This window comes from Heloderma suspectum, chromosome 2 (genome assembly GCF_057233095.1).
Source record: "Heloderma suspectum isolate Gila_16-S chromosome 2, 16-S_ref, whole genome shotgun sequence".
Lineage (NCBI taxonomy): Eukaryota > Metazoa > Chordata > Lepidosauria > Squamata > Helodermatidae > Heloderma > Heloderma suspectum.
In genome coordinates this window covers 284,797,037-284,867,134 of record NC_139459.1, presented here as the reverse complement: position 1 = coordinate 284,867,134, position 70,098 = coordinate 284,797,037, and the positions used below count along the sequence as shown (strand labels likewise).

Here is a 70,098-nt window from a genome sequence, read left to right as displayed (position 1 = left end):
TCACAATTGTCCCACTCTGTAAATCTGCAAGTGCTCCTGTGCTCAATGCTCCCTCCTCCCTGCCACAGGGATAATCAGTGGGAAGGGAACGTTGATGCCAGGGCCACAGGGGGCACCAATCCAGATGAAAACAGCACCAGCTGCATGATAGGAGTTGGGGCCCATCATACATAGCTAGGTGGCAATTTGCATCTGGAACCCTGTTCTTGTGCCCGGATAACCAGAGGAGATCAGCCAGAAAATCTCTGGGTTTTTTTTTTAAAGTGGTTTCATGACAGAAGTGGAAGTCACCAACTTCAAACCTTTCTGGCATTTGGGGAAATGACAGATTTGTTTTAAGAATGCCTCTCTAACTTTGAAGAAATTTTAAAAAGGAAAAGAAAAAGGTAAATAAAAACAGTCAGAGGTACAGAACACCTTTGAGATGAAGACAAACAATTGGCACGTTTAGAAACTGAGAAAGAGGATTGTGGTATATAAAGATATGAGTAGACAGGGAAGTTGTGTACTTTCTCTGTCACAACTAAAATTATCAAGTGGCTGGAGCAACTCCCCTATGAGGGAAGGTTACAACAGCTGGGATTGTTTAACTTAGAAAAAATGCCAGAAGGGGAGACATGATAGAGGTGTACAAAACTATGCACAGTGTGGAGAATGTGGATAGGGAGATATTTTTCTCCCTCATAAACTGGGGTCATCCTGTGTAGTTGATTGGTGGGAGATTCAGGACAGATAAAAGGAAGTACTTCTTCACACAGCACATAGTTAAACTATGGAATTCGCTACCACAGGTTGTACTGCTGGCCACCAATTTGGATGGTTTTAAAAGGGGGTTTGACAAATTCCTGGAGGAAAAGGCTGTCCATGACTACTAGTCCTGATGGCTCTGTGCTAGCTCCAGTATCAGAGGCAGCATACCTGTGTACACCAGTTGCTGGGGAACATGGGCAGGATGGTGCTGTTGCGCTCATGCCCTGCTTGTGGATTCCTGGTCGGCAGCTGGTTGGCCACTGTGTGAACAGAATGCTGGACTAGATGGACCCTTGGTCTGATCCAGCACAGCTCTTCTTACATTCATGTTACTCAAACTAGATGATATGGGGGGCGGGGAGAGGCAGTCAAAACACAGGACGTTTCAAAGAAAAACCATGTTTTGTTTTATATATTTCTCACACTTAAGGCTCACTCCTCCCTCAAAGAGCTCAGGTTGATGTAAACAGAGGTTATCTAATTTATTCTTACAAGCTGGCGAAATAGGTTAGGTTGACAGTGCAAGAATGCCCCAAGGTCACCCAGTGTACTTAATGGCTGAACAGGAATGTGAAGCCAAGTTTACCCAAAGTGAGCCCAGGAGAGGACACTGTATCCCTGCCCACATTCATTCATGCATTCATCAAGTTCAATGGGGACTGGTGTGTATCTGCATCAGCTACATTCAGGCTTAACTTGTGCTGGACTGGGACCCTCGGCGATAGAATTACTGCCAGTAGGCCAAGTAATTTCAATAAAGAAGTGTGTGTGTGTGTGATAATAAAAGTTATCAATATTAGCTGCTAGCCAAGAGGCTAGTGCTTCTTTATTCTTAGGGTTCCGTACTACATACACAACCAGAGCTGTAAGCAAACGACAGGTATCCCCACCCCATGTACAAAAGCCAACATGACTGGTGGTTGATAGTTCAACACAGACAACGTCTTCCATCGCACCCAAGAGCAGCAAGCAAGCTTGAGCAGGCTGCATGACATGCACAGCCCTGTCCTCCAACACCCCACCACTGGTCTTCACTCCTCAGCATCTGCTCCCTGAGGCAGCCGCCTCACTCTGCCTAATGGTAGGGCTGGCCCAGGTCTATGTTTTTCCACAGAAGTTACACCATAAGGGAAGTTTTGACATATGGCCTTTCCCATAGGCTATGTCATGGGGGGTGAAGGTGGGAATGCAGTTGTCAATATACACTTCTATTAAGGTAGTTAAAGCTCACACTGCTAGCATTGGTATAGTTTCTCTTGTAAACTTTACATTTTCAAATTACATTTTTCTGCACTACCTCTCAAGAAATGATCAGTGTTTGCACTATGAAGTGAACAAACCAGGTATTTCACTCATATGATGGGAAAGAATGTAACAAGACCTCTCCGAAGAGCAAGTTAAAAATTCTTATATTTCTCACAAGCAAGCATGGAGCAGGGGAGTTGGAGATCCAGGACCTTAGAGCTGTTTATGGGGTGAAGCCCCCCAATAATGCATATTTCAAGCATAGCAGGGCTTACAGGCACAGCATGCTTTTAATTGTATTTGTACATAAAAGATAATGCAGGGGTGGGAACCATATTTGCTATGGGGACTAGATTGCCCCGCTGGACACCCCCCCACCATGGGCCAGATGATGTCCAGGTGCATCACACAAGCATGCCACATACATAGACATAACAGCTAGGTGATGTTCAACCTGTTCTGGAGGGGGTTGCACTCCCCCTAAAGGATCAAGTTCATTGTTGAGGGGTGCTCTTGGACCCAAAACTGTCACTTGACACACAGGTGAACTCAATGGCACAGAGCACTTTTTTCAGCTTAGGCTGCTATACCAACTGCACCCTTATTTGGACAGAGATCACCCTAGCTACAGTTATCCATGCTCTGATAGCGTCTCATCTGGATTACTGCAATGTGTTATACATGGGGCTGCCTTTGAAACGGTCTTGAAACTTCAGCTAGTCCAAAATAGGGCAGCAAGATTGTTAACAGGGAATGGCCAACAAGATCCTTTTCCAGCTGCACTGGCTGCCAGTCCATTTCCAGGCCTGATTCAAAGTGCTGGTATTAACATTCAAAGCCCTAAATGGCTTGGGGCTAGGTTATCTGAAGGATCACCTCCTCCATATGTACCTGCCCGGACTCTGAGATCATCCTCAGGGATCCTTCTCCAGGACACCCTGCCAAAAGAAGTGGGGTGGGTGGCTACCAGGAGGAGGACCTTTTCTGCTGTGGCACCCTGGCTGCTGAATGAGTTCCCTAGAGAGGTTCCCTTCGTGCTTCCTATGTTGTACTCTTTCTGGCATGAGGTGGAGTCCTTTTTATTCTCCCGGTATTTTAGCTTCCTAATCTTTTAGCTCTGGTGTTTAAAATCTGTATTTAAATATCTGCATTGCTGCTAGGTTTTATTCTGGTTGTACAGTTATATTGTGGTTTTAAGCTTTCATATTTTATATTGTTTTATGCTGCACTCTGTGGTTTTAATTTTTGTGAACCACCCACAGAGATTCAGCTATTGGGTGGTATAGAAATGAAAATAAATAGCAAGCAGGCACACACACATACGGATACTAAAGGTACAATCCTATGCATGTTTAGACAGAAAAAAGTCCTACAACTCCCAGCATGCCCCACAGAGATGGCCCCACTTCACAGCCCTCTCCAGTCTTCCTCCCTGATCGTGCTGCCTACCAGACACTGGCCAGGTTAGAGAGGGCAGCCCACATTTCCAGACCTGGGAGGCAATACTGCTTGCTAACTCCAGCTTGTGCAGCAAACAGAAGTTACAGAACCAATGGTAGGAAGAACAAAAAAAATTAAATGAAGGCACAATCGTAAACCGTTCCAGTGGCTAAGAGAAAATGGGAGGCATCTAAAGAAACATGGAGGCTGCATAAGGAGCTTTCTGGTGAGCTGAGATGTAAAAGGGACATGTACAGGAAATGGAAGGAACAGCAAAGCACCAAGGATGAGTATAAACAAACAAGATGGGGAGAGTGTAAGGAGGACTAAAGCTCAGAATGAACTTAGGCTTCCAAAAGATGTTAAAAATAATAACAAGAAGCATAGAAACAAGCAACTGCATACTGTAGAGGAAGACTTGTTGGGCCAAAATGCATTGTTTTGTACACTGTTTTTCTGAATTATCATGTATATATTATGTTAGATTATCCAGCATATCGTTGATATCTGCTGTATAGAGACCACTGCTTGGTATTTTTGGTTAGCTTTCTCATTTTGATTTATATTTTAAAAGATTTTATCTTCACAACTGGTTCCTTCACTGCACTGTCAATCCCAGCTGATATCAGAGGTCAAGGCTGGCAGTAGAAACTCCTCCTTAGAAACCTTAGCTCCAGCCCATTTTTAAAAAGAATTTGTTATGAGAACTTTTGCCACTAGCTGCACCCAGAGCTAAGTACTCGGAGGCTCTGGTAGGCATTACTGGCAGCTAAGACACAACAGTGTTTAGTGTGATTTTTAAAAAAAGAATAAAGTGATATGGGGCATTTTCTTTCTAATGATGGTGGTGCCATATTAACAGTGAGCCCTATAGCAATGGCTTTATGAATCCACCCTAATCAAAGTTGGAAGAGATCACAGATAATGCAACTCAATCTTCTGCCCAAAGATGGGGCCATCCCTTCATCAGGTACTTTCTTCAGTTTGCAAATGCGCCCCCAAATAAGCAGCTATCTATATGGCCTATGGCTTTATAGAAGAATGAACAGGCACAATGCCAGTTGTAGTGCAGTAACATGCAGCACAGTTTCTGGCTTTTAATAAATTTGTCCAGTGACGTTTAGTTTGAATAGGTCTTTGAATGAATGTTCCACAAAGTCCTCCTGTGGCACTAACGAAATGACGCTGCAGCATGCTCTCTCCTGCCCTAAGTTCCCGGGCAGCCATTGTTATATGTTGCATTTTCTAGACCCTCTTGAGGCCACTGTCCTCATTCAGGCCTGCAGCACTAACAGCACCATGTTCTGACTTTTAAATACCTTCCAGCACTTGTTTGTGAGCAAGCCCAAATCCTGCATTCTAAGAGTGTTGTGTTTGCCTAGCAGCCAACTTCAAGTTCCATATGAGGAATTTCAACAGGCCTCTAAGGTTCCTTCGGAGGTGCTCAACTACCTGCAATTCTCATTATTTTCAAGAGGTTCGGCGTACCTAAGACACCAAGTAGAATAAAGAAGAGACAGTAAACCTGGAGTCTGACAAATATCAGATTCACACAGCATGAGTCCCTTTAGCATGGGGTACAGCAGACAAAATGCTTTTGAAGCAGGAATGAAGACACAAACATAGCAATTTACCCATTGATTAAGAAATATGTTTTTTACACCACTTATCTATGGCAAGCTATCGGTATAGAAAAAGCAGATTTTCCCAACTGATTGCAAGTAGATGCAATCCTCTCAGAATACACATTTTGAGTGGAGATGATGTGGCCATTTGCTCTTAAGTAGCCATTGCTGGATTTGATAGTAATATTATATAAATAAATAGAACGTAATTAATAATATGCAACTTCCCATTGTCACTTCCCTCCCTTTTTGTTTTGTGTGTGTAATTTCTATCAGATAGTATTGTGACAAGAAATACTTTTTCACTGTTCAGGTAATACCTCACCGTTAAAATGATGATACCATCACCTTACTCAATGGTTTTGGTTGCAGTTTTGCTCCATTCAGATTACAGTATACCACGTCTTTCCTGGTTATGGTTACTACGAGCCTGATTTCATTTTGCCCACTATAGCTAACCAGTGTGTAAACAATCATCTTGAGGGACCTAATTCCAGTTGCTTCTAGTTTGTTCTTTAAATGCTCGTCCTTTAAGTGGTAATTCTCTTTTGTTTTCAATTAAGTAACTTGCCAAACTTGTTAGGAGAGTGATGATGTCCCTGAGAGAAGGGAGTGCTATTAGCAAGCACAGTGGTATCAAAGGTACAGAATGTTTTATTCAGGCATTTGAAGTAAGGATCCGTCTCTTTCCTAGCTTTTGCTGGTTGCTAAAATGACAATGAAATGAACTTGAGCACGCTCCGGGAGAGAGCGCAGGACAGGAAGGCCTGGCGTGCTATGGTCCATGGGGTCACGAAGAGTCGGACACGACTGAACGACTGAACAACAACAAAATGACAATGTTTGTCAGGTATGCTGACCACGAAGAGAAAAACCAGACACAGGCCCAAATTGCCTGTGCATGTTATAGACCCTGGTGCATGTTATCGAACCTGGTGTAGGCAGAATGGCAGGCCTTGCGTATCACTGAGCTACCCCGATTTAGGAAAGAAATCATTAAAGTCGGCTATTCTGTCACCCATCAAGACGTTTTAATTGATCCTTTAGAGCAGAGGTGCAGAACTTCAGGGGCCAAATTCAGCCCTCCCAGCTTCCCCACATGACAACGCTGCCTTCCCTGACCCAACCCCCTGTCCCTCAACCATCTATCATTTGGTGGTTCCTTGGCTTTTGTGCAGTTTTTCCCCCCATTCTAAAAGGATGAGATCATGGAACCATAAAGTTGGAAGGGCCCATTTAGGCCATGCTTCTCCTAAAGCTTAGTTACTGGCAGTAGGAGCTTTAAGGTAAAATATGCTGGTATTTGGGGGGGGGGGTTGGCCTCACCCCTTTTTGCCTTTGGCCTCACGTACCACTGGAATGCAGCCCCCGGGAGCTTCTCTGTAATGGAATTCGGTCCTTGGGCTGAAAGAGGTTCTGCACCACTGCTTTGGAGGCTGCCTAGGAACAATGTTAGTATATGCAAACCATCAGCATACTGAAGACATTTGACTTCTGAATTTGATGAGTTTCAGTACAGTTAGTAAGGTATTGTAGTGTACACATCCTCAGCCCCTAACAGGAGTACTCCTGTTTAGGTTTCCCACCAGTCAGGAACAGTAATCTTGTAGCCCTGTTTGTCACTTACAGAGGTCCACCTTTTCTTATTTCCTACCTCCTTCGTTCTGGAAGGATTTGTTGTTGCTCTTTATGGGTGTGTGGTTCATGTAGGACATTTCCTCAGGAGGAGATCCAGCGTGGAGGAAAGGGCTCATTTTGTGAGGGCACGCTGAAATATTTTCCAACAAAACTTCCCTTGATGACAGGCAGCAGCAGATGGGATTACCGAGAACTCCATTTGAACGCCGCACCTTGGAGAGTCTCTGCCAACAGCTCTGCTCCTGAGTAAGCATTATTATAGCTGGAAATATATCTGGGGGTTTTGTTTTGAGCTCTTACACTACTTCTGACTAGCAGTGCCTCAGCTAGGAGCAATGGCTTAAGCTTGAGAACAGAAGGGAAGAACAATCTTGAAAACTGGATTGTACACTAGCCAGTCAGATACTGTGGGCATAACTACACTTGAAACTTTTACTGATTTTAAGCCAGTCAAACTGTCATGGCTTCCCCTAAAGCAACCTTCCCCAACCTGGGGCCCTCCAAATGGGGAGCCCCAGGTTGGCGAAGAATCCTGGGAATTGTATTTCTTTCTCCCCATATATATAAATACACACACACCCCACGGGGAGTGCATAACTGACCTTTCAGTCATATTACCAGGGCAGTTTGCAAGAAAGAATAAAAAAAATTAAAAAACGTAAATATGAACAAATAGCAACAAACTAAAAGGCCATAAGTTCACAAAAGCAGCATGAAACAGCAGTATTAAAATTGTATCTGAAATGCTTGGGAAAATAGACTGTTACCTGGTGGCCAAAAGGTAGTGAGGTAGGCACAGGGCAAATGTTTTTCAGGAGAGCATTTCACAACTGAGGTGCCACCATCAAGAAAGCCTTTTCTCTGGTAGCCACCCACCAAACAGTCCTTCAGTAGCCAGGCACTAAGCATTGAAGTGCTTTAACAGGTACCACCTTTCTCCACCCCCAAACAACAGTCTGAACTGGGCCTGGAAACCATCTGGCTTTCCCCCTCTTCTCCCCAGTTTTTCAAAAGTGGGGTCTCTTAAGAACATAAGAGCAACCCTGCAGGATCAGACCAAAGGCCCATCTAATCCAGCATTCTGTTCCCACAGTGACCAACCAGATGCCCCAGTGGGAAGCACTGTGAACCGCCCAGAGAGCTTTGGCTTTTGGGCGGTATAGAAATGAAATAAATAAATGAGCCCACAAGCAGAACAGGAGTGCAATAGCACCCTCCTGCTCATGTTCCTCAGCAACTGGTATTGAGAGAATACTGCCTGTAATACTGGAGGTAGCATATAGCCATCATGATGAGCAACCATTGATGGCTTTATGTTGTTGTTGTTGCTCAGTCGTTAAGTCGTGTCCGACTCTTCGTGACCCCATGGACCACAGCACGCCAGGCCTTCCTGTCCTCCGCTGTCTCCCGGAGTGTGCTCAAATTCATATTTATTGCATTGGTGTGATGGCTTTATCCTCATCCATAAATCCCCTTTTAAAGGGGTCCAAGTTGGTGACCATCATGATATCTCGTGTTTTGTATCTCCACTGGGAATACAAACAGAAGATGCTACTTCTCCAGCAGCAGTAGTCCCCAAGATGTAATATTTCCACTTAGGCCTTTGAAGTGAAGACGTTTAACTGGTCTTACCTGCATATTTTAACTAAGCCTCAGGGGTTTAGTTAAAACAAGTGATAGAGCTTTGCATAACCATAAGAAAATACTGAGTTTCAGTTCATATTATTGGAGTCATAACTATTCCCTAGGCTAAAGATCTCGAAGCCCAATTGGTTGTTCTATTCCGAATGGTACCTCTCAAGAGGTATGGGATTTTACTCAAATCTAAACATTGCACAGAAGGGGTGTTTTTAGACATTGGGAAGTGAGGTACATGCAAGATCGAGATGGTCTATTACTACTGAGGTTGCACATGAAGAACTTCCATCAGATTGCACAGGGGTAATGGGGAGCTTGGCTCTCCACCTGTGATATGGTCTTGTGCCATTTAGGCTTCTACCGTTACATACTAAATGAACCATGGGGTTTAGGGTCAATTCACAATGTTTCTGTAGCGGAGATAATGATTTGTGGATATGCACTTGGGCACCAGGGTTCCTACCACACATCAGTAGTCCTACCACACGTCGACAGACACGTACGTACCTTTGCTTCACGCTTTATCGTGCTTGTGGTGTAAGGACTGGTGTTTGCAACAATAAATGCAGGAACAGTATGCAGAAGAGATGGGCATTATGGTACGGAGTTGTAACTGGCCATGGTTCTCTTGTGCCTCTGCACTGCATGTGTTGGCAAATCCATGCCACCATTTGCAAATAATCATTTCATGCAGCAAACATATTGCCACATAAAGTGTAAATCAGCCCTTAGATTCCACCATATTATACTTGATCCATGTTTTGTACAGCTCCCAGCATTCCACACTCTTAAGTGAAATCGGAATCTGGCTTGGTAATCCAGGCAGAAAGAAGGATTATTCTTAAACGGTTCTCTTCATGTATGCATGGCAGAAAATGAAATGCTGGAGTTTGTATACTTGGCGTTATGCACAGACAGCTATCGCTTAACTAGCCCTTTAATAATTATCTTAAAATTGCACTTATCTGTACAATTTAAAACGCTTGTGGACTTTGTATCACTCTGGCATTTTTTCCAGTTCTAGCCTGTCCCTATGAAAAAGGAGCTGAAGTAATAAGCAGAAGGTGATTCCCTTCCATGGCATCTTGTAAATAAGGCTTTTCCCCTCCAGAGAGACCCTGCTTAACTCGCAATGGCATTTTCTTTTCATAGCAAAAACCCACCAGACAGTTCCATCCCTTGACCTACTTTCTACATTGTATTGCATTTTTCAAACCAACCACTGTCTTCACCATGGCAAGTCATCCTCAAAGCCAACCACCACACCACTAGGTCACCCTACCTTGTTTCTTATTCATCTGAACAATTTTAAAAAATGAAACCTGAACAATTTTAAAAAATGAAACCTGAACAATTCAGCATGCAAAGGAATATAGAAAAACAGTCACCTAAACAGATTCAGAAGGGAATTTAGTAAAACCGAGTGCAAGTTTACAAAACTAGGCTTTAGGGGGAACATGCTTGAAAGAGCCATGTGAAGTTTTATTAAGAGGGTGCTAGCATACTTAGCTGTTGTATCATGAAAATGCTCAAGTACCTTATCAGGACCTTACTTTGTGGGGCATCATAAAGCCAAAGGCAGCTGCTCCTTTGTACCAAGTATTTCTGAGTTTGCCAACAGGTTGCCGAGCCTTAACCTGGAACAGCCCAGAGAGGTTGAGCAGGCTCTGAGCTGGAGGGGGCATGTTAATGGCTAAGAATAGATCAAGCGTTGTTTGCCTGCATGGGTGAACAGGGAGGAACGCTTAGTCCAACACACAGGAATAGCTACAGGCAGAATATCCATCTTATATGTCAGCTGGCAAGCAAGGGTCTGTGCTAGTGCCAGGCAAGGCCTCTCTGCCCTGCCTAATCTCTTACCTAGCATGTGCATGTACAAATGGAACAAAATCTGTACAAATTATTTATTGACCTTTGAACAGTTTTGCAACACTCAAAAAACTAGACAGCTTATGACCTAGTGAGCAGGACCAATTATCCCCTACCCTAAGATATGGACTACATTCCTTGGAAGCTTGTTGCATCACTCTCCCTATGTTCCCCCCACCCCCTCTTTTTGGGCGAGAGTCCATTTAAACACTCTAACAAAATAGATCACCCACATACAGCCAACCTGTTACAGCTAGGATCCCAAGGCAATACCATTATCACCAAAGCTAAAGGAAAAAAGAGACACTTAAGTGTTTTTTGTTCTTGTTGAAGAATTTCCTTAAATCCCCCAAACTCCTGACCAATTCCAAATATCACCTCCTCTCATGGTTTGTTCCTGTTCAGATCTTCCAAACAAGGACAAACACACCCATCATGGTATTGGGGCACCGTCATTCAAGCACCCACGTCATCTCCTTCCACTGATGGACAAGTTTGAGGAAGCCCTTCCCAAGAAAGAGGGGAGAAGGAAAAGCACCAAGTACGCAGAATGCACTTGATCCTTAGAACATGGATGTGCACACCAGAAGAAGTAGTCCGCTGGCGATGAAGTTGCACCGCTTCAGCATGACGTTGGTGGCTTGTGCTCCTGAAATAAGAAACTGGAGTTGGAAGTTGCATCTTTATGAGAAGGGATCAGCTCTTAAATGGGGCAAAAGGCTGACAGGGATGTGCAGATCAAGTTCTCCAGACCCCGTCGCAACAAACAGCTTGAAAAAGGTCCACGCCCTACTCCACAGACCCTTGATCCAATATTTCCACCAAACTGCACAATTCAGAGAGTCACGCCTAGAGCAGTCACAACAGAAGCAGCCCCACGAGCAAACAGTGAGAAGCTCCTCCCATCTAGAGTCAGCAAGCCCTGGAGCCCTTTAGATATGGAGAAACACATTCAAAGACATGGCAGCACCCCGGTTACATGGCAGAGATGCAGTCTTGACTCTTTCCCAGGAAGAGGAGGGCAGGGCAGGGCAGACAGGCAGGGGGCCATCATCATTTGCGCTCACTAAGGAAGTTCAGGAGTGCTTTGTGGAACTCCTGGGGCTTATCAAGGTAACAGGCATGGCTGGCTCCAGGCAGCATGACCACTCTGGATCTGGGGATCTGCTGAAGGCTCTGAAGAGACTGGGTGCCCAGGCCAGTGTCCCGCTCTCCATAGATGATCAAGGTTGGAGTCTAGAGAGAGAAAAACATTAACACATTAGGAATATTCCAAGGGGCCTGTACAAGTAAGCACGAGGAGCACAATCCCCCCAAGCACTGCTGGCGAACAAGCGCCATTCTTTTCAGTGGAACCGGTGGGCAGTTCCTTGAAAGCCCCGTTGAAATTGTAACATTTCTGAGTTGCCTTTCCAAGGATGCACTCGAGATGGTATGCATAAATCAGAATCAAGAGCATTTAACACAGCAGATGAATGAACACAAGAAGTCCACGCCACTCTATACATTTCAGCTGACAGAGAAAAGGATATATGGGGGAAACTATCTTGGTAGGGTGTTCCAGAGAGTGGGATCCACAGTTGTACCAGTCCTCCTGCCCCCCACCATGGTTCTCTTCTTAGAGAAGGGCAGAGCACAAAGCAGAGCCTCAGATGATACCAAGTTATGAAAAGGCCCGCGTGGAAGATCCTGGAGACTGGACGGCCACTGTGTCTGGCGTACTGCTATCCTACATGGCCGATCACATACAGACCAGTCTTCTCCAGACGTTTTGGATTTCAACTCCCGCTGGCCCCAGGCAGCATGGCCAATGATTAGGAATGCTGGGAGTTGTAGTCCAAAACATCTGGAGGGCATCAGGTTGGGGAAAGCTGCTATATGTTATTCATCATAGGGAAAACTGTAAATGCCCAGTGAATGTCTGGACTAACACAATGGCCAACCTCTCCACTGCCTGCACAACAGGGTTTATTTCCACCAGTGTCTTTCTTCCAGGGGTTATGAAGCCAGAGTGATTGCTCTATGCAACACCACCACCTTTACTTCACTTCCTCCAAGCTCTGCTTCTCCTAGTTCTGCATTTCACGGTACATCAGGTACAGCTGCGTCATGGGACCATATCCCACGATGCAACAGTGTACCTGTTGCCAAGAAGCAGGGAAGAAAGGTTACCTGGAGACATTCAGGCAGAAGGGAATGTTGGGGACCAAGTATCTCTAGAAGGAATTCAGGATTACAAACTGACATGACCGTAAGATCATGTGCGTAGTAAGACTTACTTTGCAAACAGTCTTATTGTAACAGACTTTAAACGTATAAAGCATGTGGGCATAAAGCAAAGGGGTAGGAATTGTTAAACTGGCATAACTGAGAGAACCCTGTTCTTGTTGTGGAAGTTCTTCTCTGAAGAAATGTTACACTGAAACAGCTTTGCATGCATTTCCATACCTGGGAAAAATGCCCTGTTCCCTAATTTCCCTAATGTTCCCTAAAGCAGACTTTGGACTGGAGCAGCGCAAGGCAGAGACAGAACAGAATGATAGGAACATAACATGAGAGCCCTGCTGAATCAGACCAAAGGCCTATCTAGTTCGGCGTTCTGTTCCAAGTTCCAGCAGTGACCAACCAGTTGCCTGGTGTACACAGGGAAAGGCATGGAGATTCCAGCTGTCTGGGAATGGAAGCAAGGGGGCAGAAAACAGAAGCCTTGAAACAGTGCAAAGTCACTGAACATCGGAAGGCTGGCTCAGTTTCCTCCAGTTACTGCCCCTTCATCAAACACTGCCCACATATCCCAATTCCCCCCCCCCCAAATGAAAAGGTTGAAAACTTGCTTTTAAAAAAGGTGAAGGCTGACTTTCCTGGAATGCCAGAGTTCATGCCAGATACCCAATTCTGTAGCCGCTATGTGTACGGATTATTTGTTCTACACAGGTCCCATGCAAGGCATCAGAGCTGTGCCTGTGAGCAAGGCCTGGCCCTGCTCTCCCTTTTCCACCTCCTCGCTGGAATCACAGGCTAAATTTGCCCCTGTGAGATCCCTATTATGTGAACTCTACACCAAGGCACTGGAAAGGGCCCCATTTCACTGCTCGCGTCTCCCTTACCTTGACCTGCTGATACTGCTGCGTAGTGAAGTCCTTGGTGCTCGCAGGCGCAATGGCCACAAAGCCCTTCAGCTGTTCCCCACCGGCCAGGAGAAACGGAATGGAATAGCGCCCGCTCATGGACGAGCTTATCAAAACAGGCTTCTGAAGGCCCAGCTCCTTGAAGATTTGCTGCAGGAAGGCAACACGGCCTTGTGCTGTCTCAACAGCACTGGAGTGTGGGGAGTCCCCATAGCCTGTCAGGAAAATAAGGAACTGGGATAACTAGACCCAGCATAGACACAGGCGGCAATAACAACGAGCAGACACTGATGGAGAGCCATTAGAGGGATGCCAGACACTGATCTTACCCATCTCCAATGGTAAAGAAAACCTGGCTTTGTACGAGTTTATGCAATTCTGGCTGCTTTAACCATAAACATGCACACATCCTTGCTCTCCCACATTCAGGCTCCTTCTTCAAAGGCAGGTGGGGGGAACCTCAGTCCTGGGGGCCAAATCCAGCCCTCTGAGGGTCCCTATCCAACCTGTTGGGGTTCCCCAGGTGGCCACCCCCTTCCCTCGGCACCACCCCCTTCCCTCGGCACCACCCCCTTCCCTCGGCACCACCCCCTTCCCTCCAACCGCCAGTTGTTTGGTGGTTCCCTGGCTTTTCTATGTTTCCTCCCCACACACCCCTTCTAAATGGCTGTGATGCCTCTCCTAAGGCTTAGTTACTGGCAGTGAGAAAGAAAGGAAAGGTTCCTCCTGTGCAAGCACCGAGTCATTACTGACTCCTAGAGGGACGCCACCTGCGCTGGCGTTTTCATGGCAGACTGTAGCGGGGTGGTTTGCCATTGCCTTCCGCAGTCGTGACTACCTTTCCCCAGCAAGCTGGGTACTAATTTTACCGACCTCGGAAGGATGGAAGGCTGAGTCGACCTGAGCCGACTACCTGGGACCCGGCTTCTGCTGGGAAGGGATCAAACTCAGGTTGTGGGGAGAGTTTCAGTTGCAATACTGCCGCCTACCACTCTGCGCCACACAAGGCTCTAACTGGCAGTGAGAACTTCAAGCTAAAAGATGCCAGCATTTTTTAAAATTTGGGGGCCCACTCCATTAGCCCTGCCTCCTTTGCTTTCAGTCCCATCCGACACTGGAACGTGGCCCTCCAGGGCTTCTCCAAGACTGAATCTGGCCCTCTGGCAGAAAGAAGTTCCCCAACCCTGTTCAAAGGAAACAGCAAAAATAGGCCAGTCTCCCTCTTTCCAATCCGCTGGTCAATCAGGGCTTTAGGGGGGTGGTAGAGCTAGAGTTCATAGCCTTTGCCAAGGATGGCGAAGAGGACTGTTTTCCTCCCATTAGTTATGTTCTCCAGAGCTGGAGTAGCAGTAAGAAGGTGAGCCAGGAAGGCCCCCCTGCCTCCGTTTCAGATCTCAGCTCAACCATGAACTTACATTGTAGCCTTAGGCAAGCCTCAGCCTCAACCTCAGGGAAGTAATAGTACTGAGCTACCTTATGGGCTGTTGTAAGAATTACCAAGATCATTTGCTTTACAGTCTCAAAAAGAACTGTATGAAAGCCATGTATTACTGTGATTTGGGGAAAAAACAGGAAACCAGTATTAAGTGGGAAAATGACAAGTCATTCCGGGAGGGTTGAGACTCATTGCAAAATGCAGAGCTGAGTTGAACTCCCATGAAACTGAAGTCTCTAGGGAGCTGACAGTGCAGGGGTCAGAACATTCAAGAAGAAAAATGACCGGGTTGTGCTATTATCCCAACTCGCTTTCCACTTGTATGTGCTAACAATTGCTATTGCCTTCCTTCCAAGTAGAATCAGCAATCTGGCTCAAAGTACATCTAGGCATCTGAGATCCTTCAAACTCATCTGCCCCTGGTTATCAGTAATTAGCCACCACCTTGTGCTGTAACACAAGCCAAACTTTTACAGGCTTGTTCTGCCACATCTCCAAGGCAATTAGTAACTAAGACAAAGAATCCCAGAGCAGGGACTAAGCGTTCTCCCCTAGTGAACACAGTGCTGTTTGAAAAAGAGGACTATATCCAAGCAAGATGGGCAGTGCAGTGCCTTTCTATGTGGCTGGCCAGAGGCTTCAAAGGACATAATTCTCTGGAATGAGCTAGTTAGACCAGTGGCAGACAACTGGCAGTCCAGGGACTCTCCCATCTGGCCACCAGATTCCAAGGATCCCTCCCCTTATTAAGCACATCAGCAACTTTCTCCCCAATGTGAATGATGAACGGAGGCTTTGGCAGCACCTTCAGTTCTGCTGGCATTCTCGCCGGGGAGGACAGCATCAGCTAAGCCTTTGCCTGTGGCACAGTTGCATGGGAGTGATTCACTGAGCAGGGCCAACTTTGCTGGTCCTTCCACCTCTCCTCCCAGCCCCATTACAAATTAGTTGCCAACACAAGAGCGTAGCGTCGTTATTCCTGACCATCAGACCACAAGAGCACATAAAGCGGAAGGTGGAAAGTCGAAGTAGACACAGACACGTTCGCAGCTTATTCTTACCAGGCAAGTCAATAGCTATTGTGCGATATCCACTCTCGGAAAGCAAAGCCAGTGTTCCCAGTTCCTCCCACGTCTTGGAAGTGAAGGCCTGACCGTGAAGGAAGATTACCGCTAGTCTGTGAAGGGAAATGCAATATGAAGGGGAAGATTCTGGAGTCTTTCCAAATAAACAAAAATCGATGTTTTTCCTTAGCACAAAAATAGTGTTAGGCTGAATTTGGGGGAGGAGTGGTGTAGGTCTGCTGGGCGGCGGCGGGGAGAGTAGATGTGTTCTCCAGTGCCAGTGAGGAGCACTCAGCTTAGAACAATATGAACATGGGGGAGAAAGAGAATTCGCAGAACAGCATGGGATTGCAGCAAGGGATGGGGTAAGTTTGAAAGCTTTTGCCAGAGTTTTCTCTACTGTACCACTGCAGCAATACATGTATTCACTCTGCACTGGTACAGTAGGAAGCACTTTGGTTATCAAACTAGGGATGTTGGAGAAATCTGCAACAGATTCAAATAGGTTTGGATGTCTATGAATCTTTTCTGCAGAGGTCCAGCTTTTTCTGAGTCATGTGCACTTGAGGACCAGGGTTTTTTTTACGGGGGGGGGGGGGGGTTTGCACAAATTTGCACTTGTGCTAATGTGCATTAGAACAAAATTCTTGTACATCCCTAAAAAAATCCAATTCCGTCAATGAGCGGATGACAGAATGAAAGATGCATGACAATCCGCAACACAGACAGAATGGATTTAACAAAATCTAAACATTCCTATATCAAACCGAGAAAAATAAAATAACATATTTTAAATGGAGTGGGCATTGTCACCAGAGATGTCATGAACACTCAGCAATAGGAACTTATGCAACCAACACACACACACACACACACACATACACACGACTCCCAGCTGCAAAATTGCTAACTGGGACAAAATAATTTCCCCCATGATAAAATGCTGTGCTTTAAAGCTGGGAAAATGTGATTTCTTCACAACCAACATACTAGCTGGGGGAAAGATATTTGGATCTCCTGCAATAACTGAGCATCAGTTACACATTTGCTGTGCAATAAAACTACTATCTGAAAAGTCCACAGGTTACCGCAGCAGATGTAGGAGGGAAAACTCTGGCAACAGCAAGACCCAGTAGCAGGCTACTGCTGTGTTGAACTTTTCTGCACATTGCCAGAATGAAATAAAAACTTTCAGTGCATGTGTGCGTGTAGCAGCTGACCCAGGGGCCAGGCCAGTACTTAGCCATAGTACTTGACACAGCTTGCCACTCACAGGTGCCAAAATAACTGAAGAGATCAAATATATTTCTTCTTTTACTCACTGAAGAATCATTTTTAGCAAGAAATGCAAATGCCACTGGGGCAAAATAAAGCAGGTATTCAAGAATTCACTTTTAAGAACAAGAAAAAATGGAATGGTTTTAATTCAAAGCCATGCTAGTTTAGCAAAGAACACTGAGTGATCATGAGTGACTAGATATCTAGGTTCCAGATCATTTGGAAGAGTCTCTACTACAGCACAGGCTACATGCATTAGGTTCTGCCTTGGTGCTACTGGGTCACAGGAAGAACAATGTGCAAACTTTTGTTTTGTTCTCGGTAGGGACAACCCAACCAAAAGCAACCGATTCATTATAATGAAGACGCATCAGCACAACACAAACTGATGCTGCTGAACGCTATTAGTATGGACATCACATTTCAAAAAAAATTATCTAAGATTACAAAGGCTCCTTAAGGTCTGGGAGTAGGACGGCAACTTACCTTTCAGTGGAAGGAGTTCCAGCTTTCTGTGCCAGTACAGCTTCTCTAAAGAAAACAGAGGGGTTTTGTAGGACTGTCCCTGTCAAGATGGTGACATTGCCAGCTGCTTGACCCTTCCTCATCTCTTCTTCCATTGCCCGGGGCTTGGGGACGTCTACTGAGGATGTAAACCTCTCGTGCTGGATTGCAGGGAGCAAGAGGTAGAGGACAAAGGTGACGAGGACTCCTAGGACCAGCAGCCCCAGCCTGTTGCGGATCAAAGTCATAGTCATCCTTTCTGAAAGAGTTTGGGAGAGAAAGAGAACAGCTAGGATCACAGCGCTTGAGCAGGGGCTGCCATGGCAGGGCAACAAGGCAAGTGGACTCCATGCACCAACAGAAGCTGCAGGTTTACGCAGGATTTCAAGCGGGCAAGGCAGATGCAAAATTAGGGGGGGGGGCTGTGTTCAAGTTAGCCTCCCTGTTTGGGCCTACAACTTCCATCAATCCTAGCCAGCATAGCCAATGGTGAGGGGCCATGGGAGTTGTAGGCCAAAACATCTGGAGGGCCACACCTTGCCCATGCCTGCTGTATGGCATTGTGCTCTCCTCTGCAACTAGCATGCCTGGTGTTTGGGGGTGACAATGACTCATCTGGTTACTGGTGACTTGATTTGAGATCAAAGTAGGAACTGCTTCTTCCCCAAACCATTTCTACAATGCCTACAGCTGATTTGGTATCACAGATACCTAGTCCTTTCGTTGAGAGGTCTGGAGAACCAAAGACACCTGGCTCATCTTGCTCAGTATTAGCAATTCACATTAGTGATATCCTCCAGGTCTTTAGGATACTTGGGGTTGCTGGAGGTGGATAGGTGACACTACTAGAGGGCTTGGGCCTAACGTTGAAATTGCCTGCGTGGCTCAGAAAGAATGTCATACTGGACTGCTACTTAGGCTTCATCCCCCACTCCCCTTTCTTCTACAGCAATCTTAGGAAACTTAACCAGGTAGTGTGAATGCAGTCCCCAAGGTGCTCATCAGGAGGTTAGCATGGTTGGGCACTTACCAAGGCCCACGCCCCTGTGGTGGGCCCACTGCCAAGAGTCCCAATGTTCCTGCTGCTGCTCCTCCTCACCCTTGCTACCTGCTTGCTTGCCTGCCCTTTCCCTCTGGCCTACTGGGGGGAAAGCCGTGGAAATAAGCAGGAGCAGCTGCCCCTGCCTGCTCACTAGCCTGCCAGCTCTCTCCCTAGCAAGTGAACACACAATAACAGTGAGGAGAAACACAGCAGCAACAAAGTGGTGGGCCATATTGGGGGGTGGGCACCCACTGAGGGTGTCTTTCCAAAGGGCCCTCCAAAACCTGGAACTAGCACTGGCAATCACCCAATTAATCAACGGATGGTATTTTTGCACCATGCCTCCTTCCCCACAATAGTTGCCAGCTTTTGTTTAGCGGCGGGCTACCCAACAGGCAAAGGTTCAGCATGAACTCCACTACTCATCCAATTACTAGATTTGCACGACAATAAAAGCAGGAATTCAGCAGAAGCAGCATATCAAACAGCTGCTAAAGGCACAGGAGATCTGTCAGAAAAAAGGTGGCAACCATACCTCCTTCCTTTCTCTCCTTCCTTCCTTCCTTCCTTCCTTCCTTCCACCCCACCACTCTCACACCCACACAGAGGGCCTGTTCGCATTATCACAGTGGTAGAAATAAGCCATGGTGGCTTATTTCCCTCGCCATGCATGCTGGTCACGTGCCGGTCGCGTACTAGGAAGATTTGCACAATTTACCATCGCTGGCGTGGCTTGTCATGTCATGCAAACCCGGAGAGGGTGGTCGTGGTTAACAAGCCCTTCCAGAACCCTAAAACTGCCCACGGGTTCTGGGTGGCTTGTTAACCATAGCAACAAGCCACCCCTGCAGGGTCTGCATGATATGGCAAGCCGCCCTAGTGAAGGTAGTTATGCAAATCCCTCTGGCACGCACAGTGGGGGAAATAAGCCATCGTTGCTTGTTTCCCCTGCTGTGATCGTGCGAGCCTGGTCAGAGGGCACTCACTAGATATCCACTGTTGTCTGTTCCTAATATCTTCCCTTTCCCCAACTTACTCTAGCTTTTAGGCCCTCCTGATGAGACAAGTTCCCTTACAGCGCCCCACCCTACTGCTATATCTTGCTTTCATAACGAAACCCTGCCCAGCTCTGACAGCTCAGTCTAGGGCAAGAATCAAAGTGCTGCTGATATCCTTCTCTGTTGATGCTAGGACTACTAATGTCAGGTTAAGTTTGGCCAAATTTGTGTCTGCCATTGTCTCTTGAGATCCCAATACACCATCCCCCACCTTTTTTCTTTCAGTTTCTTTGTTACAAATTAATCCAAAACCTGGAACAATATCTCCCTCATCCCCAGTGGAATCAGAAAGGATAAACACTTTGCTGGGCTCGCCTACCTTACCCATATCTAAGGTTCTCATGACACCGGGGGGGGGGGGGGGGAGAGAGAGAGAAAGGCAATCAGATTCACCCATAAATAACAGAGGCCGCAGCCTGTATGCAACAAAAGACATCAGAAGCTTTTCTGTAAGAAGTGGATCTGACCTTCAGAGGCGATGGGAAGGCACACAGTTACCCCATGAGCACAAACTGCAGGAGCCCATGCACAGACTGCTTACAGAGAAAACAGGTACTGCATATGTTGTGCTTACTGGGGAAAAACCATTCAGTGCCCAATACCTGAAGGTGTCTTAGGTAAGCACCTAGGCTAGGGGCTGATCTGACACCTATAGACGACCTGTCCTTAAGCTGACTTTGCATCAATGGAGGTTATATTCTGGTGCTTTAGAAGCCATCATCTCGATGGCCTTGTAGGCCCCTTCCAACCCTACTATACTATTCTATGATTGTGATGCATTCCAATGGCTCTGAAATGGCAGGAGTGGTTCTCTCACCCTTCTAGAATCATCCATAAGGAAAGCAAAGCAATCAGCACAATGTTATTTCTGTCACAGACCAATGCTACAAGCCTTGGGAGAAGTATTTATTTTCTAGACCTCCTAAACAACCAAACCATAGATTTGTTTTTTGAAAAAATACTGAGCACCCAACTGGGACTGTATTTCCAAGGGAGTTGAATTACCATTAAGGTACCAAAACAGGCTTGAGTTCTGCGCTACTGAACCCATAACATACAGAACTCCTTAAAAGCATCTGTCTTATAGTGCCCGGCCAGTTACAGATTACTCCCTACCCAGACTCACCATCACCAACAAGATGGTGGCTTGGATTTGGCTATGAACTTTAATTTAGGAGGAGACAGTAAATTTCTCGCAGTAAGGATACTCACCTCAAAGACACATGGTCACTCCTAGAGCAAAATGCTTTTGCTGTTCTTAAATGCACAGCAATAAAAGTCAGATTCATGGAAAGTGGACACAGAGGAGTTCACAAACCTCTGTCCATGTCACAAAATGGCCCCAAAAGGGGCATGGAAGGCCAGCTAGGCAAATACCATATTACTAAGAAGCTCAGGGTAGGAGAATAAAACCCAGAAACAGAGAACCCCACTGTCAGGAGTGCCCTAGCTGCCTCTTGCGGTCCCCACCAATAGCCAACTTAGGACACAGACGATGAGGAATTCTTTCCGAGACTTTATTCCTTTATGACTCTTTCAGTATACTAGTCGCTAGCGCCAAAGCAAGGAACAGCACTGGGGAAAGTTAGCAGAGTAGTCTAAGCTCCAGGTAAGACAGTTGGTCCCTGTTTGAAGGAGAACCACGGGAAGACCCTGAACTTATGGGCTAGGGAGAGATCCTCCCTCTTTCCCTTGGGTCCTTGGGATGCGACCGTTGTTTGCGCGCCAAACGAGCGCTATGCCTCCTTTCCGCGCCCTCCATCTGTTGTCGCTCCCTGCGTCTGCGCCGAGCGTCCAGCAAGCCTCCCTCCAGCGCTCTCTCACTGCCAGGGTCACTATCTATCCCAGGAATGCTGGCAGGAGGAATTTCTGCCAGCTGCTGTGCTTGTGAGAGATGAGCGAGCTCCTCTCCCACAGATTGCTGTTCCTCCTCAGAATCAGAACTGCTCTGGGGCTCTGTTGGCTCAGTTTCCACCCTGACACCCACTTTAACTGACAATGACCCAGTTTACACATCACAGCAGGGTTAAAACTAACACCAAACCCTAGGTAGCTGTGAACAAGCAGGAGCAAGCGGGCATGTTGGTTCCCAGCCAGCTTCCCTCCCGGTCCTGTTGTGATAACACAGCAACGCCCTGTTCCTGGGTTATTTATCGTGATGGCAAAACCCAGAACTCTGGGCTGTTGGGGGACAAATAGCCCAGAGTTTGAACCATGGTTTAACCATCATGCACACTCCTGCTGCGTTTTCAACAACCCACCGTTTGTTAACCATGGGTTGCTGATGGTATGTGAACCTGATCATGATCTGCATTTGTAGTGGCTGCTTTCAGCTCTACTACATTCTGCCATAGGAGTGAGCCATGCAGGCCCAAACAGAGGGGATGACACACAGCTGAAGAGTACGATGGTCTGTGCAGAGGCTTTGCAGTTCTCCAGGCCAGTGACTTGATAGTCACTGTGCCCTGCAGCAGGCCAGCTGATCCCCCTCGCAGAGATTGGGACTGGCCTAGCACCAGGCTTACCACCTCCATCTGAGTAACTCCCCTTGGCATTATTAGGAAGAGATTCCCCACCACTCAACCCTTCGCAGTAAGTAGCAGCTGCTCATTACAGGGCTATAGCAAGGAGAAAGGTTGTTGCCTTTGGGAGGGGAAACACCCACCTTGCTTATTCAAGCAGGGATAGGAGAACACACACTATGGAAATCAGCCCTCCCATGAGACAGCCCAAGACACTGCACACCTCATCCAAAAAAGCAGGTCTGGGCAACTTGCAGCCCTCCAGATATTTTGGCTTACAGCTCCTGTCATCCCTCGCCATTGGCTATGCTGGTTAGGGCTAGAGATGTGAAGGCCTGGGAAAAAAACTGAAAAATCCAGAAAAAAAAGTTTTCCCCATTTTCCCCAAGGGCCATTTTGGTTTTTTCCCTGAAAAATTGAACAACTTTGGATTATGAAATACTTTCTTTTAGAATTTAAGACATATATTGCTACCAAGCCTTTACTCCCCACCCCAATGATTTTTTAAAGCTGTGTAATAGGATGACTTTTATAGAAAGACTAGAGATGTAAAATGTCTGGAAATAATGAATCCATGGGGGAACTTTTTTTAATCCTCCCTGTAAGATTCTCAGCATAGTCATTTCTTCCATTTCTTATTAAAATTATTGATCCAATGTATCTTTTACTGACAGACATTTAGGGATTGTCCAAGACATGCTCAGTTTCCCAACATGTGAATAGTCACCATATCATAATATAGAAGAATATGTGCATTCTTGACAGTTTGGGTTTTGTTTTACAGAGTCCTCTGTTTCTGGGTTTGTCTTCCTCTGCCTCCAGTTCTTCCTGCTTCTTCTGGATTCTAGGATGATTCAGGTGTTTCAAGCACTACGTGCTGAAGTTCCCTCTGGTCAGACATAGGATAGGAACCTAAAATATGCTATGTATAACTTGGTTTGCTCAAAAATTAATCATGTTTGATATATTAAATTGTAGAAGTATAGTTTATTCAGACAATAATTACAAATTCCCTAACCGAATTCACTTTTTAAAGTTTTCAAATATGATTATAATTTTATGAGCAAACCACGTTATACATAACTTTATGAACATAAAGGCTGCTTTATATTCCTAAAGCAGCCTTCTTCAACATGGTACCCTACAGATGTTTGGGACTACAATGCCCAGCATTCCTGACCACTGGCCATCCTACCTGAGGCTGATAGGAGCAGAGTCCAAAATATCTGGAGGGCGCCAGGTTGGGGAAGGCTGTCCTAAAGCAGCAGCGTGACTTTAGATCTGTAAAGAGTGCTTAAAAAATAAGTATTGCTTATTTTTCCATTCCCCTCAAATTTCCATCCCCCCCCCCCCAAAAAAAAACCCCCCAGGAAATAAACCAGTTTTTTCCATGGCTTCAAAACTTCTGGAAATTTTACATCTCTAGTTGGGGTTGATAGGAGTTGCAGTCCAACAACATCTGGAGCGCCACCAGTTGCCCAGCCCTGCAATAAAGGTACCCTGTGATGGCAAGCCTGAACTAGTCCTCTTTCTATTATACCCATTACTAACCTCTGCCCTTTACTCAAAATAATAAGGAACAGACATAGCCAAAGCTGGGCTTCACCGCAGTACAAAAGAACCACAACCACAAAAAAGAAGGGCCATAGCTTCCTGCCTCAGGTTTCAATTTCTGCCTCAAGATGTATCCTCATTTCTTTTCTCCTTTCATCAGCTACCTTGTCGGATTCTATCCAGCAGCTGAGCTGCAGATTCATTGTCCTTGAAGTTGTAGGTTTTTCCCTGATGAACAACCTTTAACTTTGCAGGGTACAATACGTAAGCTCGAGCACCTTCCTTCAGGAACTGTCGCCTGAGTGCAACAAAATGCTTCCTCTTGGCATATGTGGCTGGGCTGAGGTCAGGAAAGAAGGATACCCCATGTCCGTGGAACTTCGTCGCCCATGATGCCTTCAGGATTCTCTCCCGATGCCGTAAGTCAGAGAGCGTTATTAGCACAGTCCTGCCGTTACCCTCCTGGGCATTACTTGCTGGGAGACGGTAGGCACTTTCTATACAGACGGGAACCTCTTTGCCATTTAAGTCCAAGGCAGCCGCCACCAGGTTTTCTATGAATGGAATGAGGTTTACATCTCTGACAGCTGCTGGGACCCCAGCGACCCGCAGATTCCGAGCTCGCGCTTTGTTCTCGAGGCTCTCCAGCCTGCGCTCAGCCACCAGGCGCCCGACTGCCAGCTCCCTCATCAGAGCAGAGTGTTTGACTACACAGCCTTGGGTGGACACCACCGTTGCTTCCAGAGCCTTGATTCGGTGGCTGGTCTCTTCCAGGCGCTTCTCAAGCTTTGCCAGTTCATCCGAGACAGAAGTCAGGGCTTGGCCTAAGGAATGGCGTTTGGATATGGTCTGCTCCAACACCTCTTGTACTGACTTTGCCGTGGTGGGTGGAGAGAGGTGCACACCATGAGCTCTTCCACCACGGTCTGTCAAAAGCATTGTCCTGCTGTTTGGGGGATGCCTCTGAGCCATTAGCTAATTCCCTCTCAGGAAAGAAGCATGGGCACCTTCAAAAAAGTAGCAGGGACAGCACCATTCCTGCTGGGAGAGGTTCACAGTTCCCTACTGCTCTTGCCTAGTGTAAATGTAATAGGACACACCCTTGTTTACAAGCCTTTTTTTTTTTTTTTGCCTCCTCCTGCATACACACCTTCCTCCTCCTCCAGAAGTTTCATTGGCCCCAAAAGGTGCGCAGGGGGTGGGGGGTGAGGAGGCATTGCGGATGAGGTGTGGCAATGTGAAACCTCTTGCTGGACACTCTGCAGCTTGCACAGAGGTGTAAGGGTGAGTAGTAGCACTCACTGATGCACGTCCACATCCATTCATACACACATACATATCCTGCAACCCCTCCACTCACTCAGTGCCAGCCAAGAGCACTCACAGATGTCACAAGCCAGAGGCCATAAAGGGTCGTCTCCTACCCCAACCCCACTTTTGGAAACCTCCTTCAGATATAAGACATAGCACACGTTACTTCAAAGGCACATACATTAATTCTACACCCTTCTATTATTACTGGTCTAAGATAGGATGTCTGGTCAAAATGTCAGGCGTACAAGAAAATATAATGGAATGGGGGGGGCGTGGGGACACACACGTCTTTGCTCTGGCTTTATGGAGGGGGGGAGACAAGCCTCGCCCTCTGGAGTCGTGTGGAGCCATGTTTTGTTTAGTTTTGAAATGCCAGGTGTCCCGCTACAGCAGAGAGGGCACACTTGGAACCCTCCAGATGTTGGACTGCTGCAACTCCCATCAGTTCTCACCACCGGCTATGCTGGCTGGGGCTGATGGGAGGTGCAGTCCAGCAACATCTGGAGGGCCAAGGTTGCCCAGCCCTGCTCTGAAAGCTGCTTCAAACGCAACACCCCCAAAGCGCATCATGAGGGATGCAGGCGACGCGCCGCAACCGAGCAGTCCTTGCCTTCCTTAGACCCACACCTTCCGGAGGGCTGGGAGATCCCCCCGCCACGCCGTCCCCGCCTCTCCCCACCGCACGACAGCCCAAGCCAGATATGGTCTCTGCCTGCCCGCCTGCCTGCCTCTCTCCGCCCCCAGGGAGGGAGGCAGCGCGCCTAGGCCAGCAACCCCGCGCCCGAGCCGCGCCTCTGCCTCCCCTCTCCAGCCCATGCGCGATGGCCTCTTGCAGCCAGCCCTTTGCAAGCGACCCCGACGCCCCAGGAGCAAAACGCTCCTCCCCGCGAAGGGCTGGCCGGCTGGCCGACGGTACCTGCACGTAGCAGCTTCAGCAGCAGCAGCAGCAGCAGCAGCTGTGTCCTGCCCCCCCCCCGCCCAATCCGGCGGGCAAGCGACCGAGTTGCGTCACACCGAAGCCTCCCGCCGCGGGGCCTACCAGCCCGCCTGCCTCCTATTGTCGGCCCCCATCTAGCGGCCGACGGCGGGAACTAACTCGGGCTCGTCTTCAGGCAAGTACGCAGGAGGCGGGCCCGAAGCCGCTCGCCGGAGCGGGGAGTGCGCGCGCAGGCACGCCGATTAGAAGCCAGTGGAGGCCGGCGGCCCCGAATTCGGTGCGGCCGCAAATGCATTCCAAGCTTCAGTCAGAACCAGCCAGAACCCCAAAGGCGCCATCCAAGGTGCTCAACCTAGTTTGGGGACCGGGTTCAGCACCTTGGTCAGATCCTTTAGAGTTCTGGCTCGTTCTGACTGAAATCCAGAACGGATGCACAGCCCCACTGGAACCGGAGCCACCGGCCTCCACTCTTGCAAAGCGATTAAGGATGCCATCCTGTACAGCAGCGGCCTTGCTCAGTCTGTGCCCTGCAGTAGGGATCGGTTGAGCTACAACTCCTAGCGTCCTCATCTTGCTTGTCGGAGGATGCTGAGGGTTATAGTCCAACATATCTGGAGGGCCCAAGTTGGGGAAGGCTGCTGGGCATGCTTCCCTGGGTGACGATGGTGATGGTCACCAACTTGGATGGCTTTAAAAAGGGATTAGACCATTTCATGGAGAATAAGGCGAGCCATGGCTACTAGTCCTGATGGCTTGATGCTCCTTCCAGGATCTCAAGAGCCTCTTGTTGAGGGTGAAAGAGGAGAGTGCAAAAGCTGGTTTGAAACTCAACATTAAAAAAACTAAGATCATGGCATCTGGCCCCATCACTTCCTGGCATATGGAAGGGGAAGAAATGACAGAGTTTATTTTCTTGGGCTCCAAGATCACCACAGACGGTGACTGTAGCCATGAAATTAAAAGATGCTTGCTCCTTGTTAGGAAAGCTATGGCAAACCTAGACAGCATAGTGAGAAGCAGAGACATCACCTTGCCGACAAAGGTCCGCATAATCAAAGCTATGGTTTTCCCAGTAGTAACGTATGGCTGTGAGAGCTGGACTATAAGGAAGGCTGAGCGCCGAAGAATTGATGCTTTCGAACTGTGGTGCTAGACGAGTGCCCTGGACTGCAAGGAGGTCAAATCAGTCAATCCTAAAGGAAATCAACCCTGAGTGCTCATTGGAAGGATAGATACTGAAGCTGAAGCTCAAATGTTTTGGCCACCTAATGTGAAGGGAAAAGTCACTGGAAAAGACCCTGATGCTGGGAAAGACTGAAGGCAAAAGGAGAAGGGTACGGCAGAGGATGAGATGGCTAGATAGCATCACTGATGCAATGAATATGGACTTGAGCACGCTCCGGGAGAGAGTGCAGGACAGGAAGGCCTGGCGTGCTATGGTCCATGGGGTCACGAAGAGTTGGACACGACTGAACAACAACATGGTTTCTAGAAGTAGCCCTAATCGCATGATTCAAAACAGGAGTTTCAGACATTGTGTAAGGGACCAGAGCTTAATGGTGGGCTCATGCTCTGCATGCAGAAAGCCCCAGGTTCAATCACTGGTATTGCAAGTAACACAAAAGGATCAGGTCACAGGTGATGGGAACCAGCTCTGCCTGAGACCCCTGGGAGCCACTGCCAGTCAGAGTAGGTACTACTGGGCTAGATGGAAACATAGTCTGATCTTGCATAAGGTAGCTTTCTATGTTCCAGAGGGCATCTGTTCAGGTACAGCATGACTTGCCATTAACTTCCTAGAGTCTAGGCCAGCTTGATGGAATAGATGCCCGTGTGTGACAGGGAGACAACTGGGACACCCCAGCACCTTTTTTCATGCTAGGCCAAAATCCCTCCCACATTTTGCTACTTATTGCTGCACCCGCGTCCACCCCACGTCCTTGCCTACAAGACTACCCACATCCTTGCCTAGCATTTCAAATCCTTACTACCGAGGCTATTAATTTTTATGACCACCAAGTTAAGGATCTGCAGACGCTAAATTTCTTGGACTGGATTCTCAGTGATCTAGGCCCTGTTGCCTTCCAGTCATCTGGGGCCTTTCATGTCAGCTGAAGGACTCAGGACCAACATAGAGCCATGTATCATGAAGTCTAAATAAGTGCACACCCTAAATGTATTGAAAAATTAGAGGACTCTAAGAAAACTAGAAATCTTACCATATTCAATAAACAAGAAAGAGAACCTATTTGCTTCGATTCCCAGCCTTTTGCTTACTAGACTATCACACCTTGATCTTGGCAGCAGAATTCCTGACACCCATTCTGCTGCTCTAGGAATGAGTTATGGGAGGTTCGTAGCTCAGTGGTAGAACAGGCACTTTGCATTATAGAAGGTCCCAGATTCAATCCCTGCCATCTCTAGTTAAAAAAAAGAAACAGAAAAAGGGGTTGGGTAGCAGGTGATGTAAAAGGCTATTTATTCATGGATGATAAGTAGATCAATGGTTGTTAGTCATAATAGCGAAATGGAACCTCCATGGCCAGTCACAGCATGCCGGTGAATAATGCCAGTAGCTACGTAACAAAGAATGGGGCGAGGCTGTGGCTGCCATGCCCTGCTTGGGGGGCTACCTAGAACCCATTGGCTGTTGTAGGCTTATTTTCCCAGCTACAATTGTATGAACCAGGCCACAGTGATTCTTCACTGAAGCATGTTCCATGTTGCCAGTTTTGTAACGAGGCCTGTGGTGATTTCCCCAATACACAAATTGCAAGGGGCCTAATAAAATCAGAAGAGCCTGCCTTTCATATAAGATAAATTTTGAATTTCTTCTTGTGGGAAAACCACCACTACCAATCTCTCCCTGACGTTAGACATGCACCAATTATTTTTAGGTGTATGTTGAAGACACATCTGTTAATGAAAGTCTTCCCTGTGTAGTTTAGCCTACTCTCTTTTGGATAAATAGAGACTACATGTTCTATGTACTGTTTTTTATATCCTTATGATGTGTGTACACTTCTTTGAAATCTGTAGAGGTAAGCAGTTTATAAATTTGTTGTTCAGTCGTTCAGTCATGTCCGACTCTTTGTGACCCCGTGGACCATAGCACGCCAGGCCTTCCTGTCCTGCGCTCTCTCCCGGAGAGTTTATAAGTACTTGTAAATAAATAAATATCAGGAATCACTGATGACCATTTGCTTTCACAGTTAAACTGGAGTGTGTGTGTATATTTTTTCCCAGTGAGGCCAGGAATGAAATATCTGTAACCGAGTAATGAATTCTTAGGTGGCAAGAATCAACTCTATGCTCCAATCGCTGACAACCCCAGGGGAAAAAATGAAGCTGCACGTAGGGCCACTATCCCCCCACGCCCTGCAATACCTCATTATAAATTTTCAGAATTTTCCCTGGAGAGTAATATTTTCTTGCTATTGCACCAACGCTTGGGAGATAGTCATCAACATCTGCCAGCTTTTGAACAAGACAGAAAGAAAACACTGTTACGCTCAGCCCACTTCTCCGAGTAGTGACATAAAAGCTTGAAGATGATTCTGAAGTATATTGCACATGTTCATTAAACAAACACTGATATGCCAGTTTATATCTCCTGTTCTATTGTTTTAATTCAGCAAGTTAATCTGGGTTTATGATTTTTGAAAAATACCTTGCCTGAAATTAGCATCTCATTGCACAAACCTATACATCTGGGGGTGTGAGAAGCACTGAAATCAATGAGGCTTCACTTTAAAGTGTTTAGGATCAGTGTCACAGGTTGTACATTACATTATTTATTTAAAACATTTTCATCAAGTTCAGATTTCAGGGCGGTGTACGATAAAACAGTAACATCAAATATCAAAGTAACCTAACAGGGAGGCAGCAAATAAAACCACAGAAACAACGTAGAAGCGTTATACATTATAAGTTTTAAATGCCTCTGTAAATACGGATGCATATGCCGGGCAATTCCACTAGATGCCCCTAGTGCCTGTGTGAACGTTTACCTAGAAATGTTGTAACTTTTCGTGTTTATCGTCTCCCCCCCTTTCGACACGCTTCCTTTAGTACCTTTGGACCCCGGAAGCTCAGGAAGGCAGCGAATCTTTCGGCGATCGCTTTGTGGCCTATTGCTGGGAGGTAGCGTATTCCTGAAACTTCACCTTTTTTGCTTTGCAAAAGTTGCCCCCCGCCTCCCCCCGCGTTCTGTTGTGCCGGCCCGCGCCCAAAAGAGCTCTTCATCTATTCTGAGCAGCGGGTAAACTGGCCGTTGCAGCTATCAGGTAGTCCAGGTAGTGCCATGACTTGCACCAGCAGGTGCAGAAAAGAATCCAGTCAAGGGGGGAGTTTAGGGTGCGATCCTATGCATGTTTAGACGGCGGAGAAGGCCTACAAAGGTCCATGCTGGCTGGGGAACGCTGGGAGTTGTAGGACTGTCCCCGCGTCTGAGCAGGCATAGGATCGCCCGTCAGGAGCTTCTTTCCGCAGAACAAGGTGCTCCTTGCTTCTTTCCTCCTCCCAAGTGACTTCCGAGGACGCGTAGCTCGTGGCGGCCCCCGTGCAGTGACTCCGGGCCTCTTCCGTTCTCCGCTTCTTCCTCTCCCCCCTCCCCCGCGATTCCGGTGTAAACATACCGAGTTTATACAGTCTGGACGAAGTGCGCCATCTGTGTGCATAATATTCAGAAATTGAGGCGTTAACCTGCTTGGAAGCCGCGCCCACCCCCCTACTCCTAGGTGTCTTGGGTGTACTCCTAGAGGAGGGCTAACCCCGCGCTTTCATCCGGCACCTTGCCCAGGAACTAACCCTGCTCTTTCATGGGAGTGGGTGGGTCTGTACCTGGGGACGGAGAGGCTATCCCTCCCCTCTCCGCATGCTGCCATTGCCATGAAGATCACGCTCCTTCGCCCGCCCCTCTCCACATCTTCCTGGGGCTCAAAAGTCTTGAGCTTACGTGTGGAGTCAGGAGGGCAGGAATGCAGGGACTGCGTATGAACTTAGTACACAGAAATCAGCCCAGTCATTGCACGTGGCCTCACGTTTCTTGCCCCCCCCCCCTTCTGCGATCCTGGCACTACCAGCTGTGAGTGCAGCAGCATCAACAAGGCTGCTTTAAAATGGAAATGGCCAAGCTGTGAGAGGAGGCAAAGCCCACCAGCATTCCCTGTGACAGGCCTGACAATTCTAGCAAATGTTCCCTTGTCTCGGACGGGCTGCCCCCGCACCCACCCCAGGAGACATTCCAAATCAAGGAGGAATCCCTTTTAAGTTCTCTTCTTCTAGTGCTGTGTGGTTAGAGCCCATTCCAGGTTCTCCACAACTGAAGTCCGGCTCTCACTTTACATTTTTATACCCGAGTATAGTTACACAGGTGCAAGGCCCATGTGTCGGTTTTCAAGTGTGAAGAGGATGTGGCATGCGCCCCTTCAAAATACTCCAGAGTGGGGACCCATTCTTTTTCAGTTCCACCTTTGGCTTTGTTTTTTAAAGGGACAATGCTGAATTTGATAGGTGTGCCATCCAAACTTGATGTGAGATGTGTGCATTTTATACTTGGGCATCCATGCTTGAGCACAAAATGTTAAAAGTGAAGAACTGGCCGTGAGAACTGGTACAGTGAGCCCACGCATTTTATTTATTTATTTATTTATTTATTTCATTTCTATACCGCCCAATAGCCGAAGCTCTCTGGGCGGTTCACAAAAATTAAAACCAAACAGCACACAATAAAACAATTTAAAATATATAGAACATTACAACCACACGATAACAATACAACCACAATAAAACCTAGCAGCAGTGCAGGAGTTTAAAATACAGATTTAAAACAGCAAAGCTAAAGGCAAAAAGGCATAGGGCAAAAGAGTCCATCTTCTCCCCTGCCAAGCAGCCAGTGCTTAGAGTCCTTCCTGTTTGTTTTTTGTTCCATTTTCTTCTTTGGTGCTCCTACCTTCAGGTTTCTTGGAAGATCCAGTGCCACCACAGTGATGGCTGCCACACAACTGACTGAGAGCACCATCACAGTGGGTGGGCAGACCCTGTTCTACCGGCAGGCCACACCTGCTCAGCAGGGCCCTTGGCTTTCTGTCTTGCTGCTGCACGGCATTCGTTTTTCATCAGAGACTTGGCTCAACCTGCAGACTTTGGCTAAATTGGCGGAAGCGGGGTACTGTGCTGTAGCTATTGACCTACCAGGTAAGTCTCAGTGGGCAAGGAAGCTGCATCACGACTTAGATCGTGAACGGCTGCTCTGGTGGAAAACAAGACCTCCATTGCGGGTGTAATTCAAAATATAAGAATATGGTTTTCCCACAAGGGAAGTAATTGCCTGCCTCTCAGGACTCTATGGCCAGTATCCTATTTGCAAGCCCTTTGGGGCAGGAGCCTCTCTTCGTGCATTCTGTGAAGTGCCATGCAGTCTGATTGCACGATGAATCCAGTCTTGGAGGCATCTGACGTTGGGGGCTTCCGATTATCCCGTGTCCCGCCAGGCTGCTGCTGCCAGAGCAGGAGGAATGATAGAGGCAGTACCCTTTTTGATACTACCACTAAGGTAAATTACGTGGTGCCGGCATAAGCAACCTCTAGCACAACATCAACAGTGTTTGCTCACACAACGGGTTCGCCTGGAAAGCCTGCCATGCCAGCAGAGTGTTGAACAGAACACTGCCTATTCTCATGTTAGTTTTTAAATGTGGTAGGTCATGCTCCTTTATGGAAGGCCAGATACAAAATAAGGTCGCACAAGTGTGTATTTTGGCTCCAGTACGCCCATTTGGCTCAGCTTGGACATCATGTCAAATCATGGTTTATGCTAACCAAAGTTAACAACAGACACCACAATTCAGCTTCTAAAGGTACAACAGGAAGTCCAAGGTTTAGGGCTGCTTATCTGCTTTTGTTTTCATGAGCTCAACACCGGGCTTCATAGGTTCATAAGTTTACTGTCTCCGTGCTGCAGCATCCTCTTGGAGCTGAGCAACAGCTGTAACTGTAATTTATCAATGGTTTGAGGATTCAGACGTAATAGCTGGATCCAGCAAAAGCTCCTGTCCCTACCTTCAAAGTTCTCCATGGCCTTCCTTCCCCTCTTTAATCTCTCCACTCTTATATCTTGATACAGCCGTCTGTGACCTTCACTCCTCCAGGTCTACCACCCTTCAGTATCTGAAGCTCTCCTGCTCCCTCAAAAGACTCCATCCTTCCTCCCTTGCAGCTCCATATGCTTGGAAGTGCCCGAGTACACCTGTGTGGTGCCTTCTCTTCCTTCCTTCAAGCCTCTCTCAGAACTCACCTTTTCTGTGAAGCCTTTGCCACAGCCTCCTAGTTCCTTGACCTACTGTAACTAAACAAGAGGGAGGAACAACATTTTCATCTCTTATAGCATTTCCCACTAAATGGGCCTCTGGGCCTGTCTAGTGGAGTTGTGCTCAGTGGTTGAGGGAAATGGGGTGGAACCATGTGGGAGAGCCAAATTGGGACACCAGGAGGGCTGGATTTGGCCCTGAGCCTACAGGTCCTGCTGTAGCCACAGGATGATTTCTGCCTTTGGGTCCCTCTGCAGATTTTATTGTAGTTGCTCATCTGCTAAGTATGTGTAACATGGGGCATCTGATTTCTTGTGGTTCAGGATTAGGTCGTTCCAAAGAGGCTGCTGCCCCAACTCCTGTCGGAGAACCAGCACCAGCCAGTTTCTTGAAGTCGGTCTTTGAGGCCCTCCAGTTCAACCAGGCAGTGGTGATCAGCCCATCTCTCAGTGGGATGTATTCGCTTCCGTTCCTCTTCCAGCACAATGAGTTGCTCAAGGCCTACATCCCGGTGGCCCCCATCTGCACGGAGAAGTTCCCAGCCACACAATATGCCAGTGTCAAGGTCTGTCTGTCTTGACAGCTAGGTTTGGACAGGGGAGGGGATTCTGGGGTTAAAGCTGGGGCAGATCTTGTTTCAACACATGGTCATTTGGAGGAACTGGGAGTTAACAGAGAAACTCAGCTGAGATTTCAAAACCGTGTGAGGAAAATGGAGCAGGAGATCATATAAAGATCTAAGGATGTGTTACATGGATGTATTGGGATCTGGGCTGCAATTTTGCCAGCTATGATCTGGTATGAAGTCCACCTCTCCCTCTTTCCCATAATTCACCATGAATCTGATAATTTTCTCTCTTTTTATTTAAATGAACACAGTGATTGCATCCAACAGGCACAAGATTCCTTATAAAACCCCCTCAGTTGACCACCAGAGGGCACTGCCCACTGCCTCATTCTCGGATACAATACACTTTCAAAGGGGCCGGCCTACATTCAGGCCTACAGACATATACAGAGAAGCCTTTGGGCTGTTTCTCTTTGCACTGACTATCTGTAGTCTCAAAAAGAGCAGTCTAAGAATTGAGGATAATGGGGTGCAAGTATCCCTTCACCTTTATGTCCACATTGCTCTCCTTATTCCAAGCCAAGAAGATATGAGAGCTGCTAGGACAAAACATCTCCCCATTATGTAAACCAGTAAAAAAACCCACATTACTGCTTCTTCACTCAAAAGAAAATAAAAGCAGAGGGATGAGGACTGTAACTTCCCTAACTTCTAAAATACTGCTTTATAATGCCTCTTGAAAATGCAGAGCACTTAAACTGACCCTTATCCAGATTCCTCACCTTTGAATTTTAGCCTCTTCCTAATATTGGTCTCCTGCGTGTGCCTTTGCCCTTGCAGATGTGACCTGCAAACTGTTTTTAGCCAGGGTGACACTGTAAGACAATAGCTTTGACAGCAGTGGGAATTCCCTGTACTCTTACAAATCCAGATCTCTGCTATAGAGATTTCAAGCCTCTGCAGATGTAGACGAGGTTTGTTTTCTTTGCTGGAGATTTCCACTTGTACGATGACCAAGACAGGGTTGTTCTACTGCTAGGAATAATTGGATATATGTGTAGCACTAACAGCAAGATAAGCACGGAACAACCAAGTATGAGACACAGAGGGAGCAAGTACATCTTAGCTTCCTGCACTCTTCATTTGGCAGAAAATGAGCCAATTGCAGTGAACCATGCAGAGGTAAGCCTTCTTTATACATTCGGTAAACTGAACCCATGTGTGGATCATGTGTGAACATAAGGGCCATGCTGGATCTGACCAAAGGCCTATCTAGTCCAGCATTCTGTTTACATAGTGGCCAGCCAGATGGCAATCGGAAGTCCACAAGCAGGAATGAGAGCAATAGCAGCCTCCTGCTCACGTTCTGCACCGACTGGTACCAAGAAGCATACTGCCTCTGATTCTGGAGATGGTGTATAGCCATCATGATTAGCAGCCATTGATAGCCTTCTGGGCTTTTGTCTAATCCTATTTCAAAGCCATCTAAGTTGCTGGCCATCACCACATCTTGTAGCAAAATCCATAGTTTAACTCTGCACTGTGTGAAAAAGCACTTTTTTCTGTCCTGAATCTCCCACCATTCGGCTTAATTGGATGACCCCGAGTTCTAGTATTAAGAGAAAAAAAGGTCTTCCCATCCACTTTCTCCGTGCATAATTTTATATACCTCTATCATGTGTGTGTTGTCCCCCCCCCCCCCGGTTACTCATCTTTTTTCTAAGCTAAATAGCCACCAACACTGCAACCTTCCCTCACGGGGAACTTCTTCCAGTCCCTTGATCATTTGGGTTGCGTTTTTCAAGTGCTGCTGTGAGCCCAGGCAGTAGTCCTATGTGTGTTCAAAGTGTACGTGCATTGGCTCTGTCTGTGTGATGGATGACCATGTTGTTTCAGAATTCCTGGCTGCATATACAGAGTTTTTACACAATGCTGTTTGCCCGTAAGTAGGATTACTTCCCACCTGGAACTGAACATATGTGGGGCAGGGCTAGCCACTGTGATCCTGTTCCGCCTGCCTTGCATTTCCCTGTCTGTGACTGAATGTGGGAAAAGGCATATAGTGCTGATCCTGCACTCATCATAGACTGCATAATGAAGGGGTGCGGGGAACCGATATAGGAAATTCTTGTACTGTGGATGTTGGAAAGGTTAGGTATACATTGGATGCCCATTTGTCCATCTTGCACATGGCTTGTCTGAACATGTGCCTAAATGGAAGATAACCACCAAGAACAGCTTATCCAACTAACTAACTTTCAACATATCATGGAGAGGAGGTGGCATCTGCATGGATTCACTACAGTGTGGATAGGGGAGCCAGGTAATGCAAAAAGCTGTAGAGAAAGTATGTTTCCTGGATTTTATGGTTCAAGCGAATAGACGAAGCTAGCAAGCAGGAAGACTGCCTCTACCCCTTTCTTTCATGTAGGGCATAATCTTATGCATATTTAGACAGAAAAAATTCGTACAACTCCCAGCATTTCCGAACCAGCCATAAGCATGCATGGGATTGTGCCCTTCAGGTATTTTTTTTAACCACACTTAGAGAGCAATCCTATAGGCAGTAGACAGTGTCTAGAGGGCCATAGGATTTCTCGGTTCCTGGGAACCAAGGTCAGAGCCAGTGCTCTGACTGTTGCCAGAAACCATGCTCCCTGCCCCCCCCCCCCCCCGCGTCGCAGGTGGCACAGTTCTCGCCGGTCTCCGCACTTGGAAACAGAGCGTGAAGGAGGTGAATAGGGGGCATTCCTAGGGGCGGGGAGGGAATGAGACTGTGGAAGCCACTTACACTGCTTGCTATGCAGTGCACATCCTCCTCTCCAACGTGCCCCACCTAGACAGCCAAAATCGGCCATCTAGCTGCAAAAGCAGGGTGGGTGGAGTGCAGAGGATCCCCTCCATACTCCACCTGCCCTGCATAGTATGGTTGGCTTCGGAGGCATCCGACTATCCCAATAGGCATCCACCCTTAACTTCTTTTCTCTTCCCCTTTAGACACCAGCACTCATTGTATATGGGGACCAGGATGATCAGCTGGGCAAGGTGAGCCTGAACAACTTGAAGAACCTACCTAATCACAAGGTGATGCTGATGAAAGGGGCAGGACATGCTTGTTACCTTGACAAGCCAGATGAGTGGCACCATGGTCTGCTAGACTTTCTGAAGAGCATTGAGTGAAGAGCAGACAGCTCTGCACCCTCCCAGCCAACCCATGATCAATGACTTCCCCCCTGTGTCTCTTTGGTCTACACATTCTGGGTATTAGGGTCTCCTTCTGCAGTTCTATCAGCAACCTGAGCAGGACCTGAGTTCTTTTTGGACTATCTGGCAACCCTAGAACTAAACCGATTAGGAAATGGATGATGTTGCATCTGGAGCATGTCCCTTGCTTCATGTTTCATTCATTGCCTGACTTTCCCTCCTTTGGCCACAGATACATTAGGTCACACTTTTTAATGTTTTTTTCATATAAAGATCTAAGGATGTGTTACATGGATGTATTGGGATCTGGGCTGCAATTTTGCCAGCTATGATCTGGTATGAAGTCCACCTCTCCCTCTTTCCCATAATTCACCATGAATCTGATAATTTTCTCTCTTTTTATTTAAATGAACACAAATGCCAACAGCTCCCACTATGGGCTGGCTGAGATGATATAATAAAGTTAGGATAATGTACAGTTCCCCAACAGAGCCATCTTTTAGTGCTAGTCCACACTGAGCTGCTGAACTCTTTGCAATCTTTGTCCCTGACATCTCTGCCTTCTGTCTTGATCACAGACCCTTCCGCAATGTCACTGCTGTGATCTACACACACATCTAATTTGGCTGGTTCGCATGACACGACAGCCCACCATGGGTTAATATACCTGTCAGACTCTGTCTGGCACCTGCGGGCACCATTTTTACATGGCACTCGCAGGCACATGGCTTGACGTGTCGTGCGAAACCAGGCAGCAGGGGTTGTTCGAAGGTTAGACAACCCTCAAATAACCCATAGCTTGTTTTAGGGTTATTTGAGGGTTGTCTAACACTCAAACAACCCCTGCTGCCTGGGTTGGCACGACCCAACAACCCATGGCAAGCTGCATGCTCGCAGGCGCCCGGCATAACATAACAGTCCCTGCAGGTAAATTAGCCCACGGAGGACTGTTGTGTCATGCGAACCAGCCCTGTGTGTCAGAACCTGTTTCTTCCTGCTCTGGGATGGAAAAACTGCATGTTCTGTTACCAGGAGCACACAATGGCAGCCAGGTGCTCTGTGATGAACAACTATTAGAGCGTAGCAGGACTAACGCGGACTTCACCCTCCGTGACTTTAGAGAGCATCATTTTGTGGGACGAAGGCTTGAGAAGTTCCTGGACTACTCCTTTCTAAGTCCCTCAACACCATGCATGTGTTAAATGCCACTGTCCCCTTTTGAAGGCGGACCTGTCTGAGAACTTGTGACTTCCCAGTTTGAGAAACTCTTGTCTTCCAGGGTTACTGATGAAATTAGGTGCTTCTGGGAGGCGTCTTAGAAGTTTAATAAATAGTCAGTGGGAGAAGTCAGAGTACTGTTTGTCCATAGTTCCAGCAACAGGGGGCACCAGCAGGACAACCCTTTGTCCACCTTGGAGAGGTCAAGGCACTCTGAGCGAGGAGGCATCGCGCACCAATTTGAGAACATGAGGGAGAGCATTCTGTTGCTGCTCCACACTTGAGCCATTCCGTCCTGGGTATAATCAAAGGGACTACTGGGTTAATAATGGGAGTGCAGGCTTCCAAGAATAAGGCTAGAGCAGGAAAATGAATTAAATCAGTTGGGCAGGTGCTGCCTGGATTTCTGGTGAGTTCCTGCTGAATGATAGATTGTCAAAATTAATGACTGGTGATCAAATAAAACTGATTTGTACCTCTGCTGTTTTGGGTGATGCTTTCTGTTCAATCCAGCTAAAACATGCCTCTATGAACCATCGCTTTCCCACGATCTCGTGGAGTTTGGAGCAGATTAACAACAATTGTGGGAATATCGATGAGCATATTTGTTCTATGTAGAATTGTTATCTGTATTATTTATTTTAAAAACATATCCCCCCCAATAATCACAAAGCAGCTTACAACAGCAAAAACCCCCAATTTAATAGAACCAAATCTATAAAATACATTAAACAACCATCAAAAGATACCAACCTCATAACCCACCCACGCCCACACAAGGACAAATGGAGCACAGACTGTATAACAGAGCAAGGGCCAAGTGTTGAACTACAGCTACCATCATTCCTGCCCACTGGCCATGCTACCTGGGGCTGATGGAAGTTCAGAGTCCAATGTCTGGAAGGCCACATGTTCTCCACCCCTATAATAGACGTTGCTTAGCGTACTGCTCAGAGAAAAGAACTGGGAGATGGTATTGCCACGTTCCTATAGCAGCAGAATGGGTGTCAGGAGTTCTGCTGCCAAGATCAAGATGTGACAGTCCAGTTGGAAGCAAAAGGCTGGGATGGGGAACTAATGGCTTCTCTTTCTTGTCTACTGAATATGGCAAGATTTCTAGCTTTCTCAGAATCCTTTAAGTGTGCACTTACTCAGACTTCATGATGCATACCTCTATATTGGTCCTGAGTCCTTCTGCTGATATGAAGGGCTCTAGATCACTGAGAATCCAGTCCAAGAAGTTTAGCATCTGATGTGTAGGACCCATCTTTGCCTGGGACCCTGGAGTACACAACTCTGGGCTGTCTGGGGGATGCTGGGAGTTGTAGTCCTGGCTGGGGGTGCTCGGAGTTGTAGTCCAACACATCTGGAGGGCACCAGGTTGGAAAAGGCTGTTTTACCAGGACAGATGCCACCTGGAACATAGGAAGCTACCTTATGCAAGATCAGACTATGTTTCCATCTAGCCCAGTAGTACCTACTCTGACTGGCAGTGGCTCCCTGGGGTCTCAGGCAGGGCTGGTTCCCATCACATCCTTTTGTGTTATTTGAGATGCCAGGGATTGAACCTCCAACCTTCTGCATGCAGAGCATGTGCCCTGTCACTGAGCTCTGGTCCTTTCGTTCACCACCTTTCCTGTATCATCAGTGTACTGACTCTTCCTTCATTCCTCAGGATCCCCACAATGAGATGGAATTAGATAATCTAGTTTTCTACAGTTTAAGAGAAAAATGCCCAGCCCCTGGAGTGAAAGCACAAATGGATTCCTTTAAATGCCCAGGGGATTACGAAATTAATGGCCAAGGTGAACAGATGGGAGACAGGTTAAAGTCAGCCGCATGCCTATTCCACCTGGCCTTGTTTCTTTGTGCTCATTTTCCACAGATGGAGCCAAGACAGATGGAACCAGCAGAAAGAAGTAGGGGGGTAGATTCTAAGCATCAAACTGCACCAGACTGGCTGAAGGCTAGGATGGCTATCAAACATCAGATTTTATCCTATTAGGCAGAGGATTTGCTGTCAGGGGGTTGGCCAGCCCACAGGTGTCATTCCCACACAGCCAGAAACATTTATCTATATCTGGGATCTAAAGCTCTGGGATTGACTGCCCCTCAGGAAGGGAGAGTGCTCCGACATATCTATGAAGTTTGGTTCCTCAGTGCTAAATGTGGCAATGAAGCCAGGGCTACCCAGAGGGTTTATGGGGCCTGGGGCAGGTGTAATGTTGGTGGTCCCCTACAAGAACCCATGAATTTGTGTACAAAGCTGGGGGACCACATATGGGAATTCTACCATGCACAGAACACATGCATAAAGTCTGCCAGTACTTCCTTTATCCGTTTCGTGATGTCTACTCCTTTCCTTTTATCACATTCTGCCATTTTCAAAAATCATTCCTGCACTTCTTATTTTCCATGTTTCTCATGTACAGATAGTATGATAAATACCAGCTGTTCAGTATGTTAGACATCAGGTGTCCCATCTATGATGATTCCATAGCAGCAGGCGTTTCTTACCCACTCAAGAATTGCATTTTAGTACTTTCTTGGTCCACACCACCAAACACTCATTCTGACTGGGCCAAGACATATAGTGTGCTTGCAGTCTCTCTCCAGCCTTTTGATGCCCCATAACAGTTTCAAGGTACCAGTTCAGATCTTGACTGTATTTACTGATACAGTAGAAACTTTACAGTCATCATGCTCTAGGGTAGAATGTGATCCCCGGAATGGCAAATTTTGATCTGTGAGAAACAGGATAACATCAGGCAGACCTTGCAACACTTTCTGCCACTTTTCCTTCTCTGATTGTATAGCATTTTCAAGAGCATGATCAATGGTTCTTTTCCCACCAAGAACATTTGCAAGATCTTCCCATTTTAAATAATGTTGAAGGTGGCTAGAATTGTGACTCTTCACTTTGTCATAAAGTTTCCTCCAGTTATCATTTACACTCCTATGGCAGAACCTGGAATGGTGAAGGGCTTGATTTTTATTCAGATCTCGGAAGAGCCAGCATGGAAAGCAGAACAGGCCAGCTGCCTCGTGGCTCCAAAGGAGCCAGTCTCTTTTCACACTCTCACCATTGGGCAAAGTCTTGTGGAAATCAGAGGTTCGGATTGAACATTTGGAGCAATAGTGTGGGAAGCTTGCAGGTTTGGGTGGTGGGCTCTTGGACACAGTTAATCTCTTTGCAACCTATTGGGATGACCCAGGTGGCTGGATCATGAGATAACATTTCCTGAAGCTCAAGATTGGATCCAGAAACCAAATTGGTTGTTTTGTTTTTTTCATCTGATGCTATGTTGACTTTAGCTCGCATCACCAAAGTATCTGACTCATTTTCAAATTCTCCTCCTCTACTGCCTGCGTACTTCGTGACATGTTCATAATCAGAGTATTCCTTTTCCTCTGCAAGCGATGTGTGTCACCTGCTTCATCACCTGTTCCACTTTCAGTTTCTTTGTTTCCTTCCACCACTCATCCAAACTGATCCAGTGTCTGCCTCCTGTCTTCACCCGAGCTTTTTTCTCCTTCCTCTCTTTTCTTTTTGATGCCCCAGACTGGATGCACTTCATTTTTCTCATATGGAAAAAAATGGTTGTCTTCTGGTTGTGGCCTGCCTGCAGGCCTTCTGGCTTCTCTGCTAGGCCTGACATTTCCATTTGAGGCCTGGCTTCACACCACCCCTAGGCCTTTCCCTGTGGTAACTACCACAGAAATTTACCACGAACACTGTATTCAGGGCTACTTGGCCTGGGCCAATCATAAGCTTGCCTGTGACCAATTTAATCTCTCTTGCTGCCCCAACATAAAGAAACAGTTGACCTTATTGACTGGTTTAGACAGAGTACCATACAGTTCTGCAGGCCTAGTTAATAAGGAGGCCCCTCCTTTCCTGGCTCTCAAGGATAAATTTTACATTTTAAGTTTGACAAAAGGAGTAAAAATAATTCAGGCTGGATGCCCACTGTCCTGTCCTCAACAATCAAAGGCACTTTCAGGTACAACACACCGTTACTGAGAGACAGAAAACACTACAGTGGAAGAGTTCACCCTCTGCGGGAATGTAATCAATAAAGGATAAACTTGAATGAAATGTATGTTATAGGGATTTATGAAGCACTATGTCTATGTCTATGAGTATGTTAGACTGTGGATCAGTGTTTCCTGACTACACACCTGGACACCTTTTTCACTTCAGGAAAACATTTCTAGATTTTTCTTACCTTACCACAGTGTTATATGTATTCTTCTTTGATGATTGGTATACCTGAGAGTGATGGTTTCAGGGTCTCCTAAACTTTAGCAAGAACTCTTCTCAGCATGCTAGACACCCCTAGCTTTTTATCAGGAAATTGATTACACAGCCACCTGATCATGTGCAGAATGCTTGTTGACTAAAAAGGAAGTCTAGTTTAACCACAACTTCTTAAATGGTTGGCTGACCTGTCTGGAGAATGGTGCAGTTCCCTATTTGGCTTGTTCACATATAGAAACATTTGCTGGTTAGGCAAACTGCTTTTCAGAACTTTGTAGATCTTGCATTTTTCTGAGAGGGTGGGGGTGGTCATGTACACATTCAAAAATACCATAGTGAAGATACCCAGGCCCAACCTTTGCTGGGCCTCAATATGGCTTCACTCTGGTCTATTACAGTTGGCCATAACGCTACCAATGCTTTAATCACCTAAGCCACTAACTAGCAAGGTTCTGTTTCAAACCTAGTTTTGCATAGGGGCCGCTTGCTTTGTAGAGGGCCAGGGCAAACTGCCTGTAGCCCCCACCCCACCTTCTGGGCAGTTCTAATTGAAGCACATCAAGGCAATTGAAATGTGGAGTAGAGCCATATGTGTAGTGGCTTCAAGGTGAAATGGGTATCTCTTATGGAGACGTATCCAAAACTCCCAGGACCAACACCAGAGATATTGGCCAAGACTATAGTTTGCCCTGGTAGCACAACTTTTAATGTATTTTCAGGCCTGGTTGGGCTTCTCACTTCTCACCGTTATGCTACACTACCTAGGGGCTAGCATGGAGGATGTCTATGTCCTACTTTACACAGGACAGTCTTCTATCTGAAGGACTGGCATAGGACAGTCCTCTGTTTGAAGACATCCTTTATTTTAAGGCTGTCCAGTCCAAGTCTGGTTTAAAGATAAAGAACCAGAAAAAGGGCCCTTGAAGTTGCCAATCAACACACCTGTAGCTTGGTCTGAGCAGATCACCTGGTCAGCCTTTCCTGCTATGGAAAGATGTATTGTATTTCTATTTAAATTATAGTAAATATTTCTTCATGAGAAATGCTGGGTTGGATGAATCAGAGGTCGGAATTAAGATTGCTGGGAGAATTATCAACAACCTCCGATATGCAGACGATACCACCCTAATGGCAGAAAGCGAAGAGGATCTCAAGAGCCTCTTGTTGAGGGTGAAAGAGGAGAGTGCAAAAGCTGGTTTGAAACTCAACATTAAAAAAACGAAGATCATGGCATCTGGCCCCATCACTTCCTGGCATATAGAAGGGGAAGAAATGGAAGCAGTGACAGATTTTACTTTCTTGGGCTCCAAGATCACGGCAGACGGTGACTGTAGCCATGAAATTAAAAGATGCTTGCTCCTTGGGAGGAAAGCTATGGCAAACCTAGACAGCATAGTAAGAAGCAGAGACATCACCTTGCTGATAAAGGTCCGTCTAATCAAAGCTATGGTTTTCCCAGTAGTAATGTATGGCTGTGAGAGCTGGACTATAAGGAAGGCTGAGCGCCGAAGAATTGATGCTTTCGAACTGTGGTGCTGGAGAAGACTCTTACGAGTCCCCTGGACTGCAAGGAGGTCAAATCAGTCCATCCTAAAGGAAATCAACCCTGAGTGCTCATTGGAAGGACAGATACTGAAGCTGAAGCTCAAATATTTTGGCCACCTAATGCGAAGAGAAAACTCCCTGGAAAAGACCCTGATGCTGGGAAAGACTGAAGGCAAAAGGAGAAGGGGCCGGCAGAGGATGAGATGGCTAGATAGCATCACGGATGCAATGAATATGAACTTGAGCACGCTCTGGGAGAGAGCGCAGGACAGGAAGGCCTGGCGTGCTATGGTCCATGGGGTCATGAAGAGTCGGACACGACTGAACGACTGAACAACAACAACAAAAATATTTCTAAATTTGCCTCTCTCTCTCAGTCTCTCCATATACAAATTTTATGCAAATCTGTGTACTCTTTTGTTCTCTTTTTTGGTGATGCCTAAGTGGCCACCCTAGATAGCAATGTCTTTCTGTTAGAGTAAGGAGGAATTGAACTGTGCCATTTAGAAAGGCTGCATTGATACTAAAGGGGTTTGCAATGCAAACAGCTACTCATCCATGGCAAATAAAGTATCTTTATGTGGCCAGACAGGGTAGTTTTTGTCATTTGGAAGAGCTGATGTTTTGCTTCTCTCCATCCCCCCACCCTTTTTTCAGGCCTTTGATGCACCACAATAGGCTAACACAGCTTCTCTTTTAAGCTTCAGGCAAGCTGCTAAGACGTTTTTATTTCACTGAGCTTTTTAGTATGGGTTAAAGTTCTGTCCCCCCATTTTTATGCTGAATTGTTTTACCATGCTCTTGGTTTTCTTGCATGAAATCGATTTTAGTAACTTGGACTGTTTTTACTGTTTTATGAATTTTATGAACTTCTGTATAAATCACTTTCAGTTTATTTTAAAATGAAAAGTGGAGTATAAATAAATAAATATTTTACTAGAGGCAAACTACTAAATATTTGGGGGGGCAGGTAGGTTAGTAACTTTAGGGGACTTGGTTTTTAAAGGCAGATTTTAAAGGTTGAGGTTTACTGCCTGGGTGAAAAATCAACTGTCTTTGCTGTAGTTTTAGAAAGGGGGAGAGCTCTGAGGAGTAGCAGCAGACTCGAAGGCAAACCACATTATGCTCATGCATGTGGCTGCATTACTTTGAAGCTGGTATGAGAAGTATCAGGGTGTACGCATATGACCATAGAATCAAGGGGACAGCCTAGAAAGAAGAATCTCCCAACCAGTATCCCTTGTGCTAGAAAAAGCTCTCTTCTCAGCCTGTTTCATGCAGCAGTGAGTTGCCTCCTTTGGGAGCATGGCTATGTTCAGGAATGTTGATGCCACAGGAATGGCAACCACTCAGGCCCTGATGTTCACAGGCTCAGCAACCCAGCACTCCCCACTACACACATACACAGACGATTTCAGCCTTTTCACAGCCAGCCACTGGCTCTCTACTTTGTCTTGAGTGGCCCAAGAAATAGTCTGAGACCATACAGTTGGGGGTCTATTTATTTCATTTATTACATTTCTATACTGCCCAATAGCCAAAGCTCTCTGGGCGGTTTACAAAGGGTCTAGTGGGAAGAAGGCCGACAAAAGAAGGAAAATCTGCCCATACTATCTGTGATCCTAGGCTCACACTTTCCCCCTTTCCTTTTCAGCTTCTAAGGAGCTCCTGCTGGCCACCCATATGTCTCCGTCCCTCCTTCACGGGGAGTTCCATCCTGACTGTGGATGATTCCAGATGGAGGGCTCCTAGCACTACCGATCCAAAGGCATTGTGCAGCTATTCCATCTTTCTCTCTTTAATAATGGAGGGTTTTTTTTCTGGTAATGAAAAAGATGGGGAAACGGTGGGAAAACATGGGAGGGTTACAAGTAGAAGATGATGATGTCTGGACACCCCCCCCCCCTATAAAATGAGGCAGGGTAATGGCACAACCAAAGCCTCATCTGGAAGTGGCTCTGCTCCTTTCTCAACACAAGGCTACTGGCTGCTAAGTTCCCACCTTACAGTAGGTTCAATACTGCTGACACATTTCTATTCCCAACAGGTGTTTGGCGCTAGGCCCTCAATGTACCCAATGAGGCAGACAGGCAACAATGACAGCCTCACCCCCCCCCGCCCACTTTCAAAGCAGTTGTTGTTCAACGTGTACACAATCTGTTAATGTGGTCAGTTGCACCCAGCCCCTCTGTTTGGGTAGCTGGTAGCAGCTCAAATTACTGCGTAGCTTTTATCTCATCCCACACGAGCCTCACATTCCTCTGCCAAGGCTGTGTTGCTGATTGCTAGATGGTGAAAATGACTTTCTTTATTCCCTGCTTGAGGTTTCTGCTCTGATTCAGTTGTGGGCGAACAGGGTTAGGAAGGGTTTCCCCCCACCTTTCATATGGAGGGTTTCCCCCACCCACCTTCTCTGGGTCATCAAGCATTGCCGTGGCTAGTGATGGGATGTAGGTGGCATCATGGAGGTATCACCCAATAGAATTGCCTTTGGGAGGACTTAGAAGATGGGTTTTGCCCACTCATGCTCAATATCTTTCTGACTGCAGTGTTTAGGGTCAGAAGGAATTTTCATCCAGGTTGGATTGGCAACAGATCTTTCTTGGGTTTTGCCTGTTTCTGCAGGACTTGGCTTGGGTGAGCAAACCCAAGTGCTCTCAGAGTACCTTTCTGCAATGCACCTGCTCTCTGCTTGAAAGACACTTGTGTATGGACATTATCATCATTCAGGGCACCTCCTGTTCTTTGCAACCTTTATTGCATTTTTTTTTCACGCTGACAAAACTCCTCCTGCTATGAACTGCAGTAAATCTATGGTGCACTGATGAAATGGCACTTTATTGCAGCAATGCCACACCGCCATCTAGTGGCTTTATAATGAAACATATAGAACTTTCCAGAAAGAAAAAAAAAGGAAAAAACCACGTGGAAAGATCATAATCCTGCAAGGAATCCGGAAGCAGAAGCCCTGGTAAAGTTGCAGGATTTTAGCTTCATGTAGAGAAGCTCTATGTTTTCTACTTCTTACACTTGACATTTTCCCCATCAGCCTCTAGTATTCCCTGCCCATTCTTGTGACATACTAAAACTGAAGCATGGAGGATCCAAGCCATCCCAATTTATTCAACTGGCCATTTGAAGAGAGACTTGACAAGATGCTTTTTATTCCGAGCTTTATTATGGGTGATAAAGCCAACCCATTCCAATGGCTTTTCAGACCTGCAATACTTTTCTGTTTGGCCATTTGTAGGCAGTCCTTTAACTCTGTTGTGTAGCAAACTCTGGGTATAATGCAAAGTTTTCTAATGGCCATTCTGAAATTCAGTGTACTCCCATGGCCATTCAGAAAGAACCCGCCCCTTCTGTGCCCCTGCCCCATTCTTGTCTTTCCTTCTCCATTTTCTCTTACTACTCAGTCCACTTACCAAGCCCCTTCAGCTACAATCTGTGCACCAAAGATTCTCAGGCAGAAATGAAACAGGCCAATTTTTTATTTACTTATTACTTTTGCATCCCATACTTTCTTCAACGGGCTTGACAGGATCCACTAGATGTCCTCCATTTTTTCCTCACAAGAAAACTGTGAATCCCAGTCCAAGTCTGACACTCTTCACTGCTATACTGCATTGGCTTTACCATGCCTATTAGGTGACCCTGGAGCAAATGCAGCAACATTTTCCTTCACAAAATATATTTTTTTCTTGCCAGCAAATTGGAAAACACTATCAGAGTGCCATGTTTTGACAGTTCACACCATTCCCTTTACCAAAACTAGAAAAACAGCACTGAATCCATTCCTGAACTGCTCTATTCGGTATTCTCCAAGACACACAAAAAAATTGGAGGGTAGCCAATAGAAGCCCTGATGCCTTTGTATATTGAGTTGTAGCCTTACTCATCTTCATGGACACCCCCTGCACCACCACCATTTTGGTCATGAAGGGAGAGTCCAGAGCAATCACTTGCTCTGCCAATTCAGCTGGAAGAAGAGCTGTGCAAAACTTGTGCATAAAAGAAGAATACCTCACCACTTACCATTTAACATGTGCATCCACCTCACTTTTTATTCAACATTTGGTAATTCACAGTTGAGTGTGTGAACATACTCCTTGGAACAGTACTGTAAGTGTGGTGACACTGGGTGATGCAAGATATCTGTCGGTGGGGTTTGGACTGTGATGGCTCATTCACAGCTGCAAATTATAACTGTACCGCAGCAATGGAGTGATTAACATGCATGTGCGAACCTGCTCTATGTGCTGTTCTTTCTCTGATGCCAACTCTATATTAAACTAAAACAGATGCACACATTTAATGGCAGTTGCATTATGACAGGATGCTAAGCATCTGAGTTCCCATCATTATTTCCATTGTAAATTCTTACTTCTCTCCTCTTCTATGTTGTGATAAGACCTCTGTTACTGTAATACAGTTTTCCTCAACCTGGTGCCCTCCAGGTGTTTTGGACTACAATTCCTGACCACTGGCCATGCTGGCTGGGGCTGATGGGAATTGAAGTCAAAAACATTTGAACGGCATCAAATTGAGGAAGGTGCTGTAACAAATGAGCACCTCTATTCCTCCTGTAAGGTGGGGGGAAATGTATTGTCATGTTATAGATGGAACAGAGGTATGGAGAGTATTCATCATCACTTGGCTGCAATTAACAACATGTTATTTTGCTTAATTCCATTGATGTTGGTGCAACAGCAGAGGGAGAAATGGATTTTGCCTGTGCTGAACATTACCATGCTATAGGTCTGTAGTTAGGAAGCCCTTGGCTGCCAGTTAACTATCTATACCTCTTTAAACATTTCTGACAAAGAGTACATGAGAAATTGCCACCAGTTGGGTTCAAGCGTTCAATTTTGGTTTTGTACTAACAAGAATTAGTAAGAGTAAAATCTTTAGCTCTTTTTCAGTTCTCTCTCTCTCTTTCAGAATGGCATTTTATAAAAAGACATCTTAGATTGTTTTGGGAGAGGTGGGGTAGCAATTTCTCAGTAGCCTTCCCGAGCAATTCCAGTGCAATTAAAATCAGCTGTTTTCTGGAAACCTGGCACAGAAAAAGGAGACACTTTGCTTTAACCCCTTAGGAGAAGAAATACATTCATTCATTCTTACTTCCTAGTAAAAAAGTCTGTGCCGTAAACAATTTGGCCAAATGGCAAGAGAAGAGCTGCTGCAGCTCTGTGACAGAGCACATAAATTGCATGCAGAAGGTTCCATGTTCAACACCCAGTTAAATGGATCAGGGAAGACCCCTGCCCGAGCCCTTAGGCGAGCTGCTGGCTGCCAGCTACACGGACAGATCGTCTGACCTGGTCTACAGCAGCTTCCTGTGATACAGAGAGATGTGGCACAGCTGAGAGCTGAATGATAAATAGATAACTAATGGACTATCCCTCCTTCTGGCACTATATGCGGTGCCTGTCTAAGTCCGTTCGGATTGTACTGCTCATCATCACTCAATACACTTTCCCCCTTGCTCTTGACCTAGCTGCTGCCTGTGCAGCTCCTGCTACATCACTGCTGATTCTTGAGTGTAGGGATTCATTTTCATGGACCCTTTGCTCAGACAGTGGAGGTATAGGCTGAGAGATCTCTTGTGAGAATTGCTCTGCTGCAGCTTTAAAAGACTGTGGCCTAAGGCATGTTCACTGGGCAACTTTCTGCATTTTCATTTTGCGTGTCTATATTTATAATTTTCTAAATGGCATGACAACTTCATTCTTCAGCAAAGAGCTGCACTTTAGCTCAAGAATAAAAAGTAGCAGTGATGGAGTACTTACAGAACACATCCTCAATCAATGCATACTGCAACACTTGCACTTTCAGTTTACCACTGGAGCACTCAACCACTACTACTGCAATGCATTGTACATGGGGCTGCCTTTGGGAAGGGTCCAGAAACTTCAGTTAGTTCAGAATATGGCTGTGAGACTGTGAACAGGGAATGAGCAATATAAGCACATCACACTGATGCTTTGCCATCTTCACTGGCCCCTAGTCTTGTTTCTGAGCCAAGTTGAAGGTGCTGTTTTTGACCTTTAACGCCCTTCATGGCATGGGACCAGGGTACCTGTCCCTCTCCACAATTAACTTTCTGAACCTTTAGATATTCTTCAGTGGCACTTCTCCAAGTGCCCCCTGTTGAGTGAGGTATGGTAAGTAGCTACTGAGAGGGCCTTTTCAGTGGCGGCACCCTGGCTGTAGACAACCCTCCCCAGAGAGGCTTCCGTGGCACCTACTTTGGTGTTATTTCAGCACCCGGTATTTATTTTCTCAGGGCTTTTAATCTGTTTTAGCTTTAAATTGTTTTTAATCTCTGCAACTGTTGTTATGCCGTTTTATACTTTTATTGCTATTTTTATTGTTATTGGGTTGGATCCGGGACCTGCCTTCTGTGAGAGGAAGGGCTCTGCTTGTGGAAGACCCCTCTAACTTTCGGGGGATCCCCCTCTCCCCTCCCCACACCACAGCTCATCCCATTCAGCAGGGCATCTGACTTGCTATGTAGCACTTTTAGTGGGCTAGAGGGGCTGCTGTGGGAAGGTGGGGATGAGGAAGTCCACTTCTGTCAGTGCCGTTCATCCAGCTTAAATCTGGATCGAACCCATGGAGCAGTATCTAATGCTGTGCTGTGCTAGCGGAAACTTCTTTTTGTGAGTCATCTGGACAACTCTGTCATAGTAGGCCTATAAATACTGTTAATACTAAACAAGCTTGGCACATGGAAAGGACATAGAGGTTTTAAAGAAAAAAATATAGCCTTTCTCTGGATTTCATAGCAGCGTAATATCCATGCATAGGGCACAGTCAGCACTACTAATCGGCATACGCCTTCTTTGGTGTAAGACTGGTAGGGTCATGAGAGTGATAAGAATACCTATATCTCCATGTACATGTACTGCAAAGATTGTAGGTGTATTAAATTCAAAACTTCCATGCAGCTGTACTTCCACAGAGTTGATGGATTATTGCAATTAACTGTATCTCTGAGAGACATATAGGATTATTTATAGTAGGGGTGGGAAACCTGTGGTCCTCCAGATGTTTTTGGACTACAGCTCCCATCATCCCTGGTGATGATGGCTGGGGCTGATGGAATTTGGTGTCCCGCAGCATCTGCGGGGTCACAAGTTCCCAACCCTTGATTTACAGGATACGTCATTTTATTGTATTAACTATTTATTTTGCTTCAACCTCAGCCTCAGAACTGTGCACACAAACAGGGTTCAGGTAAAGACAAGGTGGAGACAAGTTAAAAGGGTGGGAAACAGCCCCTGGATAACTAGGGGCTCTTTGCCTTTCCACTAATTGACTCAACACGTACTCTGGCTTGTCATTAGAACTGGGTGGCATTCCCAACTCACAGCAAACTCATAGCGACCTCAGAATGATCCCACAGAGCGAGGCAAGGGTGTGATGATCTCTCCACCAGCCGCAGTTTGCAAAGAACAAATAAGTCCGGTTTCTTGATGGTCAACAACCAACCCAAAGCCCCCTGGATTTTGTGATAAACAAATCCAGAGAAAGGCAGCGATGAGAAGGGGAACGGATCAAGTACTAGAAGTGCAGCCTCCTGCTCTTCCCTGCTGCTGCCCTTGATGGTCGGGCAACACCAGACTGGCGGCGCCCGCTCCTCGGGTTCCGGGAAAAGAATACAAAATGCAAAAGCGCGAGAGCGATCTGCACTGCAAGCGGGGGGGATGGAATGCCCCCGTCCTTGGCAGATGGTCTTACCCAGTGTGCATTGTTCCTTTGGTGTCTCCTTTATCCGCTGTAATTGGATCCTGGAGGGAGCCGGCGCGCAAGGGGGGGCGGGGTGGCTGGGCGGGATCGCTGGGGGCGGGGGGAGGCAAAATAGTCCCGAGGCTTCGGCCTGCACCTCCCTCGACTGTCAAGCATTTGATTTCATTGTTCCGGGCTGATGTCACTCCCAGTTGTCACAGACGCTTCTCCGGGTGACAATGTGGGACTAAGAGGCACAAAGGAGCCCTCCGGACCTACCCCAAAGGTAAGAGGGAAACGAAGGCTTCGCGCGCGCGCGCGCGGTGTGTGGTCCCGTCGCCAACTTTGGGGGAGTTGGGGGCACGGAAGGGCCAATACATGGACGGGGGTGAGTGGGTCAGGGCCGCCCCCCCCCAACACACACGCGCTTGATGCCAGCGGCTCAGAGCAAGTTTGCAGCAGCAAGATTCGCTCGCTCTCCTGCCCGGCGTGCGAGTGGGAGGGCGGCGCAGCTTCGCCGGCGGGAATTCCGGGGAAGGGAGAGCGAGGGAAAAGTTCTGCCTGGCGCCTGCCTCAGCCATGTGTCTCCGCGTCAGGGAAGAAGGAGTTGGGAGCCTCTCTTAAGGAGTGGCGAGCTGGGGATGCTGCTCCTGCTCCTGCTGCTGAGCCTGGACCAGGCGGAACTAGGAAGCCCTGGAGTTCTCAGGCATCCGCCGCCGCCGCCCCATCCGCCATCCCTCCCATCTCGCCGCTTTGTCCTTCCAGTCTGCACGAGCCCCGCGTGCCCAAAGAGCCCACGCGTCCTCCTCCCCCTCCTCCGTGCCTGGGAAGTCGACCTCCTCGAATCCCATAAATCCGGCCCCATGATCTGGCACACAGCATCCCAGGCCTCCCCAGAACTTTTGCGCTTGCTTTCTGTGCAGAGCGATCCTACTCTGGAGTCTCTGGCTGTCGAAAGCAAGCAGAACTGAGGGGAGTAAGTGGGGGAAACTTAAAGCCCAAGGAAGAAAGGAAGGGGCTGTGAGCTCTCGCTGAAGACAAGAACGGATCACGCAGCCCTTAAGCTTCAGTTCCCAGCTCCGGACTTCTGTGTAGGAAACCTCTGCAGGCCTCACCGGGCACCCCCCTCCCCCCGCGAGATCCTTCTCGTGCCACGCTATTCTCAGCTCTCTTCTGACTTTCAGCACCTGCCCTTTCCATTTTTCCATTTTTTTATCCCCTTGGAAACTCAGGCTTTTATAGTCCCATACCTTCTGCACGCTGAGCTCTCCCGATGTATTAGCTCCCCCCCCCCTTTGTCAATGTGCTTCTCCCTTCTTTTTAAGAGCTAACTACTTATTTTATGTCATCGCGCTGCTAATCCAACCCCCTCGGCTAACTTCACTGGATGTGCTGCTTTTCCACTTCTAGTTCTCCACAGCTCTGCCTCTGCTTGCCCCTGGATTTGTGCCGCGTTGGTCTTCCATCCCATCGTATCTGCAGACTGGCATGGCCCACTTCTGAGCTCAGATTGCTGTTGTGGTAGCGTCCTTGGGGACTGGCTGGGTGATGAATCTCTACCCAGTTCATTCCATTTGTGACACAGCCTCCATTTCCAGCACCTGCCCCCTCCCCCTTTGGCAGCAGATTGCATTCATTCTTTTCAACGCACATCCTTTTGTTCCCAACCACTACTGAATGCCATTTCCGTCCCAGTCATTTCTGGCCCACTTTACTGACAGAGACCGGAGGAGCCTCACGTACAATATACAAAAATAACGACAAAGATGGCCCTGTCAAGGGAGAGGGACACTGCCTCACCAGTTTTGCATTATGAGGGAGATGCCACAAGGGGATTCTATAGTACAACATTCCCTGGTTGTACAGAACTCCTCTCACCTTGTGGAGTGGTTCACAGTGTCATATGACTACAATGACAATTCTGTGAGTCAAGTTAGTTTTATTGCCAATATAGCTATCCAAGGGAAGGGGGGATGTATGGGTCTAGAGATGGCCTCTGGGCCCCTAAGCATATTTGCTTAGAAACCAGCTCTATTTAAGTCAATAGGAGCATAGGGCTTACTTCCAAGTAAATGTGTTTAAATTCAGGGTGTAAGTTTCCAAGCCAAGGTACTTTCTGAGGAGCAAGAAAAGCCAACATACTGAATGAACCTCAGAGTTATAGCCAAGATGGGCTTTTGTTTTTGCCTACCCAGCTGAAGGTTCCTAAAAAGGAGGGCCTGGGGAAGGTGGTGGAGGCAATATATTACACCTAGCTTTGCAAGAGGTATAGATTTACCACAGACCTGTTCCTTCACGCTGGAATGGGTAGCTTAGAGGCAACAGTGAAAGCATATTATGGTGATTCTGCCAATTTCATTGCCATGTTGGAAAGTGCTATAGCTAGACCTTACTCTCAGCCAGAATGATCTGCAAAGAGACATCCTTAGTTTAAAACCAGAATTGTCCAGCAAATCTTTTACAGCAATTGACCAACAGCTCAGATGTTATTTTTAAAGGAGGATTCCTGTCTCTTAGGAACAGAACATCTTCCTTCATCATGCTTTTGAATCAAGGAGAAAACTTTTAAAGACATGTGACCAGTGGACTCTTCCATAAGGGCTTCTCTTAAGTCTGTAGGGCATTCTCTACAGTAAAAGCTCTGTTCCAATGGAGTCATCATCCTGCTATGGTGTTCTTATAGTCTTGGCGAATTATCCAAATTCTCTTTTGTCCTCAAACATTTGCCCCTTTGTCCTTTTAAATCCACACATCCTCCACCCTGTCCTGTCCATGTAATTTGGGAACTACACATCAATATTCAGAGCAGCTATGAGGTCATCTTTCTAAGGGCTTCTACTCTCCTCCTCTTCACCATTCAGGGAACACATCAGGAATTGTTCTTGTGCTCCAGTAAGAAATCCCTCTCATGCGAAAGCCGGGGGTGAGTTGGGCAGGATTAATGAGAAAGCTGCCCACGTAAGCAAGCTTCCACTGGCAGCTTATTAAAACTATGTTATTCTTCGTGCACTCCAGCTGCATTTGTAAGAAATGGAGGAAGAGGTCTTAGACTGGCTTTGTGAAAAGCTAAGATGCAATCAGTGACATAGACACCTCTAGAAGCAGTCTGTATTCATGCATTTTTGGGGAGATAACAAAGTCACCAGGTGCTTGGGATTTATCATCTTTTTATCACATGATGGTGGGAATAGATCCAGATCCAAAGATCTATTCCTCACCATCACTACCACCGTGTGATAAAAAGATGTGTTGCTGATGGTTAATTTCAAAGGGTTAAGCTGCTGCTTTCATAAAAAGTTCTATTTTGAATTTATTTCAACTGACAACTGGATTTATGGTTGATTCCCTCTTTAGGGTTTCTCAAAGTTTTCTAAGTCATCTAGTCTTTAATAAGTAGCAAAGGATTGGATGGAGGTGAGAAACTGCCAAAGGTTTACCTTGGTTCTGCCACCATGAGCATACACCAATGATTCCCCCTGTATGTCTCAGCTTCTTGATCTGTACAATGGAGGAGAAGGTTCTTACAATTAGTTAAATGTCTGAATTTCCAGAGGGATAGCTGTGTTGGTCTGTTGCAGCAAAAACAGCAGAGTCTTAAAGACTAACACATTTATTATGGCATAAACTTGTGGACTACAGCCTATTTCATGAAAGCTAATGCCACAATAAATGTGTTAGTCTTTAAGGTGTCACAAGGCTCTTTGTTGTTTTAAATATTTGAAGGCCCTTTGAAGATGAAAAGACTCATTAGCAGTAGCAGGACTAGCCAAATGAGGATGATATCTATGATGTCAGGAAACTGGAAGGAGTTCTCTCAAGGGAACAGAATGAGATAATAAATCAAGTTGCAGAATACCAAGGTCAGGACTGAGCAATGATGCAGAGCCCTCTTTACCACAAAACAATGTGAAACACTTGCTTCAGATCTCAGATTCCAAAGGGGGCGCCATTTTCTTCTGCCAACATCCATCCCTGTGTGTGTCACTATAAATGAACTCCAATCCAGGGAGAGTGGATATCATTTTGACTTTTAGGTGTGAAAGTATCTAAAGCCAACATTCATAGCTTCAGTGTGAGCTTCTGAGAAGACAGCTGTGGTATTCAGAGGCTTCTCTGGCTTGAATGGTTATGGATAGTGTTGGTTTGGCTATTTCAGCCTAGGCCTTAATAGGCCTTAGAGGTAGTTACCCTGTATAGAGGTGACTCAAAAGTTGTTTAAAATGGTATTTTGCCTCTTGTTGCTGCTTTATTATGCTTTGGGGAGGGTTAACAGTTTTTTAGGTTGATACTTTTAGAGGGCATGTCTACTGTTAACAGTTCACAGCAATGTCAATTCATATATTTGGTGATAATTTTTAAATCAAATTAACCATGTATACAGTGAGCACCAAACCTTTCATGAAGAGAGAGAAGGATTTTTTTGGTAGGCTTTATAATTTATTTCTACCCCACCCCCCAACATTTAAAATAAGTAACATAACATGCTAGGAAGACAGGTGATTAAAACATCAGCCATACTTGCTTAGAAAGAAAATTTCAAAACTCCATGTGGGGGAAAAATCCATAATTATATGTAACCAAAGCCATACAACCAAAGAAAGAAGAAACATGCATCTTGTATCATCATGCTTTCCCCCCAGCAGTAAAAACCTGCTTTGTTTTGATTTTTGGAAATTTTCTTTTCCTCAGAATGTAGATTCCCCTTTGCTTTTAAGACAGGCAATCAAGCCTAAATTTTTACTGCTGGTTAACTTTGTATTGTGTGATTTTATTGTTATATTTGATTGTTGTTCTGATGCCATTCAATTTTTTGTCCACTGCTTTGATATCTAAAATAAATATAAATAATTTTTAGGGCCTAAATTCTTTTAAAGAAACTGTGTAAGGGTCCCTTTTCTGTTTTTTCTCTCTGTCTTTGATTCTTGTGCATGAAGTGTCACAATTAACACAAATTTTCCACTTATAATTCATCCCAGGCTATAATCCTATACATGATTACTCGAGAGTAAGCCACATTTAACAGGTTTTTCTTCTGAGCGGACATGTGTGGGATTGTACCATAAAGTCTGAAGTTACATGACAAGCAGGAGAAAGAAATCTTCATGGAACATTCCTTTCTAAGCTTTCTGGGGAAAAGAAGATAGAAAAGAACAACAGCCAGTCTTTTGTGCTAGGTAAATCAACAGCAGGAATTCTCAAATGGATTACCTTGGTCAAAAGTTGGTGGTCCAGGCAGGGCTTGAAAATATGCATGGAGAGCTAGCGCCAGGGAATGCACAATACTGAGTTGGGTGACCCTATGGTCTGACTTGGTATAACCCCATTTTCTAAGGAACTGGAAGAGAGAAGGATGAGCACCCACTGGGTTTGAAAAATTGTAAGGATATGCTTCTCCCCTTCTCAGGGTACTATGAATCAATGAACTACATCCACTTTTCCCTCTCAGGGCAGTAGTGCATTTGGGGCAGGACTTTGGGGCTGGAGTCCCACTACAAATGAGCAGGAGAGCCCCATAAAGGAACAGGGCTGCCTTACCACATTGTGAAGTAAGTGAAGTTATATACATTGCCATCTAATAAGCCCCCTCTCCCCTTAAGGCCATTAAGTCTAGAGTCCAAAATTACCTCACTGCACCATAGTCTCAGGGTATGCACTGTGTTTCAGGCCACAATCTTTTGTGTGGGTTGAAGGGGGCAGCAGCGAAAGTGGTAGAAAGGAAGGAATGACAGCAGCGAAAGGGAGTGTTGCTTGGATAGGCAAAGTACACTACAGGCCAAATTTCCAGAAATTTAGGGTAATCATTGTCAGTAAGCTGTGGTGATTTTGTAGGCATAATACAACATAACTCAAAAGTCTAAATCCAAGTAGTCTTATAAGTGTAATTTAAAGTTATTTAGGGTGCAGTCCTATGCATGTTTAGACAAAAAAGTCCTACAACTCCTAGTATGCCCCAGCCAGCCATGCTGGCTGGGGGATGCTGGGAGTTGTAGGACCTTTTTTCTGTAAACATACATAGGATTGCACCCTTAATACATGAAATATTTTCATTTTAAAATAAAATTAAAAATAAAATTGAGAGATAAACATCAAGGAACAATTTTATTTTAAGCCAGGAAAATAAGTGCCTTCCCCAGCCAGAAAACCAAGAGCCATGGCCCTACTGAATTTGTTCACAAACCAGAAAAATAAATGGCTGGCCTGCAGTCAGGAAAATAATGCGGTCATGGCCAAGTGGAGGGAAACAAGTGCTATACTTAAGCATGGAAGGAAGCATAGAAATCCTGCCCCCTTCTCCTTCATACAGTACATGCAGTAGAGACATCACTACTTCTTTTCATTGTCAGTATTCCCATTTCCCTTGCACTCATTGCAAAATGGGAATAAATTTACTTTGTCCTGAGGAGTTGGGTAGAATACTGTATGTTTGTTCTATCACTCCATAAATTAGACAGGGTATTGCATTTTATTTTTAATGAAAGCTGAAAATAAAGGGAAAAGGTCTAGAATTTATCTGGGGTGTGTGAATACATCCTAGCCGCCTGTAGGCCCAAATGGCTATGGCCCTACAGGTTGAGATTGCTCATCTTCAGCCTCAAAGTAAGTGTTCATATGGGGCTGAAAATCTGAAGGGGGAATGCTTCACCCAATGCTTAGGAATCCCCATCATACATTGTCTTCATACTTTGTGCTTGAGTTGTTTACTGAGGCTTCCTCAGGGGCAGTTCCAATCATGAGGCTGGGGGTACACTGCCTCACCACCCCAACCCCAGATTTTTTGAGTCTGAAAAAGTCATAAACTAGCTTATAATTCATTCGTGAGCCTGGAAAAATCATGAGTTGGCTTACAATGCATTTGTGAGTGTGGAAAAAATATATATAAACTGGCATATAATCCATTTGTGAATCTGGGAAAATCATGGGCTGGCTTATGCTTCATTTGTGAGTCTGGAGAAATTATGGGCTTGTTTAAAATACATTTGTGAGTGGAAAAATCATGAACTAGCTTATAATTTGTGAGTTTGGGAAAAATAAACTGTATTATAATGTATTTGTGAGTAGAAAAATAATAAACTGGCTAATAATGCATTGGTGAGTCTGGAAAAATCATGGGCTGGCTTATAATGCATTTGCACAATGTTATGTCTTTAAAAAAAACTGTGTGCCAGGTGGGTAGCCTGCCAACTTTTATATCTTTAAAACCTCTTCTGCACAATGTTGGCCCCGCCTCCAGTGACCCCTTGGCTCCACCTCTGCTGACCTGCATCCCACCCCACCAGTCAGATTGTCCACCAGCTGCTACTGAACTTTCTGTGAAACATTTAAGTCAAATGTCTGTAGGCACTACAAATTGTCATATCATGTTGCTAAAGGGAAACTGCAAGAACGGCTTGGAGGCTACCTACTTTACCCTGCCTTTGGCAACATCCTGGAGATCTGCCTTTGAGCAGCTAAACGCCTTGCCATTCTAGCTGTTGCTGTTTTCTTTTAAACTGTGCTGGCAATCACATGGTTAGCTGTACCTTTTCTCGGGATATATAGCCCAACTTAGCTGAGGATGTTTTACAAACAAACCAATAAATAACAAAGCCACTTAAAAAAATAATTTGTGTTAGCTCCAACATGGTAGAAAAAGCAGCACTTTCACTGAGCCTTTAATTCAGGGGTGGGCAACTTGGGGGGGTCTGTCCCTCTCCCCAGCCCGGCTGCAGATAGCAAAACCGGGGAAGAAAATTGTAAAAATTGCCATCCAGAGTGCTAAGGAGTGCCAGTAGGGTCAAAATTAGCTTGGTTACCACTCTGTAGCAGCTCTAGACACCATTTTGTTTGTAAAAAAGGGAGGGCAGTTCCTCCCCAAATTTTTTGGGGTGTCAGGGGGTCACACTGGGGGGTGTGGGTATCAAAACAAGGGAATTTAAAGCATGAAATAAAATAAACCAAAATGGACTCCGTAGCTGCTACGGAGTACCAAAAGGGTCGCAATTTGGGGGTGGGGTGGAGTCAGTATGTTGCCCACCCCTGATTTAATTGCAATTTCCTAATTTCGGGGGGGGGGGGTTGAATTAAGGGAGGGCACTTACGCATCTTCAACACAAGGGGAGGATCATCAGAGCGGAAGTACTCCTAACCCCTACTTCTTTCCCTAAACCAGCTCAGTGGGTTGTCTGCATTTATACAGGGTGTATATAACTGCATTTGGCCTTACAACACTACTTTACCAGGTATCTACATGCAACAGGGGCTGCAACTGGCTCAGCATCTCTGTGCATATAAACACTCAATGGGCCAGTTTGCATAATCATAGTAGGCTAAAAAAGCCACAGTAGCTTGTTTAAGCTGCAGCGCGAGCCAGGCACGATTTGCAAAATCATCTGCTTGCCTGTGGCTTGTCATGTTGTCCAAACCAGGTGGTGTGGCTTGTTTGAGGGTTATTTGAGGGTTGTTTAACCCTCAAACAACCCCTGCTGCCTGTGTTTGCACAACACAAGTCATGGCAAGCTGGGCACCCGGGGTCACCATGTATAAATGGCACCTATGGACACGTGGCACAATGTGACAGCCCCCACAGGTAAATTAAGCCATAGTGGGGCTGTGCAAACCAGGCCAGAATTTAGAAAAATCCAGTGTTCTTATGGTGGGAAATGAGAGCCATTCCTTGAGGCTTCTGGCCCAGTTGTTCAGCAAGCTCCATGGGAACTTCAGGCAATGCACACTGTGTACTGTTTGTTTCTCCAGCTCGATAAAATATAGCTCTCTCCTCATGCTTGCCTAGATTCTGACAGTAAGCTGGGTGCTTTGATGGAGAGCTGTGCTGAGCCCTGGGAGCCAAGTGCTGTCAATGGATCAGGCACTAATAAGAGGCGTGGGCTGATGATCCCTTCCATTGGCAGATATTGTCCCTCATGCCATCTGCTCTCTTTTCAAGCTAACAGTTGCTCATATTATCCGGAGCACCTTTGCTCTCCCCTGTTCTCTGAGAACTCAACAACAGCCAGAGCAGGGATTTCCCATCTAGCTGGTGAGCTTTCTTTGCCCCAGTTTTCAAGAGGTGGGGAAATTCTCTCCACAGCCAGACAAATTCATTCAAAAGTGTAACTCAGCCTCAGAATGAAAGCCAGGTGAGGTCACTTTTCATAAGTGCTGTGCAATTCTAAGCATGTTTGCTCAGAGGTAGGTCCCACTGAGCTCAATTGGATTTACTGTCTAGTCACTAAGTATGTTTAGGGTTGTAGCCTTAAACAAAGCACTTTGGACAGGGTCATCTGACTCATAGGTAAGTTCAGTTCAGCATTTGGTTTTCCTGATATTCACAGAGGCCATGGCCTGGAGCGTCATATGGTGAAAATCTTGGGGTTGCCATGCACTTTTTTTAAGGACTGTTCTTTTATTGCCATTCCGCATAACTCAGTAGCCATCTATCATAACTCTCTTGTGTCCTTTATTTTGGAAATTTTATCCAGCCGGCATCCTTAGGGAGAAACCAGGGGTAAAGCAGGATTCCTGTTTCCTCCTTGTGTGAGCGAGCCACATGCTCCTCCTCAAAAATTCAGCCCTAATACTCTATGGCAGAAATTTTTAAATGAGGTAAAATGCCTGCCGTAATCTATTGGGAAGACTTTTTCATCACAGGATTCTCTATCAGGGCAAAAATAACTGTACTAGGATTGTAGGAGCAACGTTCCAGATTCCAAATTGACCGTCACTGCTGTTACATCATTGGCTTTACTGCTGAAACATCCAAACTAAGCCAGTCCCTATAGTCACCAACTAAGGATCAGGGTATAAATGGGATTAAATGCTTAATGAGGTTGTGTTTCAGTCACATGCATGGAGTTATATTGATCACCTGCTCTGGAGCAATGAAGGGAGAAGTTTTCTCCTCAGAGTATGTTGATATGGTGTATCATGTGAGAGGCCAGCATGGTGGGTGGCATGTCAGTGTGTGATAAACTGGTATAGACAGGATTTGCTTTGCTGCTCCCAGAGTTTAAGAATTGTGAAGCAAGTTGAAGTAAAGCACTATCCTTGTTTAATTTGTGACAGAACGTTGTATCCATGAAAGTTGTAGATTCAGCCTAGATACGCTTCAGCAAGAATAACGCTGCCCATGAAATTTACTCCATTCCTGACCCCTTCCCACCATAATCTCTGCTAGGTTTCCCCAATCTGGTCCCATCCCAGTGGCTGGCTGGGGAATTCTGGGAGTTGTAGTCGAACACATTGAGAGGGCACCGGTTGGAGAAGGCTGATCTATGCTATTTCTGTGCTTGTTTTCTTGCCAATCTCTCTCTCTCTCTCTCTCTCTCTCTGTCCTGATTTGTACACTTCTTGCTATACAGTAATAATTGTCAACACTTGGTAAGGTCAATAGCAGAAATACCTCTGCGGGGAGAATGTTAATGCTGGCAGAATGTGGGTGCTTCTCGATGAGGCTACATGGCACCATCCTGCCTCATTCATCGAAGTTTATGGGGGGGTCTAGACAACAATGTCTCCTATTCGTAACCCTCCTGTGTTTTCTTACTGCTTCTTCCATCTTTTTCCTTAATGCAGAAAATCCATTAAGTAGGAGATGGAAGAGCTGCACAATGCCTTCTAATTGCTAGCACTACAAGACCCTCCATCTGGAAGGACCCCAAATGTATTTAAAATAATATTTGACTAGGGCAAAGGGGGTATAACATATTCCTTTGGCAGCAGTTACATGATTTATTGTACCATTTTGGAAACAGATGTGTTCACTGCCAATTGGCTTCTGGGTAAATAGAGAATGGAAAAACAGCTTATTAATAAATATGCTATATTAGAAATACCGAAAACAAATCTCAGTGAGAAGATTTAGAATGGAACAAATTTGTAAATTTCTGGGGAAACTATAAATGTAAAAAATAAACATTGAAATTAATAGAAACTTGTTGAAATTGATTTGAATGGGCTTCCATATTTTTATTAGAAGCCTTGTAGATTTTCTTCATTGACCTTGTAATTCAAGTGTGTGTTTAGCATATTCTGCTTTTATCATTCGCTAATGGCAAAGCTTTATATCAAGTAATGAAGAATCTTTTTATTTTTATTAGGTGTGCTAATACAACAATGTATCCTATTCCTAGTCAGAGGTTCTGGTAGAGTTGTCAGAAGTTCCCTGTATAGGTTTGAATCTGTTTTTAACTTATGAGGTGAATGATTTCATCTGGGCATGCCTAAAGTTTGTAATGGAATCTTGGATTGCTTCTGAGGTGTGCTAATACAACAATGTATCCTATTCCTAGTCAGAGGTTCTGGTAGAGTTGTCAGAAGTTCCCTGTATAGGTTTGATATAGCACAGGAAATCCCTGCATGGACATTCAGACAGCTCAAACAAAACTGGCCCTACTCTTGTCCTGCTCTGCCATGCAGACAGGCAGCAGGCCAGCACGAAGGGCTCAGCTCAGGGTGTGTGTGGTTCTATAAATGCATCCAACACCCTATGCACATGTCCATTTATTTATTATTTCATTTCTATATCGCCCAATAGCTGAAGCTCTCAAGCATTGTCCATAGAGTCACTTAACTACAGGTGCATGTAATGTTTATAAATCCACTTCATGTTTTCCTAGCTGTTGTAGCTTCCCAAAATCTAAAGCTATTCCTGTAATATATAGAAATAGCCAAGGTAGCATTCTCTCAGGCTTCCAGAATGGCAATAAAGAGCACTACTCAGGGTTGTAAAGAAAGTACTGGAAGGCTGAATAAAAAGTTGTTGTTACAAAGACAAGATGGTGTCAGCCTGTTTGTGAGAGACCAGAGACAGAACAGTTCCAAGCCGGGTTTGTATTAGGAATCAGGCTACCTTGTCAGGGAGCCTTGAATGACTCTGGTAGGCATCAATAAGTATTTGTTGATATTACATTGTTTTAATAAAACCATGCTCCGCTTAGGCTACTTTTCTCCATTTTCCAGGGTCCCTGAAGAAAATGGGCTCCTTACTTACTTACTTACTTATTTATTTATTAACATTTATGTACTACCTTATTTGCTAAAAAGCCACCAAGGTGGTACACAGCAATTTAAAACAGTAAAAGTTTAAAATAATAGAAATAAGAATATTAAAGAAGGAAAACATCAAGTAGTATCCAGTGGGGCTGTTGTGCCCCCACCGATTCTGTTGTGCAAGCTGGACCCACTGCTTCTGCAACTGAGATTTAGCACTTCATAAAGCAAGCCCTGAAATGAGTGGAAACACTTGTTTCCGGATCAGAACAAGTCAGCAGAGCTCTATTATACAATCTCCGCTGACCTGCCCCATTCCAGAAATGAGCGTTTCCACGCATTTCCGGTTCCCATCCAAAGCATTAAATTCCCATACTGTCCATCATATTTATTAATAACATCTTACATATCACAGTGCCTGTTAGTATAAAGCTAGGCTACTTGATTAGTGTAGTGATGACTTTGAACAGCTCCACTTACCAATGCACTCTCAACAATAGCTTCCACCAGTTTCACCAGAGAGATCTCTCACCCATCCAGGTGATGACATAATCTTTGTCCACTGATCTTTAAAAAAGGTAAAGGTGTCCCCAAACAGTCGTGTCCGACTCTAGGGTGCGGTGCTCATCCCCGTTTCTAAGCCGAAGAGCCAGTGCTGTCCGAAGACGCTTCCGTGGTCATGTGGCCGGCATGACTGAACACTGAGGTGCACAGAACGCTGTTACCTTTCCCGCCGAGGCGGTACCTATTTATCTACTTGCAATTTCTTGCTTTCGAACTGCTAGGTTGGCAGGAGCTGGGACTGAAGACAGGAGCTCACTCCGTCACGCAGCACTCGGGTCTCGAACTGCTGACCTGCCGACCTTCCAGTCTGCAGTTCAGCGTCTTAACCACTAAGCCACCGCGGCCTCCACTGATCTTTACCATCTGTCATAGAACTAGGGTCTGATCTGGTGAGCAAATATGGTTTTCACTCTCTAACCCAATCCAGGGGTGGCTTATCATATAAGAGAAACCAAGGCTACAATCCTATGCAATACTTGCTTGAAAATAAGTCCCACTGAAATAAGTGGAATGTATTTCAGAGTAAAAATGCATAGAATTGATTTGTAATTAAGTTTCAGAGTGGCACTTCATAACAGCTGCCATCACTTCCCCACATATTTATAAAAATACTGGGTTGTCACAAAAAGGAGTAAAATTACATAAGGCATATGCACAAGAATAAATATTAAAACAATAACAAAACTATAAGGCATTTACACGATTTCTTATTTAACACAGGGGCTTTCCAATTTCTCTGCTCATTTTCCTCTGAAATGTATATTCAGGTAAGAAGCTACCATGCAATATGCAACTTACTTGTTGGCATGAATGTAAGAATAACCCAGGGCAAAATGAGTAATCTTGAACAACAAAAAATTTTATCTTAAGGGAAGTCAGGACATAAATTCAGACATGCATGGAAAAAAATACATCCAAAATACTATGCTGAACCTCTGCATTAAAGTCCAATCCTATGCATGTTTATACAGAAATATGTCCCACTAAGTTAGTGGTACTTATTCCAGGTAAGTGTTATTGCAGCCATTGCTGGAGATAGTACATGCCAGACGTTCACCAAAGAATTTTGAAGTTATAAAAGTTCTTAGAAAGTTACCAATACATAGCTTTTGTTCCTCTCAGGCAGAGAACAAAACAAGTACTATTTCCCTTCATATTCCAGTCGCTTTCCTACCATATTGCTGCCTTTCAAGAAAAACCACACCCATAAGACTTTAAAAATAGATAGATAGATAGACAGACAGACAGACAGACAGAGCGAGCGAGCAGCTGGTTTTTAACCAACCAAAAGCATTTAGATTCTCATATTGGAAATTATAATCAAAATGGTTTTGATTGGCTCAAAACCACCCAATCTTTTAATGACACTATTTATACATGAAACAGAGCAACTCTCCCCCTTATATCAAAAAAGCACAATATCTATAAGTGGGTTATCTTTTAATCGTAGCATTGAGGCAGTGATGATGTAATTTAACAAATTGGTTTGGTCCCAGCTTGGGGACCGGAAGTGGTGATGGACGGTATGTACAGACAAGTTTCCCATAGCATACAGATGGCCAGAAAAAATACCTGACAAGCATCATGATTAAAAGGCTAGGTGTGAAAAATTCTGTACACATTCCAGAGCAAGGATTCTATCCACCTGAATGCTTAAGCTTTAGCTCTAGGCGGGCTGATATTTAAAAAGAAATGGTGATACTTTGGTCAAAAGAGTTATCAACATGAATCTACAAAGCTGAGTATTGTATCTCACAACTTTTCCTATGTTTTTATGAGTACTAATGAGGAAACAACAGAATGCGAAAGACTAGAGATCTCTTCAAGAAAATCAGAGATATCAAGGGAACATTTTGTGCAAAGACGGGCATGATAAAGGACAAAAAAGGCAAGGACCTAACAGAAGCAGATGAGATTAAGAAGAGGTGGAAAGAATACACAGAAGAACTATACAGGAAATATCTGAATGTCCCTGATAGCCATGATAGTGCGCTCACTGAACTTGAGCCGGACATCCTAGAGAGTGACTTCAAGTGGGCTTTAGGAAGCATTACTAACAACAAAGCTAGCGGAGATGACAGTATTCCAACTGAGCTATTTAAAATCCTAAAAGAAGATGCTGTTAAAGTGCTGCGCCCAATATGCCAACAAATTTGGAACACTCAACAATGGCCACAAGACTGGAAAAGGTCAGTTTACATTCCAATTCCAAAGAAGGGCAACGCCAAAGAGTGTTCAAACTACCGTACAATTGCGCTCATTTCACATGCCAGCAAGGTGATGCTCAAAATCCTACAAGCTAGGCTTCAGCAATATGTGAACCGAGAACTACTGGAAGTACAAGCAGGGTTTCGAAGAGGCAGAGGAATTAGAGATCAAATCGCCAACATTTGCTGGATCATGGAGAAAGCAAGAGATTTCCAGAAAAACGTCTATTTCGGCTTCATTGACTACGCTAAAGCCTTTGATTGTGTGGATCACAACAAACTGTGGCAAATTCTTAAGGAGATGGGAGTACCAGACCGCCTTATCTGTCTCCTGAGAAACCTGTACGAGGGCCAAGAAGCAACAGTAAGAACCAGACATGGAACAACCGATTGGTTCAAAATTGGGAAAGGAGTACGACAAGGCTGCATATTGTCATCCTGCTTATTTAATTTATATGCAGAGTACATCATGAGAAACGCCGGGTTGGATGAATCAGAGGTCGGAATTAAGATTGCTGGGAGAATTATCAACAACCTCAGATACGCAGACGATACCACCCTAATGGCAGAAAGTGAAGAAGATCTAAAGAGCCTCTTGTTGAGGGTGAAAGTGGAGAGTGCAAAAAGCTGGTTTGAAACTCAACATAAAAAAAAACTAAGATCATGGCATCTGGCCCCATCACTTCCTGACATATAGAAGGGGAAGAAATGGAAGCAATGACAGAGTTTATTTCCTTGGGCTCCAAGATCACCGCAGACGGTGACTGTAGCCATGAAATTAAAAGACACTTGCTCCTTGGGAGGAAAGCTATGGCAAACCTAGACAGCATAATAAGAAGCAGAGACATCACCTTTCTGACAAAGGTCCGTCTAATCAAAGCTATGGTTTTCCCAGTAGTAATGTATGGTTGTGAGAGCTGGACTATAAGGAAGGCTGAGCGCCGAAGAATTGATGCTTTTGAACTGTGGTGCTGGAGAAGACTCTTAGGAGTCCCCTGGACTGCAAGGAGGTCAAATCAGTCAATCTTAAAGAAAATCAACCCTGAGTGCTCCTTGGAAGGACAGATACTGAAGCTGAAGCTCAAATATTTTGGCCACCAAATGCGAAGAGAAAACTCCCTGGAAAAGACCCTGATGCTGGGAAAGATTGAAGGCAAAAGGAGAAGGGGACAGCAGAGGATGAGATGGCTAGATAGCATCACCAATGCAATGAATATGAACTTCAGCACACTCCGGGAGAGAGCGCAGGACAGGAAGTCCATGGAGTCACGAAGAGTCGGACACGACTTAACGACTGAACAACAAAATGAGGCAACAACCTATATATTGGATTTTGCCATATAGAGTTTGTGACAAACTGTAATGGCTTTTTGCTATTGTGGGAGTCTGTATTTGATATTTGAATATATTTTTTTCTTTTATGTTATTCTCCTGAGGAACAGCTGAAGCTCAAAATGTGTAGTTTTATAAATATTGGCTGGCACCATCTTGGATCCTTTCCCCACCCCTTCAGCTTGTTCCGTTAAAACAGCAGAATAAGGCCTGTGCTTCTAGAACCAAACTTTTACCTGGGGCTAATAATGACTGCACCATTGAAGTACTGTTTCTCCCCACCCCCCGAACCCTCTGACAGAGTTCTTTTTCCGGAACTGTTACTGGTGCGCAGAGGTGGTGGGGGTGGACACAGCTAGCACAGAAGGTGGAAGAAGAGGTTTGATGGCTTCTCTTCTGTTGTCCAGCCTGCCATAAGTTGTTCTCCCAAACAAAGCCCCAGGTTTTCCTGACACACAATCTCCCAGGCAAGAATAAAGGCGCTGGAGTCTAAATAAGCCCCCTGAGACTCTTTGATAGGACAGTTGCCGCCTGGGACAGCTGACAGAGATCAGAAGAGAGGGGGTGACCATGTCTGCATTTACACAGCTGTTGCCTTCTCGCCTCATCACTGGGTTAACTAGCATTTTCAGCCTGTTTTTCTTTTGGACTTTCAGAAGGGACTTAATACCATTTTGGCTTGGGTTATCAGTGTTTTCTTTTGTTTTTTAACAAAGATCTCCTGCCCGCTGCTGCTGCTGCTATGTCCCTCGTTTCCCTGAGAGGAGAGTGGTTAGGGACCCTGGTGGAGGAGGGAAAGGACATCGGCTGGCATCACTGTGTGGGATTGCATTCCACAGATGCTTCTGGTGTACCCAATGAGAAAGTCACAGATTATTAGCGGTAAAGTTGGGATTGAGGCAGCGTGGTAGAGGTTTCACAGAGGGCAATGATAGACCAAACATGTATTCAATAGGGAAATAAACTTATGTGGAACGTGAAAAGGGACATTTTGGAGAGGGAAAGGTCTTGTTTCCACAACAGGAAACTGTTCCAGGGTCTGCCTTCCTCGAGAGAAAGGGCTCCGCTTGCAGAAGGTCCCTCTGCTTGATTTTTGGGGATCCCCCCCATACATCACAGCTTATCCCATTCTGCAGGGTCTCCTGACTCTCTGTGTAGGATATTCAGGAGGCTGGAGAGGCTGCCATGGGAATGAGGGGACAGGGAAGTCTACTTCCTCCAGCACAGTTGATTCAGCTTAAATCTGGATCCAACTCTTGAAAAAGAAGCAGAAAGCTTGGTTTGACTAATAGATGTATTCATCTTAAGCAAAGACAGTGAATAATAATAATAATAATAATAAAAAACATAGAAAAGAGAGTTGGTTATGGGGCAAAGTTGCCCTGAGACATGGTATAAGCATTGTGATTTATGGGACCGCCAGTTCAGTTCCCCTTCCATATCATGGACTGTTCTGGAAGACGTTTGGCATCCATTAGAACAGGGATGGACAATTTCTTTAGTTGTGGGGAAGGAAGGAGGATGGGACAGAATGGATTTTCACCAGTCGGTGTGCTCAGGAATCTGAGCTTCCTACCCTTGGTGATGATGTCGTTACCCAGACCCAGCACTTTAACTAGGAAAGTCCACCCACCCCCAGGCTGACAAAACCATCCCTCCTATTAAGAAAAGGTAAATTGCCCTCTGCAGAACCCAGGGGCCTCAGGAGAATTCTCCAGGAGGGGTGGCTGCCCACTGGGAGAGAAATGAAATACGTCTTTCTTATGTTTGTTTTGGGCCAGTAAGTGCCAGTTCCCAAGCAAAACCTCTTAGGGAATGGTGCCAGAAAGGCCAAAAGAAGTGTACCAAGTGCCACTTTTCACCTGGGAAGGAAGCATACTCCCAAGGTTGCCTCTCATTTTTTCTTGAAGGGGCACCTGATAAATAAGAATTAGGACTGAGCATACCCAACCTGTCATGGAGAGAGGATAAAAGGGGCTATCCCTCCCCCCAGTTGTATACATTAATACATATACTGTGTGAATCATGCATTCATTTCTAAACCACAGAAATCTGCGAAACTGGGGAAATTCAGCTCCTAGAAATGTACCTCGCAATTCTGCAACCTACTTACTGGGGTGATTCACATGATCACTGCAGCCCACTTT

General features: G+C 45.7%; 3 protein-coding genes across 8 annotated transcripts in view; 2 read left to right on the top strand and 1 right to left on the bottom strand.

Annotated features, from left to right (window-relative positions):
- Positions 1-11,171: 11,171 nt before the first annotated feature.
- Positions 11,172-31,095, bottom strand: ABHD14A (abhydrolase domain containing 14A). 2 transcript variants are annotated; one of them, XM_084839694.1, is made up of 6 exons: positions 30,884-31,095; positions 30,679-30,710; positions 17,597-17,873; positions 15,830-15,945; positions 13,313-13,548; positions 11,172-11,441 (listed from the first exon to the last, which is right to left on the bottom strand). In XM_084839694.1, the coding sequence occupies exons 1-6, from the start codon at positions 30,931-30,933 to the stop codon at positions 11,259-11,261; spliced, it is 894 nt and encodes a 297-aa protein (XP_084695820.1). In that variant the 5' UTR covers positions 30,934-31,095; the 3' UTR covers positions 11,172-11,258. The 2 variants fall into 2 exon arrangements, with proteins under 2 accessions (XP_084695820.1, XP_084695821.1); XM_084839695.1 differs by lacking the exons at positions 30,679-30,710; positions 30,884-31,095 and adding an exon at positions 23,955-24,855.
- LOC146354748 (putative protein-lysine deacylase ABHD14B) lies at positions 30,120-38,823 on the top strand. 3 transcript variants are annotated; one of them, XR_014788485.1, is made up of 5 exons: positions 30,120-30,184; positions 32,001-32,239; positions 33,675-33,916; positions 36,917-37,883; positions 37,943-38,823. XR_014788485.1 is itself a non-coding variant. In XM_084839697.1 (5 exons), the coding sequence occupies exons 2-5, from the start codon at positions 32,032-32,034 to the stop codon at positions 36,949-36,951; spliced, it is 531 nt and encodes a 176-aa protein (XP_084695823.1). In that variant the 5' UTR covers positions 30,120-30,184; positions 32,001-32,031; the 3' UTR covers positions 36,952-38,823. The 3 variants fall into 3 exon arrangements, 2 of the variants coding, with proteins under 2 accessions (XP_084695823.1, XP_084695822.1); XM_084839697.1 differs by adding an exon at positions 35,816-35,861 and having other exon boundaries at positions 36,917-38,823; XM_084839696.1 differs by having other exon boundaries at positions 36,917-38,823.
- A 13,171-nt stretch (positions 38,824-51,994) lies between these two features.
- Positions 51,995-70,098, top strand: part of PCBP4 (poly(rC) binding protein 4) — a 104,838-nt gene continuing 86,734 nt past the window's right edge. For all 3 annotated transcript variants that reach the window (XM_084839693.1, XM_084839692.1, XM_084839691.1), the window contains exon 1: positions 51,995-52,167. The gene's annotated coding sequence lies outside the window, so the exon portion shown is untranslated. The remainder of the gene's footprint in view (positions 52,168-70,098) is intronic.

Coding starts and splice junctions, on each gene's coding strand:
- ABHD14A (XM_084839695.1), bottom strand. CDS start 24,762: ATGGCTCAGAGGCATCCCCCAAACAGCAGGACAATGCTTTTGACAGAC. Junction 17,874..23,954: donor GCTGGATAGAATCCGACAAG/GTAGCTGATGAA, acceptor AAACTCTTTCAG/AAAGGATGACTATGACTTTG. Junction 15,946..17,596: donor GGAACTCCTTCCACTGAAAG/GTAAGTTGCCGT, acceptor TTCCCTTCACAG/ACTAGCGGTAATCTTCCTTC.
- LOC146354748 (XM_084839696.1), top strand. CDS start 32,032: ATGGCTGCCACACAACTGACTGAGAGCACCATCACAGTGGGTGGGCAG. Junction 32,240..33,674: donor TGTAGCTATTGACCTACCAG/GTAAGTCTCAGT, acceptor CTTGTGGTTCAG/GATTAGGTCGTTCCAAAGAG. Junction 33,917..36,916: donor CACAATATGCCAGTGTCAAG/GTCTGTCTGTCT, acceptor CTTCCCCTTTAG/ACACCAGCACTCATTGTATA.